Source organism: Corythoichthys intestinalis, chromosome 13 (genome assembly GCF_030265065.1).
Source record: "Corythoichthys intestinalis isolate RoL2023-P3 chromosome 13, ASM3026506v1, whole genome shotgun sequence".
Lineage (NCBI taxonomy): Eukaryota > Metazoa > Chordata > Actinopteri > Syngnathiformes > Syngnathidae > Corythoichthys > Corythoichthys intestinalis.
Genome location: NC_080407.1, coordinates 40,569,923 through 40,642,011, shown reverse-complemented (window position 1 = coordinate 40,642,011; position 72,089 = coordinate 40,569,923). Strand labels below are relative to the sequence as shown.

The 72,089-nt window shown below is 40.0% G+C and overlaps 1 protein-coding gene across 1 annotated transcript; it reads right to left on the bottom strand.

Annotated features, from left to right (window-relative positions):
* Positions 1-16,101: 16,101 nt before the first annotated feature.
* On the bottom strand, positions 16,102-58,909 carry LOC130928936 (oocyte zinc finger protein XlCOF6-like). The gene is made up of 2 exons (XM_057855766.1): positions 58,509-58,909; positions 16,102-25,289 (listed from the first exon to the last, which is right to left on the bottom strand). The coding sequence occupies exons 1-2, from the start codon at positions 58,633-58,635 to the stop codon at positions 23,251-23,253; spliced, it is 2,166 nt and encodes a 721-aa protein (XP_057711749.1). The 5' UTR covers positions 58,636-58,909; the 3' UTR covers positions 16,102-23,250.
* Between the last annotated feature and the right edge of the window lie 13,180 nt (positions 58,910-72,089).

The window sequence follows — 72,089 nt, the reverse complement described above, 5'->3', positions numbered from 1 at the left end:
GGGGTGCCAATAATTATGAAGGGCACTGTACTTAAGAACATAGGATGTATATTAAAATTGAAGTTAATGTAAACAATAAACAAAAAATTAGATATAGGTAACATACATTCAGAAAAATACTGTAATTTTCTGAAGATAACGCGCACTTTTCCCCCAAAATCAACTTGTAAAATCATAGTGTGCATTATAAACAGGTACATGGATGGAGACAGAAATATATATATATGTGTATATATGTATATATATGTGTGTATATATATATGATAGATAGATACATTTATTAACAGACTCAAGGTCCAAGCCACAACCACACAATACAAGGGAACAAACCATACAAAACTAAAAACAGCATAACAATAAAAGAAGGTAAACTACAGTGATACAAAAATTAGGCCATCTATTGGCCCAGTTTTAAAAGGCACCTATTCCAGTGCTTCCAGAACAGTGACAAGCAGCGAGTAGAACTATGTAAAATGTTTGTCAGACCCCAGACAATCACATTTTCAGAACATTTTAAACGTTGAATAAAATTAAACATTAGCACCCTTAGAAGGGCCTGGAGAGTATTCACCCGAGCAGATACAAACATTTCAGAGGCACTGCACCATCTCGGTCTTTTCAGCAAGATTCTCAAAGAATCATTGTATGCCACTTGCAGTCTCTGAAAACTTGTCTTAGTGTAATTTGACCACAGATGCGCAGTGTAGAGGGGAGTACAATAAGCCTTGAGCAGGGCAAGCTTGACCTCATCAGAGCATGGACCAAATTTTCGAGAGAGAACATTGGCTTGGACATATAATGAGCGACACTGTCGCAATATGTCCTCGTTGTCAGTCAGAGTGTCCGTGAGCAGATGACCAAGGTATTTTACCTGACTACAGGACTTTAAAACTTGACCAGACAACTTAAAATTAGGGAAAACCAACCGTTTGTCCTCTTTGGTTCTTAAAATCATAATGACACTCTTTGATTCATTGTATTTAATGTTGTTTAACTCCCCATACCCGGAACACACATTGAGTAGCTGCTGTAGACCTGCTGAGCTTGGGCTAAGTAGCACACAATCATCTGCATACATTAGATGGTTGACCACCGAGCCACCAACCATGCAGCCATTTCTACACTTATTTAATAGTTTTGACAGGTCATTCATATAAAAATTGAATAAAATTGGAGACAAAATGCTCCCCTGTCTGACCCCATTGGTAACTTGGAAGGGGGCAGACATACAGCCGCCCCACTTAACCTGCATAGTTTGATGAGTGTACCAATATAAAAGAATTCTTATCATGTCATTGGGAACCCCCGCTTGGCTTAATTTCCTAAACAACTTCCCGTGGTTTACACGATCAAAGGCTTTGGAAGCGTCTAGAAAACACATAAACATAGACGAGTTTTTCCTCAAATAGGTGTTAACCAATTCTTTTAAAACATAAATACACATGTCTGTGCCATGCCTAGGTTTAAAGCCAAACTGGTTATCTGAAGAGTTTATTAATGTACTAACTCTCTCCAGCATGAGGAGTTCAAATACTTTAGAGAGAACACTAGCAAGGGCGATAGGTCTGTAATTGTCCGAGCTGCTTACTTTCCCTGCTTTATCCTTGATGACAGGGACCAGCATCACCGACATCATAGAGTCGGGAAGACAGCCGTGAACCATAAAGGAAGTAAAGCAGAGTGCAAGAAGTGGAACTAGCCTCGGACTAGCATGGTTCGGCAGATATAGAATCCATACCTGTGGACCTATTAACTGATAAGTTTTTAATGACGTGAAAGACCTCATGGGTCTTAATTGAGCACACCTCTTCAACATTGTTCACTTGATAGCGTTCCGTTGGTACACAGTTAAAAAGATTTTCGTAATGCTGTTGCCAGAAAGCATCTATTGCATTAGCTCCCGAGAAGCCATCAATCGAGCAAGGTAAGCAGGGTTTGCAATTAGTTGCAAGCCTCACCTCCTTCCAAAAGGCTTTAGTGTTGTTACAAGATAACTTCTTGGCCATGGAGTCTGCCCTCAATGTTTGTTCGTTCTTTTTGATGTACCGTAGTGCGTATTTATATTTTGCATTCGTACACTTCTTATATTCAAATATGGGGCCCTGCCTGGGTCTACCTGCCGAAGCCCAGGCCTTGGTAGCTTCACAGGCTTCTGCATAAAATTCAGCGACATAAGTGTTCCAGCCTGGCCTAATTCTACTCCTCCTAAGTGTACTAAGGGGTTTACTGGCAGCAAGTAGTGCTGACACAATGTGATTATACATTTCCATGACATCTGTTTTATGATTGGGATCACAGCAGTTATTGTTTCTACACATGACTGCTTGCTTGGGCAGATTTAAGTTGCTCAGCAGTACATCGGTGTCGGAAGTATAGGAAGTAATGTCATCGTTGGAAAGAGAAGACCAGACTACCAGATCTGGGTTAAAATTTCTCTTCGCTTTAACAGTATTCGGGACATTAGCGAAACTTATAACCATCTTCACAGGGATGTGATCTGAGGTAGACATGTTATATAGAATTTCCATCTGTGCCAGTGACGTGTGAGCATCCACTGTTGATATACAATGATCTAGCCATGATGTAGTGTGCCATGCCTCACTAATATGGGTGTAGCTGCCGGAAGGCAGGAGCTCCCTACCGGATAGAACCAACCCATTATCCCTACAGAGATGATTCAGGTGGTTAGCAAACAAGGAGCCGCTATCTGAAATGTCAGCATTAAAATCCCCAACTATAAAAATATTAGTGTATTCTGCATTCATTAGAAAAGAAGCAATAAATGCCATCTTATCCATATATTCGTCAACATTATCCCGACATTCATATGGGGTATAAACATTTAAAATGAGAAGTTCTTTGTCAGACTGGGCCAGGTGTACAGCAATGCACCAATCTACCCCAAGTCTAATGACATTAACCACAGAGTCCAGAGTCTTTTGTTCCATAAAACAGCCACACCGCCAGGTATTCTGCCCCTTCTTATGCCCAAACTGAGATCAGTGGAGGACTCGCCAGCACCATGAAAGTTATCATTGAGCGTATTTAGCCCTTTTAAGTCTTGCTTAGCCAGAAAAGTTTCCTGCAGGCACAAAATGTTGCAGTGCTCCAACAACTGGTCCACAACAATGCGGCGAGCCTTATCTTCCATGCTATGCCCCAAGCGCAGCCCACGGCAGTTATAGAACAGGACGTTTAGATCCATAGCAAAGTTAGACATTAGCTTGAGAGCCAGGCACAAGCGCATTTCCACCTCCAGCTGATGGGCGAGCAGCATTAGCCGGATTGCGAGGTGCATAGAAGCGCCGAACGAGCGCTCCCTCCGGCCAGAGCTCTGTGTTATACATGTCACCAATGTCATGACACTCCGCGGAAATTTTGAATGAAGCATATCTGCCATTCACAGTTGCAATCTTATGACATGACACCTCTCGGCAAAGTTTCATCTCGAGGTGAACACGTAAAGTTTCAGCGTCTAACTAGGGAGAGAACTTGGTAGCAAAGACACTCACCAGTTTCGTTTTTACCACTTTGATATTCCCCGATGATCCGGTACCAACGATAGCTTGGCCCGAATGCCTTGGCACCGTTGGCAGATTACTGGCGCGTGAGCCTCGTGTGGCAGGGGCTGTCACAGGGCGCTTCTGCTGACCTCTCCTCACAACGCGGGTCCACTTTGGGGATTCAGGATGAGACGTCATCGGCCCCAACGAAGTGGCTGAGGTAGCCCCCTCCACAGCAACCGGCGGGACCGCATGCTGCTGTCCTCCACATAATTCACCTAGGTGAGTCGCTTCCCGTCCCCGCTGCTGAGCTGTCAACTAGCTTCGCCATACTAGCGCTAGCATTTGCTGTGTCCTGACGCCTCATCGGTACGATCTGGCCGTTGCAGCCGTGTTCGGCACACTTTTCTAGGACACTCACCCGGCGGCTCACGTCTACTGTGACAGAGCGCAGATTTTCGCTTGTTTCAGCCTGCAGCTGCAGCGCGCTTTTCATCGCAGAAACCTCTGTGTGCAGCTGCTCCACTTTCCGGAGAAGGCTACAGACATCCATGTTTGAAAAAGTCACTGGTGGTAGCTCATCAAGATAGTGCGAGACAATATATGTATGTATATATATGTATATGTATGTATGTATATATGTATATATACATATGTATATATGTATGAACTGATTTTTTTTTTATTGACACGGCCACGTTGTGTTGAAGAAACGTATGCGGCGATCCGTTGTCGACCATTACGGTACGTGACGTCACCATTTTGTTTCAGTAATACTTCACTCTGATCGGCCGAATGATTTCGTCTTTGTTAAATTCTGCTTTTTTCACTCTTCATAAAGCATAGAATTTAGTTTCTTGAACTCACTTGAGTCAACGTTTATTGCAGCTCCGCAACTCGGACCATAACAAACGTAACTGTTGAGAGAAATGGTGGAGGAAATGTTTTGTATTCATAAATGTGTCCTCAGTTGATGTTGAAATAATGTTCCTATTCACAAGATGGCAGGATGGGACTTAATTGTCTAAAGTGCTACATTTATTACTTCTTTGTGTTTGACTTTGATGACTTTGATTTGTGGGATTGCCTGTGAAGACAGCAATGAGAGAGGATGTATCCGCATGTCAATGGAAATTAAATACGCCGAATTTTGGCTAAAAGACAACTTATTCTCCGTCAATTCTTCCTACGAATGCAATGTTGAGCTGCAACCACCTCAACAGGTTATGGCCCCAGGAGTCATTCGAAGGTGAAGTCAGTTTTCAACGTGTAGAAGGTCGCGAAGGACAGCATGCTCACGGACTGCTGATTAGCGGAAAAAGCTAACAGGCAACATGGATCCACGAGGAACAAGTAGCTTACCTCGACTGGCATTTGACGTAGATGAAGCTAAATATGAACTCTGGGAAACTAAAATGTTGGGACATTTTCATCTAATCGGGCTAAAGAACACAGTGCTGGTAGGACCAAACACTGAAGACGAGAGAGAAAATGATGAAATGAAAAATGCGGAAGCGTATGCTGAAATGATACAACTTCTTGATGATAAAAGCCTCTCGTTAATAATGAGAGATGCGCCAAATGACGGAAGAAAAGCTCTGAAAATATTAAGAGAATATTATGCTGGGAAGGGAAAACCCAGGATTATAAATTTGTACACCATGCTAACATCTCTTCAAAAGGGAACCGAAGAAAGCATAGTGGACTACATAATAAGAGCTGAGACCGCCATCACAGCATTGCGAAATGGAGGTGAAACAATGGCAGATGGTCTACTTATTGCAATGGTCTTGAAGGGGCTGCCAGAAAGTTACAAGCCATTTACAATTCCTGTGGTGCATACTGATGAGAACATGACATTTGCAGAATTCAAAACCAAACTCCGAAGTTTTGAAGAAACGGAAAAGTTAAATGCAGCAGAATCAAGCGACAGAGTGATGAAGACCCAAGCAAGAGCTTCAAAGCAAGCCGCAAAAGCAAACACTCATGACCGGATCAAAGACGACACAGAGTTGGTGTGCTTCAAATGTGGGATCAAAGGCCACCGTGCAAAATCATGTCGACAAAAGACATGGTGTAGTCGTTGTAAAACTTACACGCACAAAGACGCCGCTTGCAGACGCAAGGAAAAACCGGACGGAGCGAGAAAAATTGCTGAAGATGGAGATCCTGACTTCGCGTTCAAGGTGAGAGATGAACAGCCCGACAACCAGGCGTCAGGATACACACAGCATCCGGGAACGAGGTCTGATGGTGGACACAGGAGCGACATCTCATATCATCACGGACGAGACCAAATTCAAAAGCTTCCAGGAGACGTTCAAACCAGAGAACCACAGCGTCGAGTTGGCAGATGGTACCCGGTGCAGTGGAGTCGCACTCAAAAGAGGAGATGCGGAGTGCTACCTGATTGACAACGGATGACATGATAGCTGATATCATGACAAAAACTGTAACAAGGTTAAAATTGAAGAAGTTTGACAGTGTTATTTTTGGAATTTGAAATGTAAAATTTCATTTAGTTGTTAAAAAGGCATCAACATGAGAACAAGTGGGGGTGTTGAGAGAAATGGTGGAGGAAATGTTTTGTATTCATAAATATGTCCTCAGTTGATGTTGAAATAATGTTCCTATTGCTTGTTATTATTGACATATTATCTTTTCGCCACAAGATGGCAGGATGGGACTTAATTGTCTAAAGTTACTTCTTTGTGTTTGACTTTGATTTGTGGGATTGCCTGTGAAGACAGCAATGAGAGAGGATGTATCCGCATGTCAATGGAAATTAAATACGCCGAGTTTTGAATAAAAGACAACTTATTCTCCGTCAATTCTTTCTACGAATGCAACGTTGAGCTGCAACCTATATTCCTATATTTTACAAGTAAATTTGGGGTGCGCATTATACACGGGTGCACCTTATATTCGGGAAATTACGGTAAGTACAAACGACTTATATTATGCAGAGTAAAATGGAATCGATTTTGAAAATCGCGCAAACATTGGCTTTTTTTTTTTAAATCAAAAGGAAATTAATATGTAGCCCTACATAAATGAACAAATATAAGTCCAAAGTGCACATTGACAGCTAAGATGTTCTGAACCTCCCCATCAGAGCAAATAAAACTTAATATGATAAATAAGTCTCCTCAACTCTTTTGTTGCTTTTAAAGATTTGATCCATTTTATCTTGCTTTTTTTGTCGCATCAATTCAACAAGCTTTTTTTTTTTTTTTTTGCGGTTCCAGAAAACATTCACATTTGACCCAATCAGAGCTATCCCTCTCTGCTGATCACATGTCAGTATATCGCACATTGACTTGACTCATCATTGTCAGACTCAGATAACTGCAGCAGCTGGGGAAACCTACATGCCGTCCGTGGAATAAATTAATAAATATCTGTGGAAACGGATTACACAACACTTTATTATGCTTGTTGTTAACACTTGGGTATGTAAATCTAATGTTGGTAGATTGTTTTCTTCTTGGAACTGAAATGTATGTGTGGCAACTTAGCATTTTTTTTTTTTTTTTTTTTTTACATAGCGTTTTGACAGTTGCAGTCATATTTTCGGAATCATAGCACCATGTACCGAACAGTATTCCGGCCCTGAATCTTGTACTGGAACTGCACTCTGGCCCTGAATCTTATACCGGAACTGCGTACCTTACCGTTCTGGCCCACTTTCACCCCTGACTGCAAGGCATGTAATATTAACAAAAATAGTATGTCATTCTTTTTTATTGCAGATATTCATCAAAATCAAACATTTTGACAACATGATTCCATTTGTCGTTTTATTTTAAACGATTGGTGAATGTGCAAAACAGGTCAATAAATCACAGGTCATAAAATTATTAGAAAATAGCATACAAGAATGTGATGTCAGACAGCAGACCTCCATAGCGGTTTAAGAGAGCTTCTCGCAACTTTCACCCAACATTATGGAGACCCTCGCCAGCCTCCAGACAGGCTTTTTCCCGCTATCCTTGGTAATTCCAGGTCCAATAGCGCATCTTAAAATTGCTGCAGTCAAGACGCTTGTAGTTGGATCTTGCGATCGAGCTGACGGTCCGCCGTGAGGCGACTCACCGTCTGTCCTAGCCTCTCGGCCGCCCCCGGCTAGAACGCATATAGTCTCAATATATGTCCATTGACCTACAGTAAGTGTTGATTTGAAGCACATCAGCTTGTGTTCCCTTCGCTTAAGTGTTTTCCACTTGTAAACAAACGAACAAAGAATTTGTTACACTTGCATTATGCGTTGACATAATTGTGCCATGCTACATGTACTGATTAGCAACAGGCTAGCAGCAGATACAGTAGTTGTAGTAAATAATATTAAAGGTAATCATTATTACAATCATCGTAATAACAATATCAAAGGGAACAAGTCGTTTCATGCGCAAGATTTTAGCTTTTGTATTTTTTTTAGCACTGGACACATGAAAATGCAGGGATAGGAAGAACATACCTTCGATAACACAGCGGCAACATAGCCACAAAAACACCCGGTCTTTGTGATGGCACGAGCTTCGTTCCACATCTGCCTTAATGAACATGTTGTCCTCCCCTGTCGTGATGATGGCAGATGGACACCGCATGTCCAAATGATCTTTTTTAAGGGATTTTGATGATTAATGTGTGTAATAATGAGCCGAGAATATGTTGCAATCCACGGTAAAATCAGTTTTAAATTACCAAAAACACATCGACACGAGTCATTGACAACAGTCTGTCTCGCGCTAGCCATGTTGAATAAAGTCAGCTCTCCTCGTATGTTTACTTCCGCGTGCAAGTCCCTCGTCCTGCCCTCGTCGTTTTACTAACGTCACGTCTGCCCGTCGCCGATTGGTCCACTCTGCTGTCTGTTTGCTGTGGGTTGCTCCGCCCTGGAAATTGTATCCGCTGAATGGTGGCCAGACTCAATAGCTGGAACAGCGGTGAGTCTGGTGTACCAGGCAAAAGGCCAGCTTGACAACCACCAACCACCTTGACGAGTTCCCCTTAAAAGAGAAACCTTTTGTATTTGCCTGGAGTTTATTCAACATGGCAAGCGCGAGACAGACTGTTGTCAATGACTCGTGTCGATGTGTTTTTGGTAATTTAAAACTGATTTTACTGTGGATTGCAACATATTCTCGGCTCTCCTGTTCACCATCTGTGTTGTTGTGGAGACGACTTCTGACGCGCAAGAGTGACGTTGCTCGTTAAGAACACGTCACGCAAATAAACAAATCTGATTTGTCGATTGATTTTGTACCCGCTCGAGAGGCCGTTAATGGGCTGGGTCCCAGACATTTCTCTCAGTGTTTGAAAAATACAGGAAGAAGAGTCTGGCCGTGCCAGGCAAGGCCACCTTAACTGTAAAGTGCTTGGGAAAATCTCGCAATTGGCAGTGAAAGTTGAAAAAAACAGCCACTTAATGGCAGTAGTTTACAATAATTACCACAAAATTGAAAAGCTACACATGACCATTTCCCTAGGTAATTGTTTTTTTTCTAATCACATTACAAGTATACAAAACACATGTTAATCCTTTGTTAGATATTGAAGACATTTCTTTTAATCAGATATAGAAAATCCATATTCTTATTCAATCAAGAAAACATTTAAATATACTAGGAGATGTTTTACTATCACCTACATTATAATTTGCCTATCACCATTCTATCAACGTTACCCCGCACTCGTCCCAATAATAGACAGGGTCAACCCTGTTGTGTATCTGAGGATAATGGTGTATGATCTCAATCTATGGCTCCGGTTTATTCATGCTAAGGCTAGTGCACCTGCCAAGACACCAGTGAACATGGCTAACTCTTTAGTTCAGTACTTCTCAAATGGTGGGGCGCGCCCCCCCAGGGGGGCGCAGAGCGATGCCAGGGGGGGCGCGAGTGACCTCGGGGAACATGCTTTTATTTTTTTATTTTTTTTGCCATACTAGAATAAAGTGTACTTGCACATCCACTCCGTGGGTGGCAGTGGCGCTCTCATTTTCAAAGTGCGTGCAGTATTTTTGAAGTAAGCAAGAGCACACGGAAGAGACTCATGCAGAGCTGGACTCACGCAGCGACCCACTGTCTTCTTCAGTTCTCACGTGTCCGGCCGAGAAGAGCCGTTTTCGGCTTGGGATCGTCACGACCACCGCCCTCACCTACGGTTCTACCTCGGCCGCCGAGAATGCGCTTTTTTCGGGCCGTTTGCCTTTGACTTTTAATATAGTGGGAAATGAGGAAAGACCACTGTTTACTGAGTCTAAAAATGATTATAGCGGAGAAGCCAAATCAGTTAAGACGCCACTTAAAGACATTCGACCTCAATCTCATTGATAAGCCGCTTGATTGTTTTTCAGCGAAAATGTGCCGAATATCGCCAATTGTCACAATCGTCCCGCTTTGTCAGTGTTATATCAGTAAACCAGTGAGCACTGTGGTGAATCAGCGAAAATAAAAACGTTCCTTCTGTCCAAAGACTTTCCCCCCCCCTTCTATTCAGTTTTGTTTTTCGGTCAAATTTTTTGGCATGTTGTCCTGAAGAGTAAATGTTTCTAATCAATTTGAATTTGTTATTATTTACTGATTTTATTACATTTTATTTTTCAGTATCAAATGGTCAAAAATGTATCTTGAGTGTATTTTTACAGTTTGGATGTGACTTTTTTTTTTTTTTTTTTTTTTAACTTCAGGCAAATTGATGCGCGTTAAGTCTTTTCTGTTACAAGCAACACAATGTTAAAAAAGTTATACTTTATTATAAGTTGATCTATGTTACTTTTTTTCTTTAATAGGAAAAAAAAGGACACAATGTTAGGCTGAGGCGTACTTATAATAGTAATATAGACGAATGATACTATTTACAGTGGCGGCAGAGAGTTGGGGGGGGCGCGAAACATTTACGTCTTCCTTGGGGGGGCGTAACAGAAAATAATTGAGAAGCACTGCTTTAGTTACAGTGGGGCAAATAAGTATTTAGTCAACCACTAATTGTGCAAGTTCTCCCACTTGAAAATATTAGAGAGGCCTGTAATTGTCAACATGAGTAAACCTCAACCATGAGAGACAGAATGTGGGGAAAAAACCCCTAGAAAATCACATTGTTTTCTTTTTAAAGAATTTATTTGCAAATCATGGTGGAAAATAAGTATTTGGTCTATACCAAAAGTTCATCTCAAAACTTTGTTATTTATCCTTTGTTGGCAATAATGGAGCCCAGACGTATTCTGTAACTCTTCAGAAGCTTTTCACACACTGTTGCTGGTATTTTGGCCCATTCCTCCATGCAGATCTCCTCTAGACCAGTGATGTTTTGGGGCTGTCGTTGGGCAACATGGACTTTCAATTCCCTCCTCACCCCGTGGTGTCAAAATGATAATAAGAATGGGGAGAAAAAATATAAGATGGCCCTAATTATAAGACGACCCCCTCTTTTGACTTTTTGAACACCAAATTATTTTTTATACAGAAAATAATTACAGTACATCTGAAACAAATGATTATAACAATATATTTGAGAGAAAAAGAATGTCATTTTGCCTCATTCAAATCTTAATATCTGAACATTTAAATATGTAAACTAAAATGCAGTCACATTTGTAAATGAATAGCTTCTGGTTTTTGAAATGTAAATAAACCAATCTATTGTTAAAAAACAACAAATTGCAATAACTGCCTTAACCATCAAAGTGAAGTCTAACTGTAAATGTAGTCTTGAAACAAATCTGAATAAGGAAAACACTGCAATAAAATAATGCAAACTGGTTAAACTTGAGAGTAGCTGAGATATGTTATGCCAGAACATCGCTTCAATGATATAACTTCTAGACTGGGAATATAAGACGACCCCCAGTTTTTCAGTCTTATTCCAATGCAAAAAACACCGTCTTATATTAGGGACAATGCGGTAATCTGTTTTTCAAAGTTGAGCCTGTTATCAAATATCACTCTGAGATTTTTAACGTGTGTCTTAAAAAGGGAGCCAGGGCGCCAGTGTTGGGCTCAAGGGCATTCATCATGGAAGGTGTGCCAAAAGTAATATTACATCTTAACGAGAGCAAAACTGAATACAAGTTTCGTGCTAGCCACTGCTTCACATCGGATATGCACTCCATCGAATTAGTGAGAGCAGTTTATTCGTTGGGTCTCAGGGGCAGATACAGCTGCAGGTCATCAGCATAAAAATAAAGAGATATTATGTTTTTTTTTTTTATAATTGATCCTAAAGGTAGGAGATAAAGTGCAAATAGAAAAGGCCCTAAAATAGAGCCTTGTGGCACCCCACAAGACAGAGGTTTGTGAGGAGGAAAATTCCCCAATCATTACCGAGAAGGACCTATGTTCCAGGTACGATTTAAACCACTGGTGTCAAACTGACTCCATAAAGGGCCAAGTGGGAGCAGGTTTTCTTTCCAACCAATGAAGAGGACACCTTCTGACCAATCTGATGTCTTACATGGGTAATCAGTTAAACTTTGTCAGGTGCTGCTTGTTTCAACAGAAAATTCATTGGTTAAACTGTTTGAGTGGTACAGAAGGACCAGGGGATGTCCACCACCGCCAACGACCCTGCCAGCAGGAGGGCAGCAGCAGCCGCCGCGGTCCGGAGAGGTGGACAGGGCCAGAGACAGACCGAGGGGATGGCGGCGCAACCCCCCCAACCCACCCCCGGGCCAGGTTTCTTTGTAGATTAAACCCATTGACTGACTAAATTTTGAAGGAAGAAAAATGATTTATTACATGCTGTTGGGAGTGTATAAAGCAGTTCAGGTTTAAACATGTCCAGTTTTCTGCTGCTGTACTGTATACATTTTTATTATTTTTGTGGCATTCCTTCGCAGGCGAGAGAAAATCCTTATTCTAGGTTCATCATTCTTGCGACTGTTTCCCACTGTTGTTCATATTTGTCCATTTTATTTGTCTGTTTGGCAGATATTTTCTCTAATGTTATATAATCAATGATTAGATTTAGCCATTGGTTCATGCTAATGTTTTGTTTGTTTTTCCAATTCAACAATATTGTTTTTTGGCTATTGTTAAACTTGCTAGTAATGGACGGGCTTGATGGTTTGAGATATTCATTGTATTCAGATCGCCAAGCAGACAAAGAGTTGGAGACAATGGAATCCTGCAGTTTAATAGGAAAGAGAGTTTCTTCTTTACCTGTGACCAAAATTCTTGTGCTGGTTTACATTGCCAAAGAGCATGAAGGTATGTGTCTGAAGTATCTTCGTTGCAGCTTGTACATTTATCTGATTGGGAGCACCCCATTTTGTACATTTTAGATTGAGTCATATGCCATTTGTGCAGTATTTTGAACTGTATACGTTGAAGGTTCCTATTCTTTGTCATTGTAAATGTATTTTCACAGATGTTGGACCAATAGTTATTTTCTAATGTTACTGAAAGTTCATTATTCCTTTTTTCGATTGGTAGACAAGTAGAGTTGCTACATGAGAAAGCTTTATATACTTTTGAATTTTTGTTGTTGTTGAGGATGGATGTTTATTATTTTATTTACGAAGGGTGGTGGGTCTAACCTACCCGTTAGTGATGGGAATTTGCTTCTGATGGCTGCCCTGATTTTATTGTATTGAAGGAAACTGACCCCTTTGATTTGGAAATCTTGTAGTATTTTTTCATATGACATGAATGTATTATCTTTAAACATGCTGTAACTGGTTTATTCCCGTATCATCCCATGTGCTAAAATAAATAGGAATTTTGTTAACTCCAAAGTCTGGGTTGTGGCAGATTGGTGAAAATTTACACGGGGCTAATTGAGATTGCGTAATTTCCATATCTCTCCACCAGGCTTTCAAGATACATGCTATCATTGGGTTTTTGAAGCAGCTATGGTGCTTGATATTAGGACTAATAAAGGGAAGGTTTGCCAACTGTATTCGGTTGCAGTCTGTTTGCTCTAATTCTAGCCATGACTGTTGTTCACTGTTGAGATGTAACCACATAATAAGATATTGTATTTGATTTGCTATATAATAGTGTTGGAAATCGGGAGCCTCTAAACCCCCCTCTGGTTTGTTTCTTTGCAATTTGGCAAGACTAATTCTGTTTTACTTGTTCTTAAAGTAGAATTTTGTAATGGCTGAGTCTAGCTCTTAAAACCATTTTTGAGGGGGTTTATAAAGAGGATCATTGAGAACGAATAATTTATTTGTGGTAATACTTTCATTTTGACTGTCGCTATCCGGCCCAGAAGTGAGATGGGTAGATTATTCCTGTGTGTCAAATCTTCACATATTTTTGCTAAGGGAGGTGTATGATTTAACTTAGTTAAATTCTGTAAGTTTTGGTGAAACGTTGATTCCAAGATATTTTATATTCTCTATTGGAATATTGTAATTTAGATTTTGATCTGCAGGATTTCATGAGTTTGTTGGTAAGGGCATTATAATTGATTTTGACCAATTTATAGACCCTACTCACCGACGTCACAGAATGACGTGTGCTGTATCCGGCCGCCATATTGTCCGTCTCTGTTTAGCCCTATTCTCAATGGTTTCAATTAGTCGTTCAGTTTATAGAGCAATTCATGGAAGCCCCGGTGCTTTCAGACGCTGTAAACTCATTGGATGCGTTGCATAAAAGGCGTTATGTGGAAAAGCTTCAGTCTATCCATTCGCCAGATCCATATTTGATGCCTAAATCGGTATTTTTCGACCCGCTGTCATCGCCCTCTCTACCTGACATCTGCTACCCTGATATCTACAACTATCTTTTCCACAGAAACTCGGCCTATTCTCACGAAACTTTGAAAAACATTAAGAGCAGCACTCTAAGCAACATTACCCTGTGTGATTTCTAAAATGGCGACAATCATAAAAAAAAAAAAAGTTGACTGCGATGGCCGACGCTTCAAGGATAGGTGGATATTGGACTATTTCTTCAATAAAACAAGCAACAACTGTGTCTGCCTCATTTGCAAAGAGACAGTCGCTGTTTTCGATGTGACGCGATAATAACAAGACACGCTGACATGTACGACATTACAGGAAAGATACGCAGCGAGAAATTATAGCAACTTGAAGCTAGCACAGCAGCAGTATTTCGCAAGAGCCCGAGTGTCGAAAAAGAACGCCACAGACGAGACTGTTGAAATTATGTATTAAAATAATAAAGCAAATGTGACACACAGAAGGGCGGGCTAAAATTTCTTTAAATGTATTGTTCTATGTAAATCAGCCCAGGTAACCCCCCACATTTTTACCACACCAAATCAGGCCCCCTTTGGAAAAAGTTTGGACACCCCTGTTTAACCGATGATCCGTGGACGAGGCCAGCTTCTTTCACTTGTTACCAGCTAAATATTATTCAAAAAATAAAGATGGTGGAACAAATAAGCATCTTGAATTTGAAACGGTATGTTGTCGGCGATTGGCCTAGCAATGAGCTTAACTGTGGTTGTCAGCCCAAAACCCTCTAAATATAGATTAAATGCATTTTACCAGATACAAAATGACTACTACATAATCTGTGGTAGTCGTTTGGAGCCCAGTTTTCTCGTTGAATTGCAGCAATCCATCTCGCTCTCCTCTCCGGGTCTCTCGGAATACGGTAAACCACGCCATAATAGGAGGAATTTACGAAGCGGCAATGCGTTAACATGACGAGTAGACGGACAAAATGGTGCGGGGGCGTGGCTGAGTGAGTAGGGTCTATAGCATAATCTGATATTTGTGAAAATTTCTTTATAAATTCAAAAACCTCATGAAGGGAGGATTCTGTTTTTTCTAGATATAATACAATATTGTCTGCGCATAAGTTAATTTTGTGTTCTGATGTTTGCGAGCAGATCCCTTTGATATTAGCTTTTTGTCTTATTGCAATTGCTAATGGTTCGACGAATAGAGCGAATAATAGGGGTGAGAGTGGACAGCCTTGTCGAGTGCCCCTTTGAAGACAGAAACTTTGTGAAATGACCCCGTTTGTGTTGACAGTGGCTTTTGGGGCGTTGTAGAATGTTTTTATCCAGCGGATAAATGGCTCACCAAAGCCAATTTTTTTTCAAAATTTTGAACAGAAAAATCCAGTTGACTTTGTCAAATGCTTTTTCTGCGTCCAGAGAGAGGATAATATATAATATATAAATTCTTTAACAACAACTGCTGCTATTACGCGGAGGAACAGTACAACTCTACCATTAAAATGAACAATAAATGATCAGTAATAGCAGAAGTATGTATGCTAACTTCAGTAATATGAGAAAATATTTGAATCAATTTATAAAACAATTCAAAATAAGTGCCATATCTGAAACAAGGCTCAAAGCAGATAAAGGATTTTGAACTAGATGGTTATGAATTTAACTGTTTAATCCGAAGGTTTAATGTCATAATCAGTTTTATACAGTATATAGAGCACCAGGCTCTAGTATTGAAACATTCAGCGACTGTATAGGAGAAATGTTTTCAAAAGCCAAAGTTGTGTTCATTTGTGGGGATTTCAATATTGATCTGCTCAATCGGTTGATGAGTTTATTAATACCATGTACAGTAGGAGTTTGTATCCAAAAGAATCACCAGACAGAGTTGAATCACAACCTACAGTTCTACTTTAATAGATAATATATTCACCAATGACATTGAAAGTAATACAGTAAGTGGACTGTTAACGATATGAGTGATAACCTACCAGTTTTTACAATTTATAACGGCACCCAGCTAAGAAATTTGCCAGAGACGACTGTCAAGTAGCCTCCAGGCAAGTAAGGACAGACGAAACTGAACTCATTTAAAAAGGATTTACTGGCACAAAATTGGGAAAATGTACATATTGGAATTGACATTGACTGTGTATATGAAACATTTCTTAATGAATTCACATCATTAAATGATAAAAACTGTCCAATACAACGGTACAGCAAAAAACAAAAGTAAAAAGATTGGCCATGGTTCACGAAGGGATTACAAAATGCTTGGAAGAAGAAAAACACACTGTACAGAAAATTCATAAAACAAAGAACTACAGAGGCAGAAGAAATTATAAAATATATAAGAAAATAAACTGACCAATATCATAAGGATACGTATGAAGGAATACTATAGTAAAATATTGTACAACAAAACATTGAATGGAATTATTAAAAATGGTGCAACGCAACAGAGCTATCCTCAATGCTTTGAGGAAAATGATGTGAAGAAGGATAATATGGATTACATCGTCAGCAGCTTCAATGATTTCTTTGTAAATGTTGGACCAAATCTGGCAAAAAATAATTCCAGATGCAAGTTTATCTGAGGAGTGGAATGAAAACCTAATTGAAAGGAATCCCAGTTCAATGTCCATTACAGCAGTGGTGGAAGGAGGAATAATTGATACTGTAAATACATGTAAATGCAAAACATCCACCAATTCAAATGACATTGATCACATTATCACTCCACATTCTTTAATCCTGCCATATTTACACTACTGTGCAGAGGTCTGGGGTAACACTTATAAATGTACAATAAAATCACTATCCATTTTGCAAAAAAAAAGCCGTAAGAAAAGTACATAAGCTCATACCAATTTCTCATTTTTAAAATCCAGAACATTAAAACTCACAGATTTGGTTCATTTTCAAACAGCTCAGCTCATGTACTGTATAATGCTATACACAGGTCACTTCCTGCCAATTTCCAGAATTTTTTTTTTTTTTAAATAAAGAAGGTCATTACAGTTTGAAGGGGGAGCTTCACTGACATCATTAGTATTATTATCAAAATGTTCTTAAATATTGTTGCTGTTATCTCAAGTATTATCAGTGGTTTTGTCATTTTTTAAAAATCTTATTTTATCATTGTCAAAGTAGAGCATTCATTTATTAAAAAAAAAAGTGTTTGTTGGCTGTCACTGAGTAGCATTTGCGATCGCTACACAAAAATAGCAAAATAAATCACCCCCAAGAACGGTCAGAGACGCAAGACAACTAGAGGATATATTATATAAGAAAGACAGGGCATATGGTGGTAAAGGATAGCTATTTGAAACAGGAGAATGTCATTGTCAGTAGCGTAAGGCTGGATCAGGTCGGCTCTTTTTCCCCATTTTTTTGGGGCCCTCGACACTCAAGCCATCTCTTTAACTGAATATTTGTATGATCTGCCACATCTTTACCAGTTAATTTGGCATAAGGGACATCATTTTCGGACAGAATTGGTAGGTTTATCTCTGTAAACATCTTGCTCCTACACTATTTACATGCATCTATTATGAGGGACAAATGCATGTTTGACCCTCCTAGCAACAGTTATGTTAATGTAATTAGTGTTATGTGCGGTACACTATTTTAATGAGCATCCAATGTTCTTAAGTCGTTAAAATGGAGGTTTTGCGTTTAGGAAATGTGTGTGTGTGTGTGGGAGGGGGGGGGGGGGTGATTAGGAGATGGAGGTTGGGGTTATCGCTGGCTCTGTTAACTTTTATTTACCAAATCATTGACAAAAATACAATTTTGAATGAAAATTTGTTTGTGGTATAGACCCTACTCACGTGACGTCACAGCCACGCCCCCGCGCCATGATGTCCGCATACTCGCCATAGAAATGCATTAGCACTTCGTAAATTCTTCCTATTATTGCACGTTTTACTGCTCGTCAACATTAATACTCAAAATGGTGAAGTCGTGTGTGGCGGTCGGTTGCAAAAACAGAGAAGATAGACGGAGAGACTTGAATTTTTACCGTATTCCGAGAGACACGAAGAGGAGGCCACGATTGACTGCTGCAATTCGACGAGAAAACTGGGCTCCAAACGACTACCACAGATTATGTAGTAGTCATTTTATATCTGGTAAGATGCATTTAATATATATTTAGAGGTTTTTGGGCTGACAACCACAATTAAGATCATTGCTAGGCTAATCGCCGACAACATACACGTATGTATGTAGTTAGTGCTATCGCTAAACCATATAAACATTAAAAGCCCTAGCTCTATTGACAAATGACATGAAATACATTAGACTTGACAGTGGATGTTAGCAAGAACAAAAGATTTTGAATTGAAAATTTCGTAACTCACCTTCCGAGCACAAGATTCCTGCCGAATTTTCGTGTACGAGGACCTGTTTCACCCAACCAGCAACGTAGCATTTATAAGCCTCCAAGCTTTTAAAGTTTTTCAAACTTTCGTGAGAATAGGCTGATTTTGTGTGGGTATCAGATGTCAGGCGAAGCCAGCGGGTCGAAAAACATCGATTTAGGCATCAAATACGGATCTGGCGAATGGATAAACTGAAGCTTTTCCACGTAACGCCTTTTATGCAACGGATCCAATGAGTTTACAGCGTCAGATAACACCGGGGCTTCCATGAATTGCTCTATAACTTGCTCGACTAATTGAAAACAATGAGAATAGGTCTGAAAAAGAGGTACAGTATGGCGGCCGGAAACAGCGACACGCCCATTTTGTGACGTAGGTGAGTAGGGTCTATAGGGGTATATAAAAAATGTACAGTATATAGTTTTCATTTTATGGCCCTTTTTGCACATTGAGAGGAAAACTAACACATTTTATAGACACAATATATATTATATACTGTGTATAATATATATTTTATACATATAGTCACTATTTAGCACTGTTGGTCTCCTGTATATAACCTGTTTTGACCATAATATGGACAAAACACCTTTGACCAAACCTGTTTTTGTTGAATTATCAAATATAAAACTATTCAGTCTCATTTTGATGTTGTTGAATATTTATCCTAACAAGTTGAATAAATATCACACTTAAAAACATTTCATTGAGCATGTTTGGTTGTCAAAGGGACATCAATATTACAAATTAACACAAAAATGTTTTGATTTGTTGTTGTTGTCTTTTTGGGTCCAAAATGTTGATTATAATCGGTTGAAGAAAACAACAATTTGGACATGAAGGAAATGGTGTCCTAAAAAAGGGACCCATTCCGGCAATTGTGATTATTTTTCTTTAAAATATAAAGGCAACATCAAAGGTATGCAGATTTGAAAAAAAAAAATAGGCTGAGGTGTTAAACGAAGTAAATGCACGTCACTGCCATGTTGCATAAATTGACAGTTTTTCTCGTTCCTTAGCACAGCGTGGGTTTCCATATAACCGCTCATTTACAACCCCCATTTTAGCTGTGTAATTGACAGCTTGTCGGGCAACTGGTGCAACCTCATATGCCACACAAAAGAATCAGCCAGATTGTGTCGACCGCGTCGGTACCGGCGATACTTCGGGTATTGCAGAAAAGGCAGTCCTGTCACATTTCCTTAATCTTAGAATCAACTTGGTAATGAAGTATCGGTTTTAGTTACAACCGTAGTTTTGAGTTATTATAATTATTATTAGGCTTGTTTTGAACAAAGGGAAGAGGAGACAAGGACTGAACAAAACTTGTTTATAATGAGTAAAATTAACAAGGACAGTGAAGCGGAGTCAAAAAAATTTCATCAACGAGTTATTAAAAGCACAAACAATTTTAAAAATCATTGTCCGATTTTTATGACAAAGTATTCGGCCAAAATAATGAAAAGAGGAGTACGAGATTATAGTCGTCCTGTTACGTAGCGGTAATGTAGCTGAACAAGCAGCCACGTACCGTATTTTTCTGACTATAAATTGCAGCCCTCCCCCCCAGTTTGGCTTGGGGTGCAACTAATACTCTGGAGCGACTTATGTGTGAAATTATTATCAGATTATTATATCATTTCACATGTAATTTTGGTGTTTTGGAGGACACTGATGGTTTGGTAATTGCATTTCGTTGGTCATGCACCATGTAACATCATCATGCTGTACACTTATTCAGCATTTTGTTCTCTATGTACATATTTAGTTTAAATTGCCTTTCAAGATGACATATCTGTTGTATGTGTTGGATTTTAGCAAGTAAATTTCCTCCAAAAATGCAACTACGCAAGCCCGGAATACTCCAGTGCAACAGTTTTTTTTCCCCTTCTCTTCGTTGTGCTTTTTTTTTTGCTGGTGCAATTTATACTCAAGTGGGAGGTCCGAAAAATATGGTACTTACTTTCCATACTCCACTAAAGTCAACAATGATGAAAGCATCTCGTGAGGCTGTGTCTTAGAATCAGTTTCCAAAATAAGGAAATCAGTTAACTTTTAGCTCATCTACATCAAATTTTAATCAATCGAAGGATTTGTATGAATGCTTTGTCGGAGCTCCAAGCTAAGGTACATGAACATTAAGTGCGTAGCCCCTTATTCAGCTACATTACCCCTACGTAATAATATGACTTTTTTTCTTGTAGTACGAGTACAACTTCAATCTCGTAGTCATTTTTTTCCTCCCTTTATTTGGCCCCAATACTCTGTCGTAATATGTCACTGTCAATCAAGAATAGTAATAGTACATTTTTAAAGTACATATAATCACCCCCCCCCAAAAAAAATATTTGTGAGCCAATCACAATTTACCATATTTAAGTAATTATAATATTGATGAATGATCTAGACTTTTTGTAATTTGGGGTCTACAGTTATTAACTGTGAAAAGTGTAGTTTGAAAGAGGGAATATATTGTATAAAAAATTATGCCACTTAACTTGAGAGTTAAATCAAGTGAGCCAAAACTTTTGGCGGTGTTTTCCCGAGGATTTTTTGAAGCTGCGGTGGTGGGCTGCATCGGAGTCGGACCGCCTCACCATGTCGTGCCACAGCAAAATTGCATCATTTGACAATTTTTTCCCCACATTTTGTTACCCAAGAAGAACCATAACAAAGATCTATTTGAAATATTTCATTAGCCAGGCTAATGTCGTCGCGCTCAGCTACGGTACATGTACGTAAAATGCATAGCTGATTACAGCTACATTACCCTATGTAATACTTTTTTTTTTCTTGTAGCAATAGTACTACTGACATCTCAAAGTCCTTTTTTCTTTTATTTGGCCCTAATATGTACTACATTAACACAACAATACAAGTCCTTCTGTTAACGGACCAAAGGCGTAGGCTCACATAGGGACGTTAGGGCCATAAACACTAGGAACTTTTCAGGATGCTCAAATTGTCCCCACCAACTTTTAGGCAACATTATTTGCATTATATAAGGAGTTCATTTATAGATGTCATTTAGATTGTCTTCATATATTTTGTAAGGATAGAATTGACCCTACCATTATTAAGTGAATTACTTTCATTATGTTCAGACTTACAGTGACACCCCCCCCAACGCATGTTTGATTGGCTGATGACTAGTTAAATTCCCTTGTTTTCAGTGTAAATATAAGTGGAATTATCTGCCAGTGCTTCAAGTAAATTTCACTCCGATTTCTTGAAATAAAATAGCTATCTGAAAATAATCTTAACACACTTATTTTACACAAAAAGGGAGTATTTAATCTTTAAAAAATTTAGCTTTTTTTTTCGTTAGAAATGTTCTTGATTCAAAATGTGATGTAGTTCAAAACATTATTTGAAATCAATTCTCCCCCTTGATTTTGGTGAAAAACGACCAACCTTTAGATGTATGGGCTTAATGAGAACAAATGGTAAAATTTACCTACAGTAAATTGAATAATCTGACCCATTAATCTGTTAGTCTTTAACACTCAAAACAAGTTGGAAAAAATTATTCGAATAGATTTAACAAAAATCATCAGATTAAAACGTTATAAATTTGCAGTGTGAAAAAATTATTACAATTTACAGATTTATTTTTGCATTGATCAATTTAGCCTATCAATTAATTAGGATCATAATGGTGATAAATGTAGCCCTGGCCTCATTCACCTAATCAGTTTGGTTTTCTCAATGTCCTGTCCCCAGAAAAAAGTGTACATGCAGGTTATGCTGTTATATCGTCCCCACCAATATTGAGACCAAACCTACGCCCTTGTAATCGACCCATTTCAAGGTGTAGAGGGGAAATTCTAATTGCGGTGTAAAAAGTTTTATTGGTTTCGGTGATAAGGTGAATAGTTTTTTTGTTGTTCGTGAACTACATTTCCACACAAACACACATCGAGGTACCATTTAGCTTAGCAAGGAGAGGTATAAGACACATTTTTTTAGTGTCCCAGAGCTCGCGAAACCTGGGGGAAAAAAAGCGCATTTATCAAGGTTTCCTCAGCCGTGAATGCGTAGATCCGATCACTGTAACAGCCCTGCCCCTATGATATTGAATGCGTTGTTGACACATTAGCGCCGGCGCTCGGCAAAAATTCATTCAAACCTGCCTTTTTGTCCAAGACGTACGTCCACCGCTCACTTTCACCTAAATGTCCGATCCAAAAAGTAATGCCCCGGTTGGGGTGGGGGGTCTGTATCGTCTTAGCCACTTTATTGTGGCAACAAAACTAAAGAACAAAGATAACAAAATAACAGTGGGCTTCCGTGACATGCGACTGCTATCGCCTTCTCGCTTCCCTCTACGTCACAGCTCCCGTCCGATCGTCTCTTAAAGGGGCGTCATTTAGTTACGGACATTACAATACACAATGAATAGGTTGCCTGAATCCTTCACACTAGGCTGCCGCTAGTTTGAAACGGCCTTGGGAAAAAAAAAAAAAAAAAAAAAAAAAACATCTTTTTGCACGGCGTGGCGTTATTTTAGTGTGGCGGTGCGCCACAATTTCTAGTATGTAGGGGAAAGCCTGTTTGGCAATAGTGTGGATCCACATTATACAAGGATTGTCAAAGCACTTTTGAAGGCACCAAAAGTGCCAATACTCAACAAGATTTGAGGAAACTACAATTGACCTGCGTGCACAATCTGATGAAGGCAGCATGAATGACAGTCAAAAGAGTCATTGGCCACTGCTTCTTCCACCAACACACACGTGTCTCTTAATCCGATCCTTGTGATCAAATCCTTGACCACAAACTGAGCAGGAAAAAGGTTTTTCACCAGTGTGGGTTCTTACGTGTACTTTTAATTGTCGAATTTGTGTGAATCCTTTATCACAAACTGAGCATGAATAAGGTTTTTCACCAGTGTGGGTTCTTGTGTGTACTTTTAAGTGGTGAATTTGAGTGAATCCTTGACCACAAATTGAGCAAGAAAAAGGTTTTTCACCAGTGTGTATTCTTTCATGTATTTTCAAGTTGTAAGTTTGAGTGAATCCTTGACCACAAACTGAGCAGGAAAAAGGTTTCTCGCCAGTGTGGGTTCTCGTGTGCATTTTGAATTTACTCTGGTCAGTGAAACTGTGACCACAAACTGAGCAGGAATAAGGTTTTTCACCAGTGTGGGTTCTTGTGTGTACTTTTAAGTGGTGAATTTGACTGAATCCTTTTCCACAAAATGAGCAGGAAAAAGGTTTTTCTCCAGAATGGATTCTAGTGTGTACGTTTAAGTGATGAATGTGAGTGAATCCTTGACCACAATCTGAGCAGGAAAAAGGTTTTTCACCAGTGTGGGTTGCTACATGCACTTTTAAGGAACTCTTATAACTGAATCCTCGACCACAATCTGAGCAGGAAAAAGGTTTTTCACCAGTGTGGGTTGCTACATGCACTTTTAAGGAACTCTTATAACTGAATCCTTGACCACAAACTGAGCAAGAAAAAGGTTTTTCACCAGTGTGGGTTCTTGCATGCACTTTTAAGGAACTCTCATAACTGAATCCTTGACCACAAACTGAGCAGGAAAAAGGTTTTTCACCAGTGTGGGTTCTTGTGTGGGTTTTTAAGCTGCTCGTGCGACTGATTTTTTTACCACAAACTGAGCAGGCAAAAGGTTTTTCCCCAGTGTGAGTTCTAGTGTGTCCTTTTAAGATGTGCTTGCGATTGAATTTTTGACCACAAACTGAGCAGGAAAAAGGGTTTTCTCCAGTGTGGGTTCTTCTGTGCGTGATTAAGGTGCTCTTCTGAGTAAATCTTTTTCCACAAACTGAGCAGGAAAATGGTTTTTCTCCAGTGTGGGTTCTTGTGTGTCTAATTAAGTTTTGCTTTGAAGTGAATCCTTGACCACAAACTGAGCAGGAAAATGGTTTTTCTCCAGTGTGGGTTCTTCTGTGCATGATTAAGGCATTCTTCTGAGTAAATCTTTTATCACAAACCGAGCAGGAAAATGGTTTTTCTCCAGTGTGGGTTCTTATGTGCGTGATTAAGACGCTCTTCTGAGTAAATCTTTTTCCACAAACTGAGCAGGAAAATGGTTTTTCTCCAGTGTGGGTTCTTGAGTGTATTATTAAATGTTGCTTTGAGTTGAATCCTTGACCACAACTTGAGCAGGAAAATGGTTTTTCACCGGTGTGGGTTCTTGAGTGTGCTTTTAAAGTTTCCTTGTGGGTGAATTTTTGGCCACAAACTGAGCAGGAAAAAGGTTTTTCAGCAGTGTGGGTTCTTGTGTGTACTTTTAAGGCACTCTTTTGTGTGAATCTTTTTCCACAAACTGAGCAGACAAGAGGATTTTCACCAGTGTGGCTCCTCATATGCATACGGCAAGTATAGTAATTAGCAAAGGTTTTTCTACTGCGAGATTTCTTATGACCGTCATCTTTGTAAGGTGAGTGTGACGTGGTTTCATTTCTATCTGATGGTGCGATGAAAATGTGTGCTTGCAATCCTTCTGTTGAGCTGCTGCCTGGAGGCTCAGTCCCTCTGCTGGCCTCACTCGGACCGTACTCGCTATTCAAGGGCTCACCAGTGGACATGGTGATAACGTCCTCCTTTTTAACGTACGGCAGCTCTACCTCCTCCTTTTTGATTGGAGGTTGTACTTCTCTCTCTTGCTGTTGAGGGTGCTCTGGCCCTTCCCATTTCATTTTCGGGTGCTCAACTTCCTCTTTTACGCCAGGAGACTCTGACTCCTGCCACTCAGGATCAAGATATTTGCTGAAATCTGCAAGAAACAAGAAGACCAATGATATATTTTATAGACTATCTATATCGTCTATGCAGCTGGTAGGCCATGAGGGTAGACTGGCTGAGAGCGCGAGAGTGTATACAGTATACGCGCACGTACCAGATGCATTCTGGGCTTTCATTCCCATGACAACGATGCACCGATTGGCTGTTAGTCATCGTGCATTGACACGCCCTCATCCTTCAGGCGCAAGCAGTGGTAATTTTTCTTAATTTATTCATGCTATTATTATTATTTATTTTTTTTACTTTTTAAAAAAAATAGCCGTTACAATTTTAATCATGACTTGAGTATTATTTTTCAGATGAATACTTTTACTTGATTTAAATTTTTGTCTACTCTACCTTCCTCTGCTGAAAAAGACGTGACTCAAGAATGTCCCCAAATGAAGAATAAATAATAAATAAAATAAATCTAGGGTTTCCCCTGGGATTCTTTGAAGCTGTGGTGGGGGGCTGCATCGGAGTCACCTCACCATGTCGACCATGGTGAAATTGCGTCATATCACGACAAATGAGATTAGCCCCCCCCCCGCTACATTTTTTCCCAAGAAGAACCATAACAAAGATCTATTTGAAAGATTTAATTAGCCATGAGAATGTCATAACTCTCAGCGACAGTAGATGTACGTAAACTGCGTAGCTAATTACAGCTACGTTACCCTTCGTAATGTTTTTTTTCTCGTAGCCATAGTACGACTTACATGCCGTGGTCCTTTTGTTTTTCCCTTTTATTTGGCCCTAATTTGGAATGAGCTCGACGACCAACTAAAAGTGTAGAAATCCATCTACAACTTTCAAACGATGCTAAAAAGCATTCTGATCAGTAAATATAAAAATTCGAACATATGGAGGTTTTAATTCTCCTCTTCAAGGGAAGTATTTATTTGTGTGTGTGTGTATTTAATGTTTAATGTTATCTTTTGTATGTTATTGTATGAGGATACTATAATATGCGATAATTCACCCTTTCTGCTCTTATAATTTTTCTTATTATTGTCTTAATGTACGACGGCTCCTGGTTATAAGCTTTGAGTAGCTTCTTAAGGAGACCTAACTCACACATGATCCTAGCTCAGCATTATGAGATGATGCACACTTTGTGAGTATGAATGTGTGTGTGAATAAATTGAAATTGAAATTAATAGTGCTACATTACCACAACAATAATAGTCCTTATGTTAAAGGACCCATTTCAAGGAGTAGGGGGAAATTGTAATACCCCTGTCAAGAGTTACTAGTTTCGGTGAGAAGGTGAATACTTTTTTGCTGTTGTTTGTGAACTACATTTCCACATGAACATCGAGGTACCATTTAGCTTAGCAAGGAGAGGTAAGAGTCATTTTTCGACTGTCCCAGATCATGTGAAACTTGGGGAAAAAAACACATTTATCAAGGTTTCCTCAGCCATGATTGCGCATCTGTCCACCGAAACAGCGTGATAGTACAGATGTATAAGTACGCCTGCCCCTCAGCTATTGGATGCGTTGTTGACGTTAGCGAGGGGGCGCTCTGAAAATAGACCAAGGCTCTATTTTGGGCTCCGCTTCTCGGCACAAATTAATTCAAACTTGCTGTTCCGTCCGAGACTGCCGTCCACCGCTCACTCTCGCCGAAAAGTCAGATGCAAAAGACTAATAACCCGGATGGGTGGAAGAAGGAGAGGAGTAGGTGTTGGCTTACCCACCTAAAGTGCGTATGACAGTTGCCATTTTTAACACAAAGTTGCAATTTGTGATCGGGTGGAAAATTTGACAGAACATATGAAGAGGGCAATAAGCTGAGTATAGTGGTCTCCCGGTTGTATATGTGTGTGTGTATGTATTAAAATGATCCCAGTATTAGACATAATACAAAACACGATGTTTACTCACTTCCTTCTAAGTCCAATGGTCCCACAGTAATAGGGCTTGTTTTGGCCAATATCCACCAGTGAATGGGAACCTTTTGAAACCCCAAAAAGGCTCACAAGCCTCTCCCTGGTCCAGCAACATTTTTCTGCAGCCTTTTGACTGGCGTGATGCAGAAAATAAACAAATTAATTGGCAAGACCAGCTGAATCCGCAGTCATTCTGCATACTGTAGTATTGGTTGTATACTGAAGATGACTATCCCGCTGACGTCCCATTAGCAATCCTCGTCAAAACAGGAAGTCGCTCATTTTCATGGCGCGGGATTAAAAAAACTAAATAGATATATCGATCACTTCCAAACACATCCATTCGGTCAATTTCATTCAGGAGCATAAAATACCGCAGAAAATATGACATAAAAATGCTTTTTGCCGTCATAGGCACTTTAATGGTGGCAACAATAATAAAGAAAAACAATGACAAAATAACAGCGGGCTGCCGCGACATGCGACTTTTATGCGACTGTTATCCCGCCCATTCTCCCAACTCGCTTGCCCCTATGTCACAGCTCCCCAGTCTAAAAGGGCGGCGCGTTTTGTTACGGACATTACAATACACAATGAATACAGGCATGAAAATGGGTCAGGGGTTGAAAAGTTGAAAGGGATGTGGAGGAAATATGTTCCGGTACACCGTATAACTAGGGCTGTCCCAAACCACAAATTTTCTCCCTATTAGTCAGCCGACTATTTTTACGATTAGTCGACTAAGCTCAGAATCCCCCCCCCCCCTTTTTTTAAACTAATTTAGTAATGAAATTTTTGATGACGCTTATACTTTAACAAAAATATTTTGGAACACTTACGTTCTTTATTAAAGTACAAATAAACATGTAAATAACAATGAATCACAGATTAACACTGTCAAATGCTGATAGCGTTAACTAGTGCTAAAGAATGGAATGTAAACACATTCAGAACACTGACTTCGCCTTTCCAACATGATTCAAAACAATTTAAAAAAAATCTAGCATTATTATTATTATTATTATAGGATACTACTATATATAATAGCAGTATAATTATTCATTGCCAATCAGATTTTTAATTTTGAAGCCATTCTTAGTGTAGAATCTGAATTCTGAAGCATGTGGGATTAACTCCAGAAAAAGCTCTTTTTGTCATTGAATGTGGTGTCCGTAATCATTTTTTCCATTTTTTTTTTCCGTTTGCAAATGCTGTTGAACCAACGATTTTTCATGTATGAACTGTTACCTTTTAAATGCAAGTTTGCGTTTCGGAGAAGACTGTCAATGTATTATAGCAGCCTGAAGTAGGTTGTCTTTTTTCCCCCATTAGCCTCAATGTAGCAATGCTCACGTTTACAGTAGAGCTGGGAATCTTTGGGCACCTAACGATTCGATTACGATTCAGAGGCTCCGATTCGATTATAAAACGATTATTGATGCACCCGCCTCCTTTTTTTTTTTTTTTTTTTAAATAATGTTTTGTACATTAGTTCCAAAATTGTTCAAAAATACTCTCAGGCTAAACCAAACTACTATTTCAGTATCAAGTTAACATATAGCAGTAAACAAATATACAAAAATAACATTAAATAAAAAGCTCCAGTCCCCATTCTGTATCAGCAGCTTTAAACTACATTCAACTAATTTAATGTTGTGAATCAACCGTTAAATTTGTTAAAATTGCTCCCGTTATTCCATAATTTCCCTTTTGTTTACTTTCGACATGTGAAAGTTTTAAAACTATTTTAAAGATTTAGGAGTATTTTAGATAAGAAGTTAATTAGGTTTGCTTGGAAGGTTCGCTACAACAGCCTTGCAGGGAAGTGTACTGCTTTAAGATGGCGGCCGTTTACTAACGCCCGCATCTAGCTTTTTGTAGATGTGCTGCTAACTTTACCGAATCAATTTTGCATCTAGTCCTATATAAATGATATCTACCTTAACATTATGTGGATGTACTTTGTAGCAGCTTTTCGGCAGCAGTCAGGTATGTTGTTGTGTTTTTTTATCTCGTGGCATGAGTTGAGCTAGAGCCGTGAGCTGAGCATTGGCATTACCCGAGGGGCCAGGTAATGAGAACCATGATGTCTGGCTACTCTCGCTTCGGTCCTCATTGCGTCCCAAAGACCGTGCGGCGCGCTGAGTGTGTTGTACGTCCGCTTTACTTCGCATATTTCAATAATCGGAATTTGGATGTTTGTGAATCGTTCTTGAATCTTCCACGGCCGAATCGTGAGTAATCTAAGAATCGGAAATTTTGCACACCTCTAGTTTACAGTGTTTAATATAGATGTGTTTCCTTATTTTGTATGTCTGAACTTTAATTCAACAGCGTGTTGATGACCAATGAACATTTGTGAAAGGAACTAAAGTCTCACATGCCATCAGCACGCACACTCAAACGTATGCACGCATGCGTGCCCGCGGCGATGAGACGTGCAGGCAAGCTTGGCATTGAAGAGACAGGACACAACCGTGTAACACTCCCTTGTTTCGTTGAAATAAGTCAATGTTTTGGCCACTCTGGTGCGCTTTTTTGGCTTTGGGCCGCTTTCCTCGCTTGCATACAAAGCGGCCGAAATTTTAAAAATCCGCCGAGTCCCCCAGCCCCTAAAAAAGTTTCTCCTCGGATCTACAAAATTCACTTAGGTCACCCTTTTTGACTTTAAAACAATGAATTTCGCCGAAAGTTGAGAGATTTTCATGCCTGTGAATAGGTTGCCGCTGAACCCTTCACACTAGGCTGCCGCTAGTTTGATAGGGCCTAAGAAAAAAAAAACATCCCATTTGCAGGGGAGTGGTGGCTTTTGTTTTGGTGTGTTCGGCTGTGCGGCTGTCATCCATCGTCGTTCGCCGGGATCCTGGCTAATGGCTAACACCGGTGCGCCTGGCCACTCCTCCGTCGTCTCTGCGCCGCTTCAGAGCTCCCGTCAAACCGGCACCTCTTCTGATGAACTCCATCTGCCATGCCGACCTCGCTACATCCATAGAGGATCCGGTCGCCGGTTTGTTTTGTCAAATCTCGGTGACCATGCCGGACAAATTACATCCCTCTGGTCGGCAGTGCGCGCCATCGCTTCGAATGCTGGAGGTGGGGGTTCGTGCGGCTCGACGGCGAGAAAATCCGGAGTGGATCACAGCGTCCTTCGCCGACTAACTGGACCGGACTCTACAAGCCATTCCACACTGGAATTACTCAATGTGCAATCACTGTCTAACAAAGCTGGACTCATCCAAGATCATATCACAGACAAGAAAATAGACATTCTCTGTCTTACTGAGACCTGGCAGCAGCCTGATGTTTATTCTGCCCTCAATGAGGCTTGCCCCCCTGGATATAACTACCTCAGTAAGGCCCGCACCACTGGCCGGGGGGGTGGCCTTGCTGTATTTCACCATAGCACCATCCAAACATCATTACTGTCCGTCCCACACGTCAACACTTTTGAACACCTGGTATTCAGCTGTAAACACATCAGTTCTCATCACACTACCTCTGCAACCACAGCAGTTATTTATCGCCCCCCAAAATCACATCCATCATTCCTCTCTGAAGTTCATGATTTTCTCATTTCACTCTGCACCATACACTCTAACGTACTGGTACTGGGCGATTTCAACATTCACATGGACTCACTTTCCTGTCGACTGGCTACAGAATTCAAACAGGTTCTGGACTGTCTCAATCTCCACCAATCTGTTGATGGTCCCACCCACACCAAGGGCCACACTCTGGACTTAGTCATTACAGATTCCGTTCACATTTCAGATCTTCACATCCAGGACATTGGCATTTCTGACCACCATGCAGTAACCTTCAAAATCCCTCTCTCTGCCCCCCTCACCAAACAACATCGTCATATATCCTTCAGGAATTTCAAAGATATCGACTCCACATCCCTCAGTCAGCACCTGCAGCTCCTTTCTCCTCCTCCCAATACATCAGTCACTGGACTCATGGATTATTACAACCACAATCTCCTGTCTATCCTTGACACTCATGCACCACTAAAAAACCGGACAGTCACCTTCACCCGTTCAGCTCCCTGGTTCACAGGGGAGCTGAGATCACTAAAAAGGACTGGCCGAGTCCTGGAGCGGGCCTATGTTACATCAGGGCTGTTGGTGCATAAGTTGGCCTACCGGGAACATCAACGGAAATATGCCAAAGAACTCTCCAAGGCCCGGTTAGCACACTACTCCAACATTATTAACAGTAACCCAGGTAACTCCAAACAACTCTTCACCACCGTCAAACACCTCCTCAAACCTCAAACTACAGCACACCACAACCAGAGCCTCACAGTGCAACAAATTCATGGACTTCTTCACTTCCAAAATACACAATATTCGCGCGTCTTTCCCCCACACTTACAGTTCTGTCACATTATGTGACATTGCACCAGTCACCCACGATCTGTCTCACTTTTCCCCCACAGTGCAGCAGGAGGTCGAGAAGGTCATCAGTAAATCTAAACCATCCACTTGCTCCCTAGACCCCTTCCCTTCCCCTCTGCTTAAAGCACACTGTCACTCCGTCAGTCACTTAATAACAACAATTATCAATCTTTCTCTTCAAACCGGGTATGTTCCGGCCACCCTCAAAACAGCTATCATCAAGCCCCTCCTCAAAAAAGCCACTCTTGATCCAGATCCTCTGTCAAATTATAGACCGATCTCCAATCTCCCCTTCATTTCCAAAATTCTTGAAAAAATTGTATCCATCCAACTTCACAACCACCTGAAATCAAACAGTTTATATGAAAAATTCCAATCTGGTTTTCGTCCATCCCACAGCACCGAGACAGCGCTCATCAGAGTCACAAATGACCTTCTGATGACCTCCGACTCCGGTTCTACTTCCCTCCTTATCCTTCTTGACCTCTCTGCTGCATTTGATACTGTTGATCATCACATCCTCCTTCACCGCCTCCAACACTATATAGGAATCTCTGGCACTGCCCTTCAGTGGTTTAACTCATATCTCACGGGAAGGACCGAGTTTGTCGCCCTGGGGGATGCTAAATCCCGCCCTAACACTGTCATCTGCGGAGTCCCCCAGGGCTCTGTGCTCGGTCCAACCCTCTTCACCATTTACATGTTACCCCTCAGTCGTGTCGTCAGCAGGCATGGAATACAATTCCATTGTTATGCTGACGACACACAGCTATATATCAAGGTCACTTCGTCCTCCACCCCCTCCTCCTCTGTTTCTCACCTTGACTCCTGCCTGGAGGAGATAAAGGCCTGGATGAGTGAAAACTTCCTGCAGCTGAACAGCTCCAAAACAGAAGCTATTCACATAGGTACTCCTCACCAGCTCCGTTCCGCCCCCATTTCCTCAGTCTCCTTTTTCGGCCACAAACTTTCCCTCTCCCCTTCTGTGACTAATTTGGGAGTCAGATTTGACCCCCATCTTAGCTTTAACAATCACATCAGTTACATTTGCAAAACCTCCTTCTTTCACCTCCGCAATATTGCCAAACTCCGGCCATCTCTCTCCCGTCCTGCTGCAGAGAGACTCGTCCATGCCTTTATCTCCTCCAGGTTGGACTATTGTAACGCACTCCTCATCGGGATCCCTGGCAAGAGCCTACAAAGGCTTCAGTATGTCCAAAACAGCGCTGCCAGGGTCCTGATGAGGGTGCGTAAACACGAGCACATCACCCCCTTCCTTCACACCCTACACTGGCTCCCTGTTCACCTCCGTATTGAATTCAAAATCCTCCTTCACACCCATCACTGTCTACACGGTGTAGCCCCCACCTACCTCACCGAACTCCTCACATCACATAATTCAGCTAGAACCCGGTCAGGCCAACAGCACCGTCTACTCCCGCCCAGGACTCGGCTCAAGACTATGGGCGACAGGGCCTTTGCAGCTGCTGCTCCCCGTCTGTGGAACGCCCTCCCAGACCACCTCAGAGCCCTGCAGACGGTGGATGCATTTAAAAAAGGACTAAAAACTCACCTTTTTAAAAAAGCTTATTCTAGCTAATTTTATTTGACTATCTTATTTTTATCTGATTGGTATCTGATTTTATCTGTGCTTCTGCCTGTTTTGCTTTTCCTCTTTTATTCTTAGTCTTTTTATTTATTTTATTTTTTTCTGGCGATGTGCATTTTGAGATTTGTTTTCAAATGTAAAGTGCGTTATAAATAAAATGTATTATTATTATTTATTATTAGTAGAAAAATGATTGGCTTTATCAAACGCTTCTGTTTGCCTACCTTGGATGTGACTTTTGGAGTGACATGTAGAAATTACTAACTCGGCATAATCACTTCTGGCATTTATTTTACATGTCTCGAATGTCTCCACATTCCCCCCCCACAGCCACACACATTCATTCCAGCCCGCGCTTCTTTGCAGAAACTGTTTAACCCTTTAACACCGAACGTGTCGGCAGCGACGCGTTTACGCATGTCGTCTTTGAAGCTTCGTCACGCTGTAATTACATCACCCACGTGCCACTGGTTGGTCTCATTTGAAAGTGCGGAAGTTGATGTCCACACCAGTTTTTATTTGAAGTCAATCGACCAAGAAAAACGGGAGATAATGTCATTTGAGTTTTATAGTTTTAGTGCACTCATAAATATGCATTAAAACGCTGCATGGACCATGTATCTATCTCCATATTTCCATCATTTCTTGTCCTTTTTCAAAACCAAAAGCAGCAACAACAACAGACAACAGCCGTTGTGATGTCAACAAGGACAAAGCGAATGTGGACATTTTTAATATATTTCCGAGCGAGGCGCCAACTCAGGAAAAGGAGGGCATGCGAAGCATGCAACGGCCGGTGTTGTACTGGTTGGATTAGGCGAGCGAATTTGAAACGTGCAAAATGAATCTAAAACTAAATTTAGCGCAAGCTAATGCATTATTTCATTAACTCAAGGAAGAAGATGAGCCGTATTTGTCGTTGTTTTCCTGGGACGAGTCGGCGTCTCGGCGAGTAGAAGTGACAGCAGCGCGCAAAGCCGCAAACGGCGAAAGAGTAGTCTGTGTGACGTTGTGTGTGACGCAGCTCCGTGATCTGTTCATGCAGAAGCTTTATTGAGTGCGCAAAAAAAATAAATAAATAAATAAATTATTGGGTTGTATGCCAGAGAATTTTGAATTGAACTGAACTACTTGTGAATATTTTTGAAAATACTGTTTTTTTTCAATGTTATTTTTTTTCTTCACTATAATCTTTTCAATTTTTATAAAGATGAATGTTCGAGAAGCTTGATTGCATGTACGTATATACTTTAGATAAAGTGATGGGTATAATACCTAACTTCACAAAGCGATATCCTCCAAACCCTTTTTGCGTTAGATGATTTTTTTTTTTTCTGACTATTTTGCACTGTATATAACCTGTTTTGACCATAGTACGTGTAAAGGCCAAAAACGCCTATGACCATACTTGCTGTTTGTGTTGAATTGTCAAACATAAAACTATTCAAACGGTGGCTTAGTGGTTAGCACATCTGCCTCACAGTTCTGAGATCAAGGGTTCAATCCCGGGCTTCGGCCTTCCTGTGTGGAGTTTGCATGTTCTCCCCGTGCCTGCGTGGGTTTCCTCCGGGAACTCCGGTTTCCTCCCACATCCCAAAAACATGCATGGTAGGCTGATTGAACACTCTAAATTGTCCGTAGGTATGAGTGTGTGCGTGAATGGTTGTATGTCTCCTCGTGCCCTGCGATTGGCTGGCAACCAGTTCAGGGTGTCCCCTGCCTACTGCCCGTAGTTGGCTGGGATAGGCTCCAGCACCTCTGCGACCCTCGTGAGGAAAAGCGGCATGGAAAATGAATGAATGAAAACTATTCAATCTTATTTTTTTATATTGAATGTTTATCCTAATAAGTTGAATAAATATAATCAAGCTTCAAAACGGTTGGTCGAGCATGTTTGGTTGTCAATGGGACATCAACTTTACAAATTTTGAAAAAATATTTTGGGATTTTTTTTCTTTTTGGGTCCAAAATGTGGATTATAATTGGTCAGTGAAGAAAACATCAGTTTGGACATGAAGTTCAAGGTGTCCTTAAAAAAGGGACCCAAGTTGGCCATTGTGAACATTTTTTTCTTTGAAATATAAAGGCAACATCAAATGCATGCAAATTCGGCCAAAATAGGCTTAGGTGTTATAGGGTTAACAAGTTAAACGATGATTGACAGATTGCTGCCCTGCTTCTTTGACCAGATCAAAGCCATCATTAACTTTAATAAGCAAGTGCCGCAGTGACTGTGAGCTGGAAAAGGGGGTGAGAGAGGCTGTGCGAGCGAATGAAGCAGATCAAAGGCTTGTGGATTGGAAAAAATATATATATATATCGCACATCCTTGCGATGGGACTATAGACCCTACTGACATGACGTCACAACCACGCCTCCCCGCCATATTGTCCGTCAACTCGTCGTGTTGACGCATTACCGCTACGTAAATTCCTCCTATTATGGCGTGTTTTTCTGCTCGTTAACATTAATAATCAAAATGGTGAAGGCGTGTGTGGCGGTTGGTTGCAATAACAGAGAAGCTAGACGGAGAGACTTGAAGGTCTACCGTATTCCGAGAGACCCGGAGAGGAGAGCGAGATGGACTGCTGCAATTCGATGAGAAAACTGGGCTCCAAACGATTACCACAGATTATGTAGTAGTCATTTTATATCTGGTAAGATGCATTTAATATAAATTTAAAGGGTTTTGGGCTGACAACCAGAATTAAGATCATTGCGAGGCTAATCGCCGACAACATACAGTTTCAAATTCAAGATGCTCATCTCTTCCACCATCATTACATTTTGAATAATATTCAGCTTTGAAAGAAGCTGGCCTCGTCTACGGATCATCAGTTAAACAGGTGTGTCCAAACCTTTTGCAAAGGGGGCCAGATTTGGTGTGGTAAAAATGTGGGGGGCTACCTTGGCTGATTTACATAGTACAATATATTTAAACAAATTTTAGCAAGCACATATGTGTGTCACATTTGCTTTATTATTTTTTTAAATTCATAATTTCAACAGTCTCGTCTTTGTGGCGTTCTCTTTCGACACTCGGGCTCTTGCGAAATACTGCTGCTGTGAAATTAAACTAGCTTCAAGTTGCTATAATTTCTCACTGCGCATCTTCCCTGTAATGTTGTCGTACATGTCAGCGTGTCTTGTTCGGTAATATCATTATTGCGTCACATCGAACTCTTTGAAAACAGCGACTGTCTATTTGCAAATGAGGCAGACACAGTTGTTGCATGTTTTATTGAAGAAATAGTCCAATATCCACCTATCCTTGAAGCGTCGGCCATCGCAGTCAACTTTTTTTTTTTCAATTGATTGTCGCAATTTTAGAAAATTGGAAGTAAAGGGTCACACGGGGTAATGTTGCTTAGAGTGCTGCTCTTAAAGTTGTTCAAACTTTCGTGAGAATAGGCTGATTTTGTGTGGACAGGGTAGCAGGTGTCAGGCAGAGAGGGCGAAGACAGGGGGTCGAAAAATATCGATTTAGGCATCAAATATGGATCTGGCGAATGGATAGACTGAAGCTTTTCCACATAACGCCTTTTATGCAACGCATCCAATGAGTTTACAGCGTCTGAAAGCACCGGGGCTTCCATGAATTGCACTATAAATTGAACGACAAATTGAAACCATTGAGAATACGGATAAACAAAGACGGACAATATGGCGGCCGGATACAGCAACACGTCATTCTGTGACGTTGGTGAGTAGGGTCTATAGGACGTGCGATAGTTTTTTTATTTTCCCAATCCACAAACCCTATATATATATTTTAATATATCGCAAAATATCGCAAACACCCCAAAAATCGCAGCAATAGTTTTTTCCAATATCGTTCAGGCCTAATATAAACCGATTTTTTTTTACTGACACGGCCATATTGTGTTGAAGAAACGTATGTGGCCATCCGTTGCCGACCATTACGGTACGTGACGTCACCATTTTGTTTCGGTAATACTTCACTCTGTTCGGCCGAATGATTTCGTCTGTGTTAAATTCAGCTTTTTTCACTCTTTATAAAGCACAGAATTTAGTTTCTTGAACTCATTTGAGGCGACGTTTATTGCAGCTCCGCAACTCGGACCATAACAAACGTAACAACACAGACTTCCTGTGTCCGTCAACTACATCTGTCCCTCGGGCAACTCAAACCCAAATAACAATAGTTCCTATTGTTACTGTCGTGTTGACAGCGATGAGCTCTCTCAGATTTCCAACTTACGTTCTCACTAGAGCTGAAACGAGTACTCGAGCAACTCGAGTAACTCGAGTTTAAAAACTGATCTGAGTAATTTTATTCACCTTGAGTAATCGTTTATTTTGACAGCTCTAAGCATCACGTTTTGCTCGGACTACTTTTAATGCGGGACAATGCGGTGTCACGTGCGGAGAGGAAGAAGGGAAAAAAAAAAACTTACTGCAGCCGACACCCGCCACAAACGACGCCGACGTTGCTAGATACTAGCCCGCACGATGCTACGTTGGTACAGGTAGCATCTGATGCGTCTCATAGAGATCACATGTATGTTGAACTAGATGCAAAATGACAGACTAGGCCGCGTCTGGGCAGCGTTAGTAAACAGCCGCCATCTTAAAGCAGAAGAGCGCTAAGCGCTAATAAATAAGATTAACGTTACTGTCGCTACTAGCTCACGTAACGTTAGCCCTGCGGAGGGCTAGGTTTCAATTAGTTATGACAACTGTCGATGCGTGGCTAACGTGTCTTACATACAGGCTTTAACATAACATAGCATTGTGGAGTGATGAGGGTGTAAAATAAAAACTTAATCATGCTAACTATCAATTTTAGCTCAGTAGTCATTGCTGGATAAAACACCAAGTAGCACTGGTCCCTAATGTGCTCCAATACAGCCTGTATCATACATTTATTTTGAACACTGCAAAAACTCAAAATCCTATCAGTACTTACAGTTTAGACTAACTTAAAACTTAACTAGAACTTAAAAATGGCTTGACACAAAGAGAAATTCAATTGAAACACGTGGGAAAAAAATCCTAACTTTTAAGTGATGTGTGTTATCAAGCGTAACTGCATTTTTAGGTAAGATATATATATATATATATATATATATATATATATATATATTATAAATAAGATCTAAAAGTTTTTCGAGTGAAAGCAGTGAATTAGTCTTTTTTTTATTCTAGTTACATCTGAGATGCAATTGTTGGCTGTTTTCAACAATATACATCGAAAATAAAGACATTGATTGACTGAAAATGGTTCAAGATTAGATGAAATGTCTTGATTTCTCATTTATATTTATAATTGCTCTTCACCTAAAAATATATTTGTTTTATCCGATTAATCGATAGAATTTTCAGTCGATTACTCGATTACTAAAATATTCGATAGCTGCAGCCCTAGTTCTCACTCATTTTACCGTATCAATCCATGGAGGAAACATTTATTCATCATGATGAAACAAGCAAGTTATACAGCAGCCTTTAAAAGAAAAGTCACATCTGTTTTGTTTTCTCCTAGATTCCGGTAAGTTGGAGAAGTTGTCAAATCATATTATTACCGTAAATATTGTCAGTTTATGGTAATGTTTTGAACTACCAATATGCTATGCTTGTGCTGTGTTTCACCAGTCAGTAAAATTACATTTCTGTGTCTGTACCGAGCTCTGTTTTCTTGTATTCTTCTATTCATTGGTGCTAAAATTAGGGTGCGCGTTATACACGGGTACAATAATTTCCCCTAGATTTTACAAGTAAATTTGGGGTGCGTGTTATACACTGGTGCGCCTTATATTCGGGAAATTACGGTAGTAAAAATAATACAACACCGAAAATATTTTATTCAAATACAAAATAACGCATGTAAAATGGAAAGATTTCCAAGACTGTACATCCTCCAGAGCTGTGAGTGGCAGATGCCACGAAGAAGAACGTGACAGTCAAAGCTGCAATTTCTTTAAGAGGGAACTGCCTAAAAGGCTAGTGAACACACAACCACAAGAACTTATCAACAGAAAAGAAAGAGTTCTAAGTAACGCATTGATACATTGTTACAGTTAATGATCAGATAAGTTACATTTTTCACTACAAGCGAGTTTGTTGCACTTTATATTTGTTTTACTCGGCACCAGCGTGAGCATAAAGTCCGCGCTAATGTTAGCTTAACGTGCAAAAATGCTACATTGCCATTTTATCATAGAGCAAGACCAACGCGTGGATAGACAAAACCCAACTGTGTTCAAAAACAGTGAGCATGCTATTAAGCTGTTATCTTCGCAGAAGGAATTTATATTGTTATGTGCATGTTACATGTTGGTTTCACCACCTCATTCAGTTAACTGGTGGTTGGATGTTTCCTTATTTTTTACTTGAACATTTAAATAGAAAGTTTGAATGGTTCAGGAATCAGGTGTTTAGAAATGAAAATTGTTTAAATGTATGTACTAGATAGTTTGTCAATTTCAACTATTTTATGTGCTATGAACTTAATTGGGGGAAAAAAAGATGTACAGTATCTCATGACTGAGCTACAGATTTAAATTGAGACCCATAATTGCTCTGACACTGTCGACTGCCAGGTCAGGTTTTTTTTTCCCCCTTGGAGTTGGTTTCCTCTGGTCTTTGTGTCGGATTGATCATTGGACCCTCTTTCTGGAGTTTGATGGCGAGCTAATCAATTGGATCTAGAGTGAGATAACCTGGATACGTCCTTGCTTCATTTCCTTGGTGTGGTAGGAACAAAAGCTGGGAACTAATACCTCACCATTCAGCATTACATTGACAGGACTTTGACATTTGTTTTTATTGGACTTTTGATTAATATCCCGGAAACTTTGAACTGTATATATTTTTGTTAGGACAATTTTGACTGAAAAATTGCACATGTGTATTTTTGAATAAGTGTTGGAAAATATCCTACGGGACAAAAAGGGTATTAGAAGCTCATAATTGTGCGATTTTTTTTTGGGTTCAATACATTGCAATGTAGAAATTCCAGTTAGATTGAAAGGTACTTGGTGAACATTCTAATTTGGAAGAGTTCACCCAAATCGAATAATAAATGCAATTGATTATTGGCCAAATCGAAGTAGTATTTTTGCGTGATGTTAAATGTTTATTTGTTGTTTTATGTATGATTATTTTTCCCCACACTAAAGCTGGCAATATAAAATACTCTTGTTGTCCATCTCAATGTATACACTTCACCGAGCTCAAGCAGACGAACCGACTAGTCCAAAAATTATTTCATAATTTGTCACAAAAACCTTTGTTACATTTACCTACAGGTAGTCCCCGGTTTACGAACGAGTTCCGTTCTTGGGCTGGTGATCAGGCATGAAAATGGGTCAGGGGTTAAAAAGGTGAGAAGGGTGTGGAGGAAATATGTTCCAGTACACTGTACACCCCAACAAAATATTGAGCTCTGTCGACCCACACTGTGTTTCAGCAGGGCCATGCAGAGACCGGTGGAGGGGCGGGTGCTCGTAGATCAAAAGGGGCACATGGACAAGTATTTAATACACCTTAAAACAACATAACTTCAATTTTAACCAGCTTTAGATCATAATTGGCTGCGACTGTGACATACTTTAATTGGGAGGGGGCAATATTGAATAGAAATCAAAACTGTCATCAACACTTTCTGGCTGTGACTCAGTCAGTCTGCCTCTTTTCTTCCTTCAACCTCTGCATCAAAACTTCCTTCCTCAACTTGTTCATTTGAGAACAAACCACATCAGATGGTCACTGAGCCACCAACAGCACAGTTTTCTTAAAACTATTATTTCAACTCTAGCACCTAATGATTAACAAAGCAATGACATAAAATCTAATAGAAAAATAACATTGTAATTGTGTTTATAATTGTATTTAATACCCGACTATCCTTGCAAACTTGTTCTTACCAGGTCTGCTATTCACCCAGCTGATGAGGTATCCACTGCCTTTAGCAGCCTCATCTAACTCCTTTTTTTATCCCTCAATCTCCCTTCCCTACGACGCATGTCTATGTAATGAAATATATTTAAAAAAACAAAAAAACAGACTCCCCGGTGGCTTTTAGTTTTAAAGCTTTCTTAATTTCTTTCTCTCTCAATAACGATGGAGGTAGATTTGTGTTTTTATTATTCAATCAAAAAACAAAGTTACTTCTATCAAAAACAAAGTTGCTTCAATCAAAATACAGTATATACTTTTAATCCCCAAAAAGTCACTTCAATAAGAAAAATTGTTTTTGATTGCAAAAATAAATTTGAGACAAAAAAAAAAACATTTGAAAACTATTTTTCTTGATTGAAACAAATTTTTCCATTGAAGTAATGTTGTTTTGCGTTTGGGCCACATTTTGGCTAGGACATTTGTGTCTTTACTATTCAATCAAATAAGTTGCTTCAAATAAAAAAATATATATAAAAAGAAAAACTTTGCACATGTGTCAATCACCGTTTACCAAAGCCTGAGAGGGTTTGAGTAGACTCACTATGAAGCATTTAATAAAGCCAAGCATTTTCTTCCTACTTTATTCTTGTTTAAAAATAATTCGGTGGGGCAGTAACATGTTTAAAACTTATCATAATTCTTACATTTTGAAGTGCTTGAAAACCATTTATAAATGATACTTTGGTGAAAAAAGTGAAAAAACATGTCATATATATATATATATATATATATATATATACATATATATGTATCTTTTTTCCAATGTAAAATCAATAAATGCATTGAACACGCACAAAAAAATGGGGTGGGGGGGCGCTACTTCGCGGTTTTCACTTATTGCAGCGGGTTCTGGTCCCCATTAACCGCGAAAAACGAGGGATTTGTATTTGTGAAAAATTAAGAAGCAGGACTCATTCCCACCACTCGTCGGGCCGGTGTTGTGCCGACACCGGCCGTCAACTCAAATCCAAGCCGAAAATAACGCTTCTCCGGCGGACGACGGGAGCGATGTGAGGCGCCCCCTCCATCCGAGAGCATGCCGCTTAATTTGACACAACAGTGTGTTTCTTTGTTTATATTACTGCTAAATACACAAGCTTGACGCCAATTTAACGGGAGCTATTTTTTTTCATGGGAGATTTGGCTAGCTCTGGCAGTGTTCAACGCAAGCTGCAACGAATGGCAGTAACTTTTTTATATCGCAAAATGTGAAAACGATTGAAACCATTACTCACCAAATTCAATCTGCTGGCAAATACAGGCAAGTGTGTATGCTGCGCTCTGGTCTGCCCCGGTGTGGATAAGGCCTGCTTTTTTTTCTCCGCAGCTTTGCAATGCAACCAAAGGCTCTCCGAGCACTCCATGTACAGTAAGGAGTGCGCGCGTTTGGAATAATGGAACGCAACTTGGGCCAATGATTGGTTCTCGTCGGCGAGGCATCTAGAAGGATTTGCTGACTGTGTTCTTAAGTGCTCAGTTTACGTACTAAGTTAATCACATGATGATAATAATAACAATAATTAAATAAAACCTCCTGACCCCCCCCCCTCCCAAAAAGAATTTCTCCTCGGATCTACGCAATTCACGTAGGTCGCCCTTTTTTACTTCAAAACGGCGAATTTCGCCGAAAGGTGAGAGATTTTCATGCCTGGGTGATGTAACCCTGAATTCTGCGTAACTCGGAATTAACCCTTTAGAAACCTCCATACACCCTCTAAATCAGAGGTGCCCAAGTCCGGTCCTCAAGAGCCCCTATCCAGCTTGTTTTCCATGTTTCCCTCCTTTAACACACCTGAAACAAATGATCAGCTCATCAGCAACCTCTGCAGGAGTCTGAAGACGATCCTGGTCATTTGAGTCAGGTGTGTTGGAGGAGGGAGACATGGAAAACAAGCTGGATACGGGCTCTGGAGGACCGGACTTGGGCACCCCTGCTCTAAATAATTTTTTTCAAAAAACTATTCAAAAAATGTATTATACAGTGCTGGTCAAAAGTATTGGCACTCCTGCAATTCTGTCAGATAATGCTCAATTTCTCTCGGAAAATGATTGCAATTACAAATGTTTTGGAAGAATGTTCTCTGGTCAAATGAGAAAAAAGTAGAGTTTTTTGGGAAAAGGCATCAACATACAGTTTACAGGAAAAAAACGAGGCCTTCAAAGAAAAGAGTGTTCGCAGTTATTTTTTCTAAAAGTTGTGCAACCAAGTATTAAGCTGATGGTGCCAATGCTTTTGTCCGGCCCATTTTTGGAGTTCTGTATAAAATGATAATCTCTTTTTTTTTTCATTCTCTTCTGCCTTTTTTAATTGCAAGCAAAATAAATGAAGATATTACTACCAAAGCATTTGCAATCCTTTTCTGGGAGAAATTGAGCCTATCTGACAGAATTGCAGGGGGTGACAATACTTTTGGCTAGCACTGAATGCACTGCAAAAACCCACCTCTTTGAAACTGAGGAAAAAACTTAAAGTGCGTACGACACGAGAAAAAAAGTCAAATAGGATTATTATGTGAATTAGAATTAGTGATGCACGATAATACATTTTTCAACCAATACGCGATAATTTCCTCCTTATTCCAACCGATAACCAATAATGTCAAGCCGATAATTCTATTAACTCATTCACTCCCAGCCATTTTCACCGGAGCAAGGCCCTTCGCTCCCGGCCATTTTATTGGATTTTGACTGATTTTGCACGGCCCACAAAAAATTCTGTTCTATTGCTATATAAACATGGAACCCACCAAAAGAAAGATTAGACTCTCTTCTTTCAGCAGAAAAAAAAGTTCATATGTTTTTCCATTCTTTAGAAATTAGCATTACAAAATAGCTTAGTTTGAGCAATTTTCCAATTTCTGATGAAAAAACGAAAGAAAATGAGCTTTTTGTAAACGTAACGTAAATTTCAAACATAACTTTGACTTTAACACGGCTATTTTTTGCTTCAGTGACATCCCAAACATCTGAATAATGTTTTCCTTTTACAAAATAACATGAACAACCAGCAAAATAGAGCTTTTGATAGCAAAGCAACAATTTATTCACACTTACCTAACTGGGAGATGACGTTTGGTGGCTGCGACAGCGGTTAAACTTTTCCCTCATTGTCTCGTAAAGATGGATTTTTTTTTTTTTGGTCTTTTTTTGTGGTGACCACTGTCTCGTTCGCCTGGGGAATTTATGTTCCTGGGGGGTAACTGTTTTGGCCGTGCGCGTTTCCGTGCAGGACACTCGAGCGTGCGGTGGACCTGAGCAGCAAGCTGCGGAGGGGCTCTGCTAACTTCCTTAATAAAGTTGTACTGTTTGAATTGGTTTGTGGGCTCTTAACAAATGCGCTACTGCCCTCCAGTGGCCAGTTTTATTGCTTTAAAATGGGTTTTGAGGCTTGTTTTTTGTTTCAGCGATAGGGTTAGCTCTAGATGCTTCTTGTACAAAAAAACGCAAAAGACGTATAAATACGTTTGTGGGACAGTTAAGCATTTAAAAATAGAACGTCTTTATACGTTTCTGGGAGCAAATGAGTTAAAAGATTTATGTAAAATTTTAAAGTATACACAAAAGAAAATAGTACTGTGCAAAAATGTAATTTATTGCTTTTTTTTTCAACATAAAATATGAACAAGTCGTCAATTCAAACATCTAAATAATGACAGATTGTCTGACATTGTGTAAACCTTTGGCAACAATTACTTACAGAGTAAATACCCAAGTTGCACAAAAATGCCTTTAAAAGTAAGCCATTCCTAACATATATAACATTAATACACTGCAAAACACACCTCCTTAAAACTAGTCAGTTTTAAGTGTAAATCTATTGGCAATAAGTGAAATTATCTGCCATCGCTTCAAGTGTATTTCTCTCAGATTTCTTGGAAGAAAAATAGCTAGCTGAAAATAATCTTAACAGCCTTGTTTTAAGCAGTACATTACTATACTTAATCAAAAAAAAAATAAAAATAAATAAAAACTTGCAAGAAGGAGAGATTTTGAATAATATTTGTGGTTACAGAATATTGATTTAAGAATTTGATTATCTACTGTGACTGTAATTGAACAGAGAATTGAGCAGCCTGCCAGACCGGCCAGAGTGGCGGGCTCCGTCGGAAGACGGCTATTTGCCGACTATCGGTCTCCAGTCGTGCCGGTGTTTAGCCTTAGATGCGAATTTACCACCCACCTTGGGCTGCATTCCCAAACAGCCCGACTCTGTATCGTCACAAGCTCTGTAGTTTAATTTAGTGTTTACAATAGCTTTAGCATTCCCGCTAGCAGCAGCCTCATATTCGTTCCAAAAATCTTTGTGATGCAGTTTTAAATGGCTGCTGGGTTAGTGGTTTTGAATGAGGACGCTTTCTTTCTGCCTCGTGGAACTTCTACGGTACATGTTTCACAGATGGCGAGAGCGTCGTTTTTTTAGTAACAGCTGCCATACAACAACTACTTCTTGTCGTGTAACTCCGCCTCCTCAACGCCTCCTCCCTCAGGGGCTTCAGAGAGGGGAGGGGTTGAGGAGGCGGCGTGCTGAATTCTTCGGTTGCGCACATTTGGAGGCTAAATCAAGTATATAATTATCGGATTGCATTATCGGTTGAATTTTTTTATTATCTGGATTATCTGTGTGACGTCATACCTGCCATTATCGGCCGATAATTATCGGTGACCGATATTATCATGTATCTTTAATTAGAATCATATTTTGAGACAATTCGACTATATACAACAATTTAGCAAAGCGCAGATGACGAGAAATTAGTCTTTTAATCTGCCGATTAGCCACGCCTACCATTATAGGGCTCTAGTGTCCCCAACAGGTGGATGACATCAGCAGAGTCACGATTTCATCTGATTTAGTATGCAGCCCATTGAGTGGGAATTATTCTTCAACGAAGAAAACACAACGTAGAGAGCTGCAAAATGTCATTTGTTTCATTCTCTCTATTCCAATATTTTTACAGGATATTCTTTTTATCCAAGTATTTTCCCACATAGCTAAATAAATGGCTTGAGATGGACCAGTCAGCCTGTTGAGGGGGAATTATTCAGAACGAGGAAAACGTGACGAAGAGAGCCGCAAAATGTCAGTTGCCACGTTTACATGGAGCCAAATATTCCAATTTCAATCGGAATATTTGTTCAAACCGAATAAATGTGTTCCATATAAACACCTCATTCGGAATGAACAGGCCCAAACCGAATGGAATTTCATTCCGATTCACAGGGGTGGAATATTCCTTTTCCCAAACCGATTAGAAGTCAAATTCTATCATATAAACAGGGAAGCGGAATGGTGTCTGGCTGCGTTCTTTCTGCACATGCTCCGTACTGACGTGGTGACGTCACTTGGTGACGTAAGTAACGTCACATGCAACATGGCTTCCAAGCAAACGCACAGCGCACCCACACAACTTTTTAAATGAACGGCGTGTCATTCTGAAGTTTTGTTTCCACTCGAAAAGTTAAAACAGCAGCTGATCTGACGATCGATCTCCATGTTTTGCAACGTGACGCTTTGTTTTGATTAATCTGCGCATGTCAGACGGCAGTTGTCAAACGTCCTTTCGGAATAAAGGCAGACACATGTAAACGCTGGATCAGAATAGATGAAGTGACATGTAAACAGCTGATGTGAAATTTCCATTCGGAATGATTTGAATCGGTATGAAAAAAAGTCAGCATGTAAACGTGGCTAGTGTTTGTTCACTGTCGCACCTCCCGAACGATATTTTATGCCACCTAAATCGAGTTTATATCATTTCCCTTCCCCGGCTTTGGAGAATGTAAACAAACCAAGAGACGTGACAGCTAGCCGACCCGCTAACCCGAACCGAGTGATGTTTCAAAGTCTTCGAAGCGGAAGATTACACATAACTAGCCCGGATTATTTCATATGACGACTGGGTTGTCGATTGCCTACGCCGATCGGCAAACCGCCCGGCGGAGAGCAATTTACAGCTCGTTCCTTTGCTAATACGGACAAGAGAGATCGCCGAGGAAGCAGCTGGACAATGACCACTGAACATTTACATGTCAATCCATGATAAAACGTAAGTAGTCCTATATTTAAAGAAAGTTTGTAGTGTTTACTTTGTAATCGCTGTATTCGCGGCTATTTTTAACTCAAAGTTGCAATTTCCGATTAGTCGGAAAATTTGACAGAACACCGGGCACAAGAGCACATTAAGCCGAATGTAGTGCTGAATTGTAGTGAGTGTTGTGCCGAAAAATAGCCGCCCCGCATGCATGTCAGCCACAAAATGCAAGCCACCTACATATTAAAATGATCCCAGTATTTGACATAATACAAAACACATATGTATACTCACTTCCTCGTAAGTCCCACAGTAGTAGGGCTTGTTTTGGCCAATATTCACCGGTGAATGGGAACCTTTTGAAACCCCATAAAGGCGCACACGCCTCTCCCTCGTAGAGCAAGATTTTTTCTGCAGCCGTTTAGCTGGCGTGATGCGAAAATGTAACGTTTAAATCCGCAAAATCAGCTGAATCAGTCCTTCTTATACAACAGTACGGCTGTATAGTGAAGAGGACTCCTTCCTCCATACACGTCACAGCGGCCTCTCTCAACTCGAGACTTTTGCCGGAAGTCACTCATTTTCATGGCGCGGGATTCAAAAAAACTAAATAAATATAGCGATTGCTTCCACACACATCCAAGCGGTCAATTTCATTCAGGAGCATAAAATACCATGTGTATTATGAAATAAACATGCTTTTTCATGTCACAGGCACCTTAAATTCCCTTGTTTTTAGTCTCCAATCTAGTAGAAATAAGTGAAATTATCTGCCAGTGCTTCAAGTAAATTTTACTCAGATTTCTTGAAATAAGAAAAATAGCTAGCTGAAAAGAAGCTCAACAGACTTATTTTAAGCAAAAGGTTTGTACATTTAATCTTAAAAAAACGTGTTTGTCAGAAATGTTAATTCAAGAATAGATATAGTTCAAAACATTTGAAAGGATTTATTTCTTGATTTAGGTGAAAAATGACCGACTTTTAGATATATGGGCTTAATAAGAACAGATGGTAATATTTACTCAAAGTAAGTGGAAGAATCTGATGCATTAATCTGTTAACTAGCCTTTAAAACTCAAATCATGATTAAAAAAATTATTCCACTAGATTTAAGAACATCAGATTAAGATGTTTGACTGTAATTTTGCAGTGTGAAGGTTAGTATAGGCTGTATTGGCACCATGGAAAAAGTGCTTAGAAAATGGATTTCGTTCCACTACAGTGGATCTACATTGTAATTTACATACGTTGCTAATTAGTACCAAAAAAAAAAGTTCTACTCACGGTTTCCAGTCATTTTTTAGTAATTAGCGTTTTTGTGTCCGTCCTTTATTTCTCCGTGGCGCAGTGATATTGATACGGCGGAGTCGTATCGTCAGTGTGTGAAGCCATTTTAGGTCACGTGCACCAATAGAAGACGAGGATTGTTGCTATGGTTTGTAAAACAAACAACATGGCGGCGACCATGTCAAGCTACGACACGAGCGAAGATGAACAAAAGATAAGAAAAACGCATTCGAAATTTAGTCAAAAGGCATCGAAACGATGCTATATGCATCTCTCATCTGTCCAAGGGCGAAAAAGGGCAGGAATTTGGCCGAAACGGCGGTCAACTTGCTAAGCCTTCGGGGCTACGTCAGACAATGGCTTTCTCTCCAGGCTCCGTCAAAGGATCTTGCTGAAAATGCGTCGACTGGGATTTTTAACGACATTGACTACAGGTAAGCCACACACACGTCTTTTGTTGTGAATAACTATGGGAGTTGGGGGGCTTCTGGTCATATCACATTCACATATGAAGTTAAGACTTGCAATGTGAGTTCTGGGCTGTAGCGGTCATTATTATGATGTTATATTGATAACTTTGAGCAAAAAGTTTATATTGACAAATAACATAGTATTTAGTTTGTTTAACTGTAGTTCCAAAAACCTATTTGATAATTTTATTCAGGAAAAAATGGCAGAATAGACAAGCCTAGATAATTTGGTTTGGAAGATGATGTAAATATGATATGGATGAATCAGTTCACACATGGTTTATGTGTGTGTGCGTGTTTTTCAGAACTGAAACACCCTCCACTGACAGCTACAACTTCTTCTGTGAGACCGCCGTCCATTAAAAGATTAAAAGAGTTGACCAGGAAGTGCTGCGAATGGACAAGCTTGTGGAAATATGGCTTTATTGGGACCATGGAAAAAGTGCTTAGAACATGGATTTAATTCCACTACGCTGGATCTATGCGTTCAATGCATTTTTTCAAAGCCAATACCCTCCTAACTTAGTCACCAGCCAGAAATGTATCTTGATGTGAATACACAAAAATACAGATCTAGTGTTGCTGTTTTCTGCATGTTTTAAGTGTTATATTAATTCTGGCAACACAAAATCTTTATCAAATGTCATAAACACATCTACCAAACATTTGAAACAAGTATTGGTGCCTTAGTATACACATAGGTGAATTCAGAATGAGAAATGTAGCTAATTTCTTGAAGGAAACACTTCAACATTAATGATTTGCACCCAGCACAATGAAATATATACTGAATTAAGCTAAAGGCTAATGTGTCATATATTAAAAATATCACAACCTACTATGCAATGAAATATATGAAATAAAAAATGCACACCATGATCATAAATGGCTGAAAATCAACCGAATTGCAACCACACCCTCCTAAATGTGAATCATGGCAAAAATGGAATAAGACAAAAAATTACAGGGTGATCAAAAAATAATGTGCCAAAATCATAAGGTGATACCGAAAAAATGAAAGACATCACAAAAGAAGTGATGGACACGTGTTGAAGATAACTTCCAAGTTTTATTTCATGTTTCACAAGTGCTCAAATGTGAGCACACCCAGCAGCATGGACAAAATCAAGCCACCATGAAAATTCCTCTCAAACGTGTGCATGTCGCAGTTATTGTCTTGATTGCAACTGTTGTTCGATATTTCACATCATCAGTACTTGCTGGACGTGTTGGTATGTTAAAGACAAAGTTCGTTATCCATCTTTATGGCACATAACATATGTTATACACTAAGTGTATGTTCCACCACTTCCAGCAAATATTGATGACATGAAAGAATAACAGACGCAATCAACGCGGGTATGGGGCGCCGTTTGTAAAGGAGCACATGCTGAAAATTATGACAACATTTTCTCATATTTAGCGCCACACAGTGTTTAAAATGTGGTGTGAAATTTTTTGTCACTTTTTTTTTTTTTTGCACATTTACAACATTATTTAAAAATAAATATTTAAGTTGCTAAACAATCAGTATTGTACCTGAATGTTGAAATCCAGAACTAAATGTTTATTTATATCTTAAATGTAAATATTAAATTCATATCCTAAATATTAAATCTATATCCTAAATTTATATGTTAAATCCAAACTTTATATTTATGTATTAAATCTAAATGTTAAATTTATATCCTAAATTTATATGTTAAATCCAAACTTTATATTTATGTATTAAATCTAAATGTTAAATTTATATCCTAAATTTATATGTTAAATCCAAACTTTATATTTATATATTAATTCTAAATTTTAAATTTATATCCTAAATTTATATGTTAAATCCAAACTTTATATTTATATATTAAATCTAAATTTTAAATCTAAATCTTAAATTATATCCTAAATGTAAATATTAAATTTATATACTAAATGCTAAATTTAAATGTTAAATCTGGAAAAGGGTGAAACTAAATATTTAGCTTAATATGCAAATTCACACGACTGGACACCGGAAGTAACAAAATAAAAGCTTGGAGCAGCTCAGACTGTTTGTTCACGTTGCTTGAAAATGAATATAGCTTACTGAACGGTGGCGGTCGCCTCTTGGACATGAGTCATTGTGATAATAACAATATCTAGGTTAAATACACATTCAGGAGAAACTATTTAAAGAGTATTTTGTGCTTTTCGAGTCACTTTTACGTCCATGAGCCCAGTAAAGTTACTAAGAATAGCCACCAGGGGTCTCTGTTGGACTGGACCGTAGCTCAAGGTTGACCTTTCTCACTTCATTCATTCATTTCTACTGCAAAAATCCCACGTTTCTCACAGTCGGCGAAGGTGGACTGAAAGAAAATATGTTGGGCGAGTCAAGTTTAGCAGAGACTATCGCCCAAGCTATTCTCACAGCAATACAAAATTTTCCCACAGCTACAGCGTCGGTGACAGCGGCTTCCACTTCACGATCCACTTCGGTAAGTTAAGTGTATTGTGACTGTTCTCTAAATCGCATTTATTACTGTTGGATTCTCAGCTATGCTAATTTACCAGAACTTAAAAAAAAATTTTTTTTAAAAAGCAATGGAAAACGTAGAAACAATTAGTGGTACGTTTACTAGTTTTTCTTTTTTGTCTCAGCCAGCTGCTAATTCAAGCAAGAAATGTAGTTTACATCTTTAGCCAATACTACTGAAGCCTTTGCATGCTGTCAGAATTATGGTGAATACACTTGATGAGTGGAAAATTGCGATAGGGACTTGGGGGTGGGGTGGGGGGGCTCATGAGCAGTGCCCACATGAATGCCCCATCAAGTCCTTTTTCTACCGGAGAACTCCATCACCGTCGCAATTTGCGCATGCGCACTAGGCCAAATTTTGATTTGGCGCAGTTACTATAATTAAAGAGGATAAGCGGTTCATTAGACGAATTAATGTATGAAAAAATAAAAAACAAAGAAAAATGTTTTCATTCTTTAAATGCGTCGACCACAACTTTTTGTCACAAATTTAAAATAAACTTTATTTGATTTGTAGGTTTTGCACACGTTAAAATGAACCCGCATCATCTTTGCCATTCTTAGTTTGACTGCTAATATGATAGCGGGAAAGGATCTACTTGTGGATTGCATTGACGCTTGTAGCAAGTCGGTCCTGGCGCCTGTTAGCTAGTTCTGGTAAATTAGCATAGCTGAGAATCCAACAGTAATAAATGCGATTTAGAGAACAGTCACAATACACTTAACTTACCGAAGTGGATCGTGAAGTGGAAGCCGCTGTGGCCGACGCTGTAGCTGTGGGAAAATTTTGTATTGCTGTGAGAATGGCTTGGCCGATAGTCTCTGCTAAACTTGACTCGCCCGACATATTTTCTTTCAGCCCACCTTCGCCGACTGTGAGAAACGCGGGATTTTTGCAGTAGAAATGAATGAATGAATGAAGTGAGAAAGGTCAACCTTGAGCTACGGTCCAGTCCAACAGAGACCCCTGGTGGCTATTCTTAGTAACTTTACTGGGCTCATGGACGTAAAAGTGACACGAAAAGCACAAAATACTCTTTAAATAGTTTCTCCTGAATGTGTATTTAACCTAGATATTGTTATTATCACAATGACTCATGTCCAAGAGGCGACCGCCACCGTTCAGTAAGCTATATTCATTTTTCAAGCAACGTGAACAAACAGTCTGAGCTGCTCCAAGCTTTTATTTTGTTACTTCCGGTGTCCAGTCGTGTGAATTTGCATATTAAGCTAAATATTTAGTTTCACCCTTTTCCAGATTTAACATTTAAATTTAGCATTTAGTATATAAATTTAATATTTACATTTAGGATATAATTTAAGATTTAGATTTACAATATTAAATTTAGGATATAATTTAAGATTTAGATTTAAAATTTAGATTTAATATATAAAGTTTGGATTTAACATATAAATTTAGGATATAAATTTAACATTTAGATTTAATATATAAATATAAAGTTTGGATTTAACATATAGATTTAGGATATAAATTTAATATTTAGGATATGAATTTAATATTTACATTTAAGATATAAATAAACATTTAGTTCTGGATTTCAACATTCAGGTACAATACTGATTGTTTAGCAACTTAAATATTTATTTTTAAATAATGTTGTAAATGTGCAAAAAAAAAGTGACAAAAAATTTCACACCACATTTTAAACACTGTGTGGCGCTAAATATGAGAAAATGTTGTCGTAATTTTCAGCATGTGCTCCTTTACAAACGGCGCCCCATACGCAGGAGGGAGGAATTCTCATGTCAACTTGATGTTGTCCATGCTGCTGGTGATGGCCATATTTGAATACTATGAAAACATGAAATTTAACTTAGTTACTTCCTACATCTGTCCTAGGTAGTTTTTTTTTATGTTTTTTGTTTTTGACATGGCATTATGATTTTGGCACAGCCTTTTTTAATCACACTGTATATATACAAAAGGTTGGAATCATTCAAGTATGGTACTGTTGGTACATAACATTTATTTAAACATGGAAGTGTCTCATACTATAAAAATACACATTATTACACATACAAATATTGAAAAAACGAATTTAAAATATATATATATGGATATAAAAAATAGTAAAACTGTACATGACAACTAGAGCTGGGAATCTCTGGGCACCTAACGATTCGATTACGATTCAGAGGCTCCGATTCGATTATAAAACGATTGTTGATGCACCCCCCTCCTTTTTTATTTTCTTTTTTTTTTTAAATGTTTTGTACATTAGTTCCAAAATTGTTCAAAAATACTCTCAGGCTAAACCACACTACTATTTCAGTATCAAGTTGACATATAGCAGTAAACAAATATACAAAAATAACATTAAATAAAAAACTCCAGTCCCCATTCTGTATCAGCAGCTTTAAACTACATTCAATTAATTTAATGTTGTGAATCAACCGTTAAATTTGTTAAAATTGCTCCAGTTATTCCATAATTTCCCTTTTGTCTACTTTCGACATGTGAAAGTTTTAAAACTATTTTAAAGATAGATTCAAGTCAATATTTTACCGATTTAGGAGTATTTTAGATAAAAAGTTAATTAGGTTTGCTTGGAAGGTTCGCTACAACAGCCTTGCAGGGAAGTGTACTGCTTTAAGATGGCGGCCGTTTATAACGCCCGTATCTAGCTTTTTGTAGATGTGCTGCTAACACTACCAAATCTATATTGCATCTAGTTCTATATAAATGATATCCACCGTAACCGTACTTGTAGCAGCTTTTCGGCAGCAGTCAGGTATGTTGTTGTGTTTTTTTTATCTCGTTGCATGAGTTGAGCTACAGCTGTAAGTTGAGCATTGGCATTACCCGAGGGGCCGGGTAATGGGAAGCATGATGTTTAGCTACTCTCGCTCTGTTCTGTCCCGAAGACCGCGCGGCGCGCTGAGTGTTGTGTACTTCCGCTTTACTTCGCATATTTCAATAATCGGAATTTGGATGTTTGTGAATCGTTCTCGAATCTTCCACGGCCGAATCGCGAATAATCTAAGAATCGGAAATTTTGCACACCTCTAATGACAACATTACTCCTCAAAATCGCTTTCATCAAAGTCATCATCCCATCCAAGTGTCTTCTGTTTCTTTCGAAACATTCTCGCATGCTTGGCACTGATATAAATCAGTACAAGAAAGTTTTGCAGACATACAGGAACATCTTCCCGTGTCACAATTGGTTGCCTTTCAACAACAGTTGACTACTTGCAAAACAGTATCAGGGGCAGGATTTTTAGTCATCCATTTCACTGCCAACTGCCCATCCTCAATGTCCCACCCATTCCCAATGGGTGAGGGGGCACACATTTTACCTGTTAGACAACGTTTCATAATTGCTGCTTGATAGTTTGCTGTCCTGCAATGTTGGTACAGATCATCAGTTTTTGGGGGAATAGAATCTTCTGGCAAGACTGACGAGGCCATACAGAAAGCTCTGCATTTGGCATCATTTTTGGCATATGACTGGCCAAACAGGTAGCACACGTATTTACACAACGTGTTAAATGTTTGTAGGTCAAGTTTAAAACTGCTGCCCAGCTTTGCAAACCCAGTCAGGTATTCTTTTTTATGACGTGCAAACGATTTTTTTTTTGCCTTTGCCATGAAAGGCACAAGCAGAGTCACAACCTGTGAATGTATGGATGCCAATGAGTGCTGAACACACACTAGTGCCAGGAGCTGGAGAGACGTCAGTCCTCGTTCTGTTGCCTCCTGTGAAAAAATGCAATTTACACTGTAAATCTATCTGCAGACTTACAGCAATCACTGCCACGTCAGTATCAGGGCTTTTATTGACTACAGCTTGATGTTCTTGAGCCAAAAGGTTTATTTAACCATTGTCACCCATAACAGGTATGCAATAAAAAGTTCTACTGGATTCACTTTCTATACACTGTATATACATTTTATAACAAAAAGTGGTATTGATATCTGGGCTAAAAAAATGGTATAGTTACAACACTAGTTTAAATAAGAATTTTGTGAGCATAAGTTAATAACAATTAACCTTGTAGTAAAGGCGTGCGTGTGGCTTACCTGTTGTGAATGTCGTTAAAAATCCCAGTTGACACATTTTCAGCAATACACTTCGACGGAGCCTGGGGAGAAAGCCATTGTCTGACGCAACCACGCGGGCTGTGCACGTTTTTTCCAAATTCCTGCCCTTTTTCGCCCTTGGACAGATGAGAGATGCATATAGCATCGTTTCGATGCCTTTTGACTCAATTTCGAATGCGTTTTGTCTTATCTTTTGTTCATCTTCGCTCGTGTCGTAGCTTGACATGGTCGCCGCCATGTTGTTTGTTTTACAAACCATAGCAACAATCCTCGTCTTCTATTGGTGCACGTGACCTAAAATGGCTTCACACACTGACGATACGACTCCGCCGTATCAATATTACTGCGCCACGGGAAAAAAAAAAAGACCGACACGAAAACGCTAATTGCTAAAAAATGACTGGAAACCGTGAGTAGAACTTTTTTTGGGTACTAATTAGCATCGTATGTAAATTACAATATAGAGGTCATGTAGATCCACTTTAGTGGAACGAACCAACACAATTTTCGCTCAGCCAATACAGCCTAGTATAAGAAAATACAGATTTTGCATTTATCATTTAACCTATCAATTAATTATGTTCTCATTGGTGAGAAATCAAGTCCTGACTGCCGTTCACCAAATCTGCTTGGTTTTATAAATGTCCTGTCCCCAGCAAAAAGGTCAAGCCAGCCTCCACTCGTAAAAAAGAAGTCAAGGTAGCCGCCCCTCATTTGGATTATTGTTTTCATTATGTGCATTATGGTAATGCAACGCGGTGGCTTCAGAGCGCTAGTCCCTTTATTGAAAAAATTATATATGAAAAAACAGGGCGCTATTCAACAACGGGTCCACTTTAGACAGACACTGGAACACCCCTAGACCCAAACTAAATCATAAAGATATAAAAATGATTTAGGAATTCAGAGTAAAACTACTTAGACAATTGCTAGTTATTTCCGTCAATTAGCCTTATTTCAAAAATTTATTTTAAAAAAAATCTGGGAGATATCCAAGGAATGTTTCACTTCTGAGGTATACTAGAGTATCCCAAGACTTGGACTAAAGTACTCCTACGATAATCTGATGTACCATTTCATAACAAAAGTACTTTGAAAATTCCCCATTATTTCTGTTATTTCGCCCAAATTAAAAAAAAAAAAAAAAAAATTAAAATCTGGGAGATATCCAAGGAAATAACAAGCAATTTTCTAAGTAGTTTCACTCTGAATTCCGAAATCATTTTTATTTCATAATGACTTAGTTTAGGTTTAGGGGTGCTACAGTGTCTCTGTAAAGTGGACCCGTTGTCGAATAGCTCCCCGTTTTTTCATATATAATTTTTTCAATAAAGGGACTAGCGCTCTGAAGCCACCACGTTGCATTAACGTAATGCACATAATGCAAACAATAATCCAAATGAGGGGCGGCTAGCTTGACTTCTTTTTTACGAGTGGAGGCTGGCTTGACCGCAGTCAAAAAAAAAAGGGGGGGGACATGCAGGTTATGCTGGGGTGACCATATTTTGATTTTCAAAAAAGAGCTCGAGATACTTGAATTTTAATCGAAGATCACTCAAAGATGCCTAAATCACCCACTTTTTTTTTACTCAACAGGGTTTATTCTTCCCTAAAAAAATACTCAATTAAAAAAATTTTTTAAAAAACGAATAATGATTAAAAAATATATATCTAATGCAGACCCATGGAAATGTAGTCCAGTCAATACACACACACACACACACACACAGTAGGCCAAGTGCCAACTCAACATTTTTTTAAATTACTATCACGACAATTGTCGTTGACAAATTGTTATTCCCACTAAATTTTTATTCTCATTCAATGTTTTAGATTGTTCGCAAACAATAACCGAAATAAACTGACAAGCTATTCAACCAGCATGTTTCCAAACGCAGCAGTTCAAAACTGCATTGCCAATAATGCCTAGCGCGGCTGAGTTCATTGATTGCTACCCTGTTTGCGAGTACGGGAGTCGAGGCAAAATCAGACTTTGCTATAAAAGTTTACAATCATCGGCAGCGCAAAGATGCGACACAAAACGGGATTTTACAGATTACACCAGTAAAAATCTCCAACAGAAGTCAACAGTTGCCATTATATACGTATTTATCGTAAAAAAAAAAAAACTCATAAGAAACACTGCTATTTAGAATGTAATACTAGCATTCAACCAGATAAACTAACGCAGAACAATTACGAGACTCATACAATATACTGCATTTCTGTACACATATAACCCTATATACAAAAGAAGGCACGTGATCGACATTAACAGTCGATAAACTTACAGAAAGGTGTATGGAGCCACATCTTTTAGAACTCCTTATTGAACTCTTTACTGTAGTCTGATCGCTCGCCAAACCGTCAGTAGATGGTGGTAATTCCCCATGAAACAAAGGGTAAACTGCCAACAAAAAAGAAGAAGATCTACTCCTTCTCCCGCCCCCACTTGAAGGAGCCTTGTCAACGCAGGGAGGCGCTGCCACCCTAGCGGCCGGAGGGATTCTCTTCAAACTGGTCCCGTGAAAAATCATAAAAAACGAACGTTTTCATGAATTTATGAAACCCGGCTGGACCCTCCAGAGGGCAAGTAATAAGAGGACATGTACGGGCAAAAGAGAACGTTTGGTCACCCTAGGTTATGCAGTTATATAGTCCCTACACAATATTGAGACTAAACCTACGCCCTTGTGATAAGGCATCTTTGAATAAACTTGGGAGTAAAATTTAAGTATCTCGAGGCCGGCCGGGCGTTCTCTTTTTTGGAAATCAAAATATGGTCACCCTCGCCAAATTGGGGTCTCAGAGCGGAGCTTCAAGCCACCCGAGTGTTTGCCGCCATACCCAAATTTCCCCTATGGGGGACCAATAAAGTATTATCTTCAGGATTCAAAACTATAGACGTCCAACTCATTTAAAAGTTGAGGCCTAGCCTTGAATGCTCATCTTTCACTTCAAATTCAACACAATGGGGACAAAAATCATGAAAAGTATTTCCCGAATCGGCGAACCAACCTGCTAGTCTGTGAAGAACAACTTTTACTTGCTTATTGCAAGCAGTCGAGAGGTGAAGTCGTCGCTGATCCTTTGCGCCACAAAATCCCGCCTCGAACTTTGCGGCTGGCATCCTTCTTGCACGCATTTCGAACACTTTACAAACTCCAACTTGATGTTCAAGCGTCGAACCACGTTGTTTTGCGTTCGCAAAATAAGCTAAGCTAACTAGGCTGCGAAGCTTCAACGCACACAAAGACCACTGGACGATGGACAGACCAAATCTTTCGAATTGCTTCCAGTCGAGAAGTTCTTGACCTCCTGCGTCTCGAACTAAGTGGGTTAACTCCGCACAAAAAGCAACTTGCTGTTGAGCACGTTTTTCTTCGCACGGGCAACTGAGCGTGTAGCGACCAGATGGCGGTCCGGATTGCGGAAGTGCAGGCACAGATGCAACGTGGCTCGCTCCGGGAGTGGCTCTGCTACTGCGCATACGCCACTTACATCCAGTCGGTACTCACATTAGGGCTGCGTTCCAATCGCGGTTTGAGTTGCCCTCGCTCACTTGCCCTAAGCACTTGCGATTAAGTCACACTGAGGCCACTTGGAGGGTGGAGGGATAGTGGGCGGAGGGGGAGCGAAAGACGTAAATGGAACACTCCTGCACTTGTTCACTCACAGGCAAGAAAATCATGGAACAACCACAAGGTGTTGGAGTAGCGCTATACTGCCTATTTCAAATCAGTGGCGCCTCCAGAAATTCTTCAGGGGGTGGCCAAATGTGACCACTTAAAACCTTGGGGTGGCACACCAAAAAATAAAAGCCATAATTTCAGGTTTTTACTATGTTGTAGTATTAAACAGGCCAGTAGAAAATTGTCAGAAAGACTTCAAGACACACCTTCTGATATACTTTTGTCGATGGTGTTAAATTGTATATTGTAAACTATTATATTGTGTTAATGTACATAGTCCATAATAGTCCAGTCAAAATTTTGAGGTCCGCAGCTACAACAATCTGACATTATACTGGTGAGTGGGGTGACCAGTGGGGTAGCCAACAAATCCATTGGGGGAAGCCGTGGCCAGGCCTCGCCACTCCCTGGTGGCAGCATTATTCAACATCGCACAAAATATTCTGCGATTCATGTCAATAAGCCAGAGAAGTATTCCGCACTTGATGGCAATACGTTGGTACTTGGGAATTATTAGTTTTGTATCAAATTTTATTTGGGCATTTCATTATTAATTAATTAATTTTTGTCTATACCTTACAATCTGTAAACAGATTTGATGTTTAAATACATTTAACCTATTTGAAGTTTCGTTTCAGTCCCTCCCAACGCCATTTGATTGACAGACCATTACTTTAGTTAAAAGCAAAATAGAAAAGGCAAGCGAAATAGAAACATCAATGACAAAAATTGTCATTCTTTTTTCCTTTTCTTTACTAACAAAAGTGAAAGTCAATAAAAAAGTAACTTTGCTCTTTATTTATTCATTTATTTCTCTTAATTTTTATTTATTTATTTATTTTGGCACTCCTGTGATTCCACACGTCCTGCTATAGACCCTACCCACTGACGTCCCAAAACCACGTGCTCGCTGTATGGTTCCGCCCACTTGTCCGTCATTTTGTCTCTGTATTAGCATTGGTTTCAATTGATCGAGGAATTTAAAATGCATTTCATGGAAGACCCGGTGCTTTCTGATGCCGTAAACTCAATGGATGTGTTGCATAAAAGGCGTTATGTGGAAAAGCTTCGTTCTATACAGTCGCCAGATCCATATTTGATGCCCAAATCGATGTTTTTCGACCCACTGTCTTCGCCCTGTCTGCCTGACATCTGCTACGCTGATATTTACAATTATCTTGTCCACACAAAATCAGCCTATTCTCACGAAAATTTGAAAAACTTCAAGAGCTTGGACGCTTATAAATACTTCGTTGCTGGTTGGGTGAAACGTCCACGAAAATTCGGCAGGAATCTATCTTGTGCTTGGAAAGGTGAGTTACGAAATTTTCAATTCAAAATCTTTTGTTCTTGCTAACATCCACTGTCAAGTCTAATGTATTTCATGTCATTTGTCAATGGAGCTAGGGCTTTTAATGTTTATATGGTTTAGCGATAGCGCTCTCACTACATACATACGTGTATGTTGTCGGCGATTAGCCTAGCAATGATCTTAATTGTGGTTGTCAGCCCAAAACCCTCTAAATATATATTAAATGCATCTTACCAGATATAAAATGACTACTACATAATCTGTGGTAATCGTTTGGAGCCCAGTTTTCTCGTTGAATTGCAGCAGCCCATCTCGCTCTCTTCTCTCCGGGTCTCTCGGAATCCGGTAGAACTTCGAGTCTCTCCGTCTTCTCCGTCTATCTTCTCTGTTATTGCAACCGACCGCCACACACGCCTTCACCATTTTGATTATTAATGTTAACGAGCAGAAAAACACGCCGTAAATAGGAGGAATGTACGTAGCCGTAACAGGTCAACACGATGTGTTGACGGACAAGTGGGCGGCACCAGTCAGGAGAGCGGAGTTGTGACGTCACGTGGGTAGCGTCTATAGACCCTACTCACGTGACGTCACAGCCACGCCCCCGCGCCATGTTGTTCGTATACTCGTCATGTTAATGCATTAGCGCTTCGTAAATTCCTCCTATTATGGCGTGTTTTTCTGCTCATTAACATTAATAGTCAAAATGGTGAAGTCGTGTGTGGCGGTCGGTTGCAAAAACAGAGAAGATAGACGGAGAGACTTGAAGTTTTACCATATTCCGAGAGATCCGGAGAGGAGACCGAGATTGACTGCTGCAATTCGACGAGAAAACTGGGCTCCAAACGACTACCACAGATTATGTAGTTGTCATTTTATATCTGGTAAGATGCATTTAATATATATTTAGAGGGATTTGGGCTGACAACCACAATTAAGATCATTGCTAGGCTAATCGCCGACAACATACACTCAGACGTTGTGAATGAACTACCTGAAAATATATAATTATAAGGGGATAATCAGACAGTTGTCATACAATTAATTTACAATTTCACTATTGAGGTCAAAAGCCAAAAAATAAATTCAACTAGGGACAATCTGGAGTAGTGCTATCGCACTTCATATTTATTACATATTCTATATGTATGTAGTGAGAGTGCTATCGCTAACCCATATAAACATTAAAAGCCCTAGCTCCATTGACAAATGACATGAAATACATTAGACTTGACAATGGATGTTAGCAAGAACAAAAGATTTTGATTGAAAATTTCGTAACTCACCTTCCGAGCACAAGATTCCTGCCGAATTTTCGTGTACGAGGACCTGTTTCACCCAACCAGCAACGTAGCATTTATAAGCCTCCAAGCTCTTAAAGTTTTTCAAACTTTCGTGAGAATAGGCTGATTTTGTGTGGACAAGATAGTTGTAAATATCTGGGTCAGGCAAAGATGGCGAAGACAGCGGGTCGAAAAACATCGATTTAGGCATCAAATACGGATCTGGCGAATGGATAAACTGAAGCTTTTCCACGTAACGCCTTTTATCCAACGCATCCAATGAGTTTACAGCGTCAAATAACACCGGGGCTTCCATGAATTGCTCTATAACTTGCACGACTAATTGAAAACAATGAGAATAGGTCTAAAAAATAGGTACAATATGGCGGCCGGATACAGCGACACGTCATTTTGTGACGTAGTTGAGTAGGGTCTATAACTGCCACATACAGTTTTTTTTTAAAATTTTTATTTATTATCAACAATGATAAATTTTACAATTCCAAAGGCAGTTGGGTATCACATTCAAACACCGTGCTGGATCCTCCGTTCATTGTCTTCTCTGGTGGTAAATAGACAGCAGCCAACGGTATTTGAGCTTCATTATCACCACCGCATGGACATATTTTCAGTGTACCACTGCAATGCATTGTGAGATACAGGGAGCTCCGGAGTGACCATCGTTTTTCACTCGATCACTAAACCCTCTGAGGGTCCATCTCACCAAGTTCACTTCGGTGTTTGGGGATTTGGAACGGCCCTCAAGATGGCGGCATGAATTCCCACGGGGGGCAGTGGCAAGGGCAAGTGAGCGAGGGCTCATTTAAACCGCAATTGAAACGTAGCCTGGGTTGCGAGACGCTTACTGAAAGGGGGAGTTCGGGATTTTTTACAGGCTTAATCTTTGAGTTGAGGGGGTTAATTAGTTAGTGGAGTTGATTGAAAAATAAAATCTGTATAGTTTGTTAGTTTTTAACTATTTTCAAGGCTCCAGAGTGGCTAAACTAACGCAAATCAATGGCGTACCACAAGCAACACATCACTTCCGCTCATTATTATTCATGACATTAGCCTACTGTTGCTAAGGAAGGACACACCACTGTATTTCCCATTAGGAAATGAATGGAAATCGTGTACAAAGGAGATGTTTACAAAGCTAAACCTACCAATTCTCTCCGAAAATGATGTCCCTAGTGCCAAATTCACTGATGTCCACAAGATGTGGAAGAACATAAAAATGTTCAGTTAAAGCAGTACTTCTCAAATAGTGGGGCGGCAGAGCGATGCCAAGGGGGGGCGGATGTGACCTCGGGGAAAATACTTTTTGCCATACTTCAATAATGTATCATTTTCAAAGTGTGCACAGTATTTTTTGACAAAACAAGAGCACACAGCAAAGAGGAAATATGACTAAGTGTATGTAGCGTTTGGCTTTGACTTTTAATACATTGGGAGACGAGAAAAGACCAGTCTGTGTCTAAAAATGTTTGCAACGGACAACAGGAAGCCACATAAAAATAAGATGTCACTTATAAACATATAAATAAACATTATCAACAGACCCCACTCACATTATCAAAGTTTCGTCAGCCTTAATTGTCTGAAGTTGGCGCGCCGGTGTTGTGCCGAAAAATAGCCACTCCACGTGAAATGTCCCCCCTGACGGGAGCGCCCACACGTCACTTGTACAAACAGCCTTTTCTTAACAATCGATGGACACGGAAACGACGTTCTTGTACCGTGAATATGTATCATTTGACTCTGCTTGAACTAATAAATATTTTACTGTGACCAACGCCCTGAAAATAGAGCAAGACTTTATTTTGGGCCCCGCCTCTCCGCGCAAGTTCAGTCAAAGTTTGCTTTCCGTCCAAGACGGCCGTCCACCACTCACTTTCGCCGAAAAGTCCGCTCCAAACTGTTGTAATGCCCCGGATATGGGGAAGAAGGAGAAAAGTCTTTATTTGCTTACCCATTTTATTGTGGTAACAATAATAAAGAAAAACAATAACAAAATAACAGCGGGCTGCTACGACATGCGACCGCTATCTCGCTCGTTCTCCCATTCTTCCTACTCGTTCCCCTTGCGTCTCTTAAGGTGGGGCCGGCATAGTTACGAACATTAGGCTACAATACACAATGAATAGGTATCCGCTGAACTCCTCCCACTCGGCTGCCGCTAGTTTGAAGCGGCCTTAAAAAAATTAAAAAATAAATAAAATACATCTCATTTGCCAGGCGTGGTGGCTTTTATTTTAATGTGGCGGTGCGCCACAATCTGTTGAATATAGACCCTACTCACATGACGTCACAACCACGCCTCCGCGCCATGTTGTCCGTCTACTCGTCGTTTTGACGCATTACCGCTACGTAAATTCCTCCTATTATGGCGTGTTTTTCTGCTCGTTAACATTAATAATCAAAATGGTGAAGGCGTGTGTGGAGGTTGGTTGCAATAACAGAGAAGACATAACAACATACAGTTTCAAATTCAACAAAATCTCTTTATTTTCCAAAATTTCACACTAGTTGTGCATGGATTTCCAGTTCAAAAAGGAAAAGACAAAATGTGATGAAAAGCGGGACTGACATCCAACACCCACACAAATAAATAAAAGAATAATCATAATAATAAAATAAAATGAAAACAAAACAAAAACAAAAAAAACCCCAAGAAACAAAAAGAAAACCAACAAAAATAAACCATTAAATTAATCCCCGTCACTGCCAGTGAACTTGGTGACCATTGAACATTGAGTTTTACTAATAGTTTTGGATAATAAATATCAATACACTAAAGAAAAGAGTTGCCAGATTGTGGAATGCCAAGGGCTTAAGAGGCCTGACAAATGTTTAAAAATGGTCCCCAGGCACGTAAGAATCTACCATTAGAATAATGGAGAGAATATCTGATCTTTTCAATTTTCAAGCATGTCATTAAGGCCGTCAGCCATTCGGTATGTGTGGGAGGGAGGGGGTCTACCCACCTTAGAAGGACCGACCTACGAGCTAGGAGGGAGGCAAACGCTAGAGTGCGGCGCTGTTCAGAAGATAGTCTTGAGTCCTCTGTAACTCCAAATAAGCCAATAAGGGGGTTCGGTTCCACCCTCACTGTTAAAATCTGTGAGAGGGAATGAAAAATCTCTGTCCAGAATTTGCCAAGTTTAGGACAAGTCCAAAACATATGAAAGAGTGAGCCGTCTGAGATATTGCATTTGGTACAAAGTGGGCTAATGTCAGGATAAAAAGTGGCCAGTTTGGTTTTGGAGATGTGAGCTCTGTGGACCACTTTGAATTGGATTAAATTATGACGAGCACACAGAGATGAGGAGTTGACTCGTTTTAAGATGGATAACCATGTTTCCTCAGAAAAGGGGGTACCAAGGTCTTCCTCCCATTCTGCCCTGACTCTATCCATAGATGCAGTCTTCAGGGCCAACATCATGCTACAAAAAACAGAGACATACCTCCTCTGGTTTGGATTTGTGGAAAGAACTATGTCAACAATAGTCTTGTCAGAGCTTAGCGTGGTGGGTAAGTTAGAAAGTATAAAATGTCGAATTTGTAGATAACGGAAAAAATTTGACTGTGGAAGTGCAAATTTGTTGCGTAATTGTTGAAATGTTGCCAAATTATTACCAATAAATAAATCTTTAAAGTGTTCTATTCCCCTCTGACTCCACTCTTTGAAGGCGGGGTCATTGAGTGAAGGTTTGAAAAAATGATTATGTAATATTGGGCTTGATGGTGAGAAGTCATGTAAAGCGAAAAACTTCCGGAACTGAGACCAGATCCTCACTGAGTGTTTGACTACTGGATTCTTTAAAGATCTGGTTGAGAGTGGAAGAGAGGAGCCCATCAATGCAGCCAGGGATACATTGTCCGCTGATCTCATCTCCATTGCCACCCAGTCAGGAGGATCTGGGCGATTATGAAAGTGAGACCAGAATGTGAGACACCGCAGGTTGGCCGCCCAATAATAAAAACGGAAATTAGGCAAAGCGAGACCACCGGCAGCCCTCGTCTTTTGTAGGTGAGTTTTATTAAGACGAGCCCTTTTTCCTTTCCAGATATAGGAAGAGATAATCGAATCCAGATGATCGAAAAAGGTTTTGGGAATAAAAATTGGTAATGCCTGAAATAAGTACAAGAATTTTGGTAAAATGGTCATTTTAATGGAATTTATTCGCCCAATGAGGGACATAGAGAGTGGTGACCATTGTGTAAGTGTTTGTTTGATTTGAGTTACCAAATTTAAAAAGTTCTCTTTAAAAAGGTCTTTGTGCTTCCGGGTCATCGTGATGCCTAAGTAGGAAACTTTGAGAGTTTCAATTTTAAATGGAAAATTAGTGAAGCCTGAAGCAGATATAATATTGCCAATTGGAAACAGTTCACTTTTTTCAAAGTTTATTTTATACCCAGATAGTTGACTGAAGTTATTAAGTAGTGGTAGAGCCGAATGGAGAGAAGTGATCGGGTTTGAGACAAGGAGCATAAGGTCGTCTGCATACATCGAGACCTTATGTTCAATGCCGCCTCTCCATATACCCGTGATGTCATCGCGGCTACGGATGGCGATGGCGAGAGGTTCAATAACCAGGTCAAATAGCATGGGGCTGAGAGGACACCCCTGGCGGGTACCACGCTGCAGTCTGAATGGATTAGACAACTGGGAGTTGGTTCGGATAGAGGCTGTAGGATGAGAATATAGCAGTTTAATCCACGCTATGAAATTTGGCCCAAAACCGAATTTCTCCAGCACTGCCCACAGGTAGACCCACTCCACGCGATCAAATGCCTTTTCAGCATCAATAGAGACTATACATTCAGGCGTGTCATCAGGAGTAGAATAGATAATATTTAATAGTCGACGTATATTGGAGAATGAGTGCCTACCCTTTATAAAACCAGTTTGGTCCTCAGATATGATAGTCGGAAGGATGTTTTCTAGTCTGCGAGCGAGAACTTTAGCTAGAATTTTTGCATCAGTGTTAATAAGCGAAATGGGCCTATAGGAGGCGCAATGTGTGTGATCTTTGCCTGTTTTGGCGATTAGGGTAATACAGGCTTCAGAAAATGTTTTAGGAAGGGAGCCTTGCCTAAATGATTCGCAGAGCACAGAACAAAGTTGTGGAGACAAAAGTAAAGAGAACTTTTTAAAGAACTCAGATGGGAAACCATCGGGGCCTGGACTGCTGCCTGACTGCATTGAAGAGATAGCTGAAGCTATTTCAGCCTGTGTTATGGGCTCATCAAGTCTCTTACCATGGTCTGGTTGGAGTTTAGGAACATTGAGACTGTTTAGAAAGCTGTATATGGCATTCGGATCGGGAGGAGATTCTGAGGAATAGAGATTTGAATAGAAGTCCCTGAAAGCATCATTAATTTGAGTACGGTCCCTGGTGATTTCACCATTTTGTGTATGAATTTTAATTATGTCTTGTTTCGCAGAGGAACCCCTCAGCTGGTTTGCAAGCAGTTTGTCGGCTTTGTCTCCGTGGGCATAAAATGTGGCTTTATTTTTTAGGAGCAAATATTCTACTGAATGGGTGGTAAGTAGGTCAAATTTAGTTTGGAGCTGTAAACGTTCTTTATAAAGATTTTGATTTTTAGTTAGCGCATATTGTTTGTCAATTTCCCCAATTTGATGAGCAAGATCTGAACGCTCTTTGTTAGCTTTACTTTTCATTTGAGCCGTGTAAGATATAATTTGTCCCCTGAGGTAGGCCTTAAGGGCATCCCATACAATCAAACTGGAGATCTCGGGGGATATGTTAGTGGATAAGAAAAAGGTTATTTCATTTTTTATAAACTCTACAAATTTGTCATCCGACAGAAGAGTGGAGTTAAAGCGCCACTGTCTGCTCCTTCGGGGGAGATTTGGGAGGGAGATGGCCATGGAGACAGGCGCGTGGTCTGAAATGACAATACTATGGTAATCACAGGAGCGGATAAGGGGCAGGAGTCTATGGTCAAGTAAAAAATAGTCTATGCGTGAATATGTATGGTGGACATGTGAAAAAAAGGAATATTCCTTTTCCTGAGGATGTAGAGAGCGCCACACATCACAAACACCATACTGTATGAGGAAGGCCTGAATGAGATTGGCTGATTTACTCAGCATGCCGGGGTTGGTGGAGGACCGGTCTAAGAGTGGATCCAGCCAGCAGTTCAAATCACCTCCGAAGACGAGAGAGTGTGTATTTAAGTCTGGAAGTAATGAAAATAGGCGCTCAAAAAAGGTTGGTTCGTCCACATTGGGGGCATAAACATTAACGAGGACCACCATTGTGTTGTATAATTTCCCAGTCACAATAACGTACCGGCCAAATTTATCAGAAGTCACATTATGAGGCTCAAAGGTGATATTTGGAGAGATTAAAATTGAAACTCCTCTGGCCTTGGCCTGAAAGGAGGAGTGGAATGCCCCTCCCCCCCAACCCGTCAGGAGACGCCTGCTGTCTGAGCTGCGAATGTGTGTTTCTTGCAGAAAAGCAATATCTGCTTTGAGCTGTTTTAAATGTGAAAAAATCTTTCTCCTCTTCACTGGGTGGTTCAGGCCCCTGACATTCCAACTGACAAAGTTCACACAACTATCCACAAGCAATAGAAAAAGTGAAGAATGTGAAATTAACTAAATGGCAGGTCAAAGAAAAATAGATATATGTATGTACATTTGATTCCCCAGCTGGTGGCAGTGACCACCTCCCCATCCCTCCCAAGAAAGCTGCCAAAAAAAAGAGCAGCAAGCTCTTAAACCCAAACATAACTTTAAATCTTCCTGTCTCAACAAAGTTAATCCTCCGGTATTGAACATTGGAATAGTAAAAATAAAACATCCCTTTAGACAACATTGGAATGTCAATCAGTCCTGAAAGACTTGTCAGATTATATTTAAATTAAATTGAATTAAATACGGAACCAATTAAAAAAAGAACAACTGAGTGTAAATCAGTGCACACTGACATGTCTACAGTCTTAAAGTTTCAAATGAGCTGGCTCCACGATAGCTGTCACTCCGAATGCAAACGTAAAAAGAAAAAAAACGGATATATGTATGGCGCACGCACCCACACACATACAGGATTATTATTATTATTTATTTATTATTTTATTATTGTTATATATATTTTTTATAAAATAAGAAGAGTTACGGTAAGCGCGCTCCAAGCGTGTTCTGCATGGCTCAGCCGCGGTGCTGTAATAAAGTGGCTCTCATCCAGACATGTTGAAGAAGGTGTTTATGAATTCTCACGTAATTTGGGAAGGCCGTCGATGTACTTCTGTGCCTCCTCCACTGAGCTGATCCATTTCCTGGCTCCCCCAGCCAGCGTGAGCCGTAGTCGGGCTGGGTACAGCAGCGCGGGCTTCAGACCCCGCTTGTACAACTCCGCCATGACGTCTCGATACTCCGTGCGCTTGTTGGCCACATCGGGACTGTAATCCTCCACCACTCGGATCTTGTGGCCGCGGTAGTTGAGCATCCCTCTCCGACGCGACTCCCTGATGAGCAGGTCCTTGGTCTGGTAGCGGTGGAGACGGACGATCACCGGCCGCGGTCGCTGTCCGGGAGCCGGTTTAGCCGCTAGAGTTCGGTGGGCTCTGTCGATGTCGGGCTTGGAAGGCAGCGTCTCAGAGCCGAAAACCTCCAGCAGCAGGTCCGCAAAAAACTCGGAGGGGCGGCCGCTCTCGATGGACTCAGGGATCCCCAGGATACGGATGTTTTGCCGGCGGCTTCGTCCCTCCAAGTCAGTTACTTTTGCCTTCAACTTGGCGTTGTCGATGCTCAGCGCGGCACACCTATCCTCAAGGTCGTTAACTCGCTGGCTCAGGTCGTCCGCGGCGAGTTCCAGTGAGGACACACGTTGGTCGTGGTCATCCACAGTCTGTCTCAGCGTGTCGAGCTTTGAGTCCAGTTGGTTGAAAGAGCTTTTGAACTCAGCCGCGATTTCCTCGCGGTGTTGTTCAAGTAGCGTCGAGATCGCGTCAAATGTTAAGCTAGAGTTAGCTTCTTCTCTCCTGCTCGATTTACTGCCTTTGGAAGACATTGGAAAAGTTGATTTTGCCGTTTAGAGCGATGTCAAGCAAAATAAACGAATGACTTAAGTTCGAATGAGCAGAGTCGAGGGCGATGTTGTTAATGAAAGGGTAAATTAACCGGAGAGCACGTGCTGCGCAGCTACTCCATCTATCTCCGGAGACAGTTTCAAATTCAAGATGCTTATTTCTTCCACCATCATTATATTTTGAATAATATTTAGCTGGTACCAAGTGAAAGAAGCTGGCCTCGTCTACGGATCATCAGTTAAACAGGTGTGTCCAAACCTTTTGCAAAGGGGGCCAGATTTGGTGTGGTAAAAATGCGGGGGGCTACCTTGGCTGATTTACCTGGACAATATATTTAAACAAATGTTAGCAAGCCCTTCTGTGTGTCACATTTGCTTTATTATTTTTTTTAATTCATAATTTCAACAGTCTCGTCTTTGTGGCGTTCTCTTTCGACACTCGGGCTCTTGCGAAATACTGCTGCTGTAACTTCAAGTTGCTATAATTTCTCGCTGCGTATCTTCCCTGTAATGTTGTCGTACATGTTAGCGTGTCTTGTTATTATCGCGTCACATCGAACTCTTTGAAAACAGCGACTGTCTCTTTGCAAATGAGGCAGACACAGTTGTTGCGTGTTTTATTGAAGAAATAGTCCAATATCCACCTATCCTTGAAGCGCCGGCCATCGCAGTCAACTTTTTTTTTTTTTTTTTGATTGTCGCCATTTTAGAAATCACACAGGGTAATGTTGCTTAGAGTGCTGCTCTTAATGTTTTTCAAAGTTTCGTGAGAATAAGCCGAGTTTCTGTGGAAAGGATAGTTGTAGATATCAGGGTCGCAGATGTCAGGCAGAGGGGCGAAGACAACGGGTCGAAAAATATCAATTTAGGCATCAAGTATGGATCTGGCGAATGGATAGACTGAAGCTTTTCCACATAACGCCTTTTATGCAACGCATCCAATGAGTTTACAGCGTCTGAAAGCACTGGGGCTTCCATGATTTTCTCTATAAACTGAACGACTAATTGAAACCATTGAGAAAAGGGCTAAACAGAGACAGACAATATGGCGGCCGGATACAGCGACACGTCATTCTGTGACGTCGGTGAGTAGGGTCTATAGGGGAATCCCTGCTATCTACTTATGACAGGGCAACAGCAACAACAACAAAAAATGTCACGCTTCAACAAACAGGAAGTAGGAGTCCCCCTCGTTTATCAACAGAAGTGCATCAAATTTTAGAATCAGAAAGGTAAGGGTCTACTTACGTTTTTGTAAAACCAAGGTTGCATTGTGGTAGATTTTCAAAGCTGTCGTGGCTGAAATGATGAAAACAATGAGCCGATTGGGGACCTGTATGCATGCTCACAAAAACGGTCCAAACCTTTGCCGGAGAAGTTTTTTTTGGACCACTCCTAGAGTCTCGAGTCTTCATGTGAGCAATTCATCGCTACACCTCGAGATGGCATGACGAATCCCGCGAGTATAACCCAGAAAATGTTTGCAATATATGGCGAGGATAGCGTGGTGCTATATTTCCGTGTTCAGAGTGGTGGTGAGGCTTCCTTTAAGTTACGTCATGAGGTAGTGGTCGGAAGGACGGCAGGTCCCTCGTTGCTATGGCCATAACTCAAAAACTACACGGTCAATTATTATTTTTTTTTTTTAATGTGACTTTTTGAGACAGCGAATGATGCATTTAATACAATTCAACTGAGTAAAACCCTCAAGAGCGAAATCCGAAAAGCTCTTCAGTTGCCATTTAACGATTGTCAGGAAGGTTTTTGGGTTCGTTTACTAGGCGGTGATTCCTTAGACAAGCAGAAAAACACGTAGTAATAGGAGGAATGTACGTAGCGGTAATATGTAAACACGATGAGCTGACGGACAATATGGCAGCACCAGTCAGGGGGGCGGAGTTGTGACATCACTTGATTGGGGTTTATATCACTTTAATCTATTTAAAGTGTGCCCCCTAACTCTGGACGAAAAAATGCAGATTGAAAAAAAAAAAAAAAAAGGCAAAAAAAAAGATATATATACATACATATATATATATATATATATATATATACATACATATATATATATATATATATATATATATATATATATATATATATATATATATATATATATATATATATATATATATATATATATATATATATATATTAGGGCTGTCACAAACGATTAAAATTTTTAATCGAGTTAATTACAGCTTAAAAATTAATTAATCGCAATTCAAACCATCTATAAAATATGC

What these genes read in the sequence shown, in the direction of transcription:
- LOC130928936 (XM_057855766.1), bottom strand. Translation starts at nt 58,635, where the DNA reads ATGCGTGCAAGAAGGATGCCAGCCGCAAAGTTCGAGGCGGGATTTTGT. An exon ending in TGTTCTTCACAGACTAGCAG is followed by an intron (nt 25,290 to 58,508) that starts GTTGGTTCGCCG and finishes TGTTTCTTGCAG; the next exon opens with ATTTCAGCAAATATCTTGAT.